The sequence below is a fragment of the Lepidochelys kempii genome, chromosome 2 (genome assembly GCF_965140265.1).
Source record: "Lepidochelys kempii isolate rLepKem1 chromosome 2, rLepKem1.hap2, whole genome shotgun sequence".
Lineage (NCBI taxonomy): Eukaryota > Metazoa > Chordata > Testudines > Cheloniidae > Lepidochelys > Lepidochelys kempii.
The window spans coordinates 53,676,748-53,748,836 of NC_133257.1; positions in this window are offsets into that span (position 1 = coordinate 53,676,748).

The following is a 72,089-nucleotide window of genomic DNA, read 5'->3' on the forward strand; positions in this document are numbered from 1 at the left end:
CGGCCAGTGATTTCTGTTTCATCTGTGCTGCAATCACTGGCTTTTGAACTACTTCCCAACACAATCACTCCCAAGCAAACAAAGCCAATATATGTCGGGAGCGAGTGTGCCGGCACTGTCATCATCAATAGCCAATGTATTGAAATGGAGAATTCAGTCCCCACTGTGACAAAGCGACTTTCAAAATCAGATTTCAGAGTAGCAGCCGTGTTAGTCTGTATTCGCAAAAAGAAAAGGAGGACTTGTGGCACCTTAGAGACTAACCAATGTATTTGAGCATAAGCTTTCGTGAGCTGCAGCTCACTTCATTGGATGCACGAAAGCTTATGCTCAAATAAAGTTGTTAGTCTCTAAGGTGCCACCAGTACTCCTTTTCTTTTTTCAGAATCAGAATTAGTGATAACTAGCAAGCTGTCACTTTCTGCACCAGCTTCAGTTTTCTGAATAGGTTGAAGGGTTAGCTCTGTGTAGAGCACACCATAGTAATCTAACTCAATGTGACAAAGCCATTGGTGACAGCAGCTGAACAAATGGTTGCAACCTTCTGATCAGATGCAAGTGAGAAATACCTTCCTGGTCACTTCTGAAATATGATCAGCTAACAGCAGTTGGGGATCTACAGACAGCCCAACATTATGAACATGAGAAGAGCCACCTTCAGCTGGTATAAATCATAATGTTCCTCAGGTCCCAATGAACAGTTTCTTAGTGTATCTATTCTGGAAGAAGGGAAGGTTACATCCACAATTCACTAAGTATCCAACAACCAAAGTATCAAAATGCCTTATGAACTTTCTTGGAATGCTGATATCCTGCATCTACCTGATGGCATAGGTAAGATTCCATGAGTTCCTTTCAAGCCTTTATTCTGTCTCTACATCTCAGAATGGCATCAAACAGGGTGGCAATTCTGAAGGAAGGGGGCCACATCACTTAAGTAGGGTTTTCATCCATTTGGGTAAAGATTTCCATTAGAGCAGTGGTCTTCAAACTTTTTTTTCTGGCAACCCAGTTGAAGAAATGTATGCCCACGTCCCAGCAGAGTGTGGGAGAAGTGTAAGAGGGGCTCAGGGCTGGGGCAGAGGGTTGGGGTGTGGGGGTGAGGGCTGTGGGGTGGGGCTGGGAATGAAGGGTTCAGGGTGTACAAGGGGGCTCTGGGCTGGGGCAGGGGCTTGAGGTGCAGGAGGGGGTCAGGGCTCTGGACTGGGGATGCAGGCTCTGGGGTGGAGCTGGGGATGAGGGGTTTGGGGTGCAGGAGGGGGCTCTGGGTTTGGGGGGCTCAGGGCTGGGGCAGGGGATTGGTGTGCGGGCTTACCTCAGGTGGCTCCTAGTCAATGTCACAGTGGGGATGCTAAGGCAGGCTTCCTGCCTGTCCTGGCACCGCGAACCACAGCAGGTCCAGCTCCTAGGTGGAAGCGCTCAAGCGGCTTCGTGGGGCTCTCGCCCTCAGGCACTGCTCCCCGCAGCTCCTAGCCAATGGGAGTGTGGAGCTGGTGCTCATGGTAGGGCAGCATGTGGAGCCCCATGGCCCCCCCATCTAGGAGCTGGACCTGCTGCTGGCCACTTCCAGGGGCACAGTGCAGTCTCAGAACAGGTAGGGAGTAGCCTGCTTTAGCTGGGCAGCACCACTCATGGGACTTTTAATGGCCTGCTCGGCGGTGCTGACCAGAGCTGCCATGACCCAGTGCCTTACATTCCACGACCCAGTACTGGATCGCAACCAGCAGTTTGAAAACCACTCCATTAGAGGAACCTCTGAGGATAGTATTGCTATGAATACCTGTCTATTGGATGGAAAGCTCACTTGAATGACAGAAGGAATTCGGAAGGAAACACATCTCCAGTCCATTCTGAGCATGACAGGTAATAGAATATCAATAGCAAATATCAACCAATAGGGAGGAACCAACTCCACAAGGATGGAGTTTGCGTCATGTCATGTGGACAGAAAAAACAAATTATAATTCTTATAACTCTTCAAAGAAAGAGAAAAGCAGCAGAACAGAGAAACTAAAAGTAGAACAGACTAAATAGAGGGGAATCACAGCCAAAATGCTTTCCTAATGATAGCTCATCTCTTTGGGACGGACCTGTTCCTATCTCAAGGTAACAAGAAAGTTCAACACTTCTGCTACAGTTTCTAAATAAGATGTCTCAAAATTCTGGGCTCCTAAAATGGACCAAGTTCTTAATATTGCTTACCATCCCTGGGATGGGTTCTTGCTGCTTGGTATATCCCACTGTGGCGATTGTTGGTCAGTGCTAGGAAGGAGAATCAAAAATTTGTTGTTACCTAATAATTTTGTGAACCACAGAAAAGGATCAGGTTCCATTTGGACTGAGCCCTGGTCTACACTAGGACTTTAGGTCGAATTTAGCAACGTTAAATCGATTTAAACCTGCACCCATCCACACAGTGAAGCCCTTTATTTCGACTTAAAGGGCTCTTAAAATCGATTTCCTTACTCCACCCCTGACAAGTGGATTAGCGCTTAAATCGACGTTCCCAGCTCGAATTTGGGGTACTGTGGACACAGTTCGATGGTATTGGCCTCCGGGAGCTATCCCAGAGTGCTCCATTCTGACCGCTCTGGACAGCACTCTCAACTCAGATGCACTGGCCAGGTAGACAGGAAAAGAACCGCGAACTTTTGAATCTCATTTCCTGTTTGGCCAGCGTGGCAAGCTGCAGGTGACCATGCAGAGCTCATCAGCACAGGTGACCATGATGGAGTCCCAGAATCGCAAAAGAGCTCCAGCATGGACCGAACGGGAGGTACGGGATCTGATCGCTGTTTGGGGAGAGGAATCCGTGCTATCAGAACTCCGTTCCAGTTTTCGAAATGCCAAAACCTTTGTGAAAATCTCCCAGGGCATGAAGGACAGAGGCCATAACAGGGACCCGAAGCAGTGCCGCGTGAAACTGAAGGAGCTGAGGCAAGCCTACCAGAAAACCAGAGAGGCGAACAGCCGCTCTGGGTCAGAGCCCCAAACATGCCGCTTCTATGATGAGCTGCATGCCATTTTAGGGGGTTCAGCCACCACTACCCCAGCCGTGTTGTTTGACTCCTTCAATGGAGATGGAGGCAATACGGAAGCAGGTTTTGGGGACGAAGAAGATGATGATGAGGAGGAGGTTGTAGATAGCTCACAGCAAGCAAGCGGAGAAACCGGTTTTCCCGACAGCCAGGAACTGTTTCTCACCCTAGACCTGGAGCCAGTACCCCCCGAACCCACCCAAGGCTGCCTCCTGGACCCAGCAGGCGGAGAAGGGACCTCTGGTGAGTGTACCTTTTAAAATGCTACACATGGTTTAAAAGCAAGCATGTGAAAGGATTACTTTGCCCTGGCATTTGCGGTTCTCCTAGATGTAGTCCTAAAGCCTTTGCAAAAGGTTTCTGGGGAGGGCAGCCTTATTTCGTCCTTCATGGTAGGACACTTTATCACTCCAGGCCAGTAACACATACTCGGGAATCACTGTAGAACAAAGCATTGCAGTGTATGTTTGCTGGCATTCAACCAAAATCCGTTCTTTCTCTCTCTGTGTTATCCTCAGGAGAGTGAGATATAATTCATGGTCACCTGGTTGAAATAGGGTGCTTTTCTTCAGGGACACTCAGTATAGCCCATTCCTGCTGGGCTGTTTGCCTGTGGCTGAACAGAAATGTTCCCCGCTGTTAGCCACAGGGAGGGGGGAAGGTTGAGGGGGTAGTCACGCGGTGGGAGGAGGCAAAATGCGACCTTGTAACGAAAGCACATGTGCTATGTATGTAATGTTAACAGCAAGGTTTACCCTGAAAGAGTGTAGCGACTGTTTTATAAAATGTGTCTTTTTAAATACCGCTGTCCCTTTTTTTTTCTCCACCAGCTGCATGTGTTTCAATGATCACAGGATCTTCTCCTTCCCAGAGGCTAGTGAAGCTTAGAAAGAAAAAAAACGCACTCGCGATGAAATGTTCTCCGAGCTCATGCTGTCCTCCCACACTGACAGAGCACAGACGAATGCGTGGAGGCAAATAATGTCAGAGTACAGGAAAGCACAAAATGACCGGGAGGAGAGGTGGAGGGCTGAAGAGAGTAAGTGGCGGGCTGAAGAGAGTAAGTGGCGGGCTGAAGACAGGGCTGAAGCTCAAATGTGGCGGCAGCGTGATGAGAGGAGGCAGGATTCAATGCTGAGGCTGCTGCAGGACCAAACCAGAATGCTCCAGTGTATGGTTGAGCTGCAGCAAAGGCAGCTGGAGCACAGACTGCCACTGCTGCCCCTCTGTAACCAACCGCCCTCCTCCCCAAGTTCCATAGCCTCCACACCCAGATGCCCAAGAACGCGGTGGGGGGGCCTCCGGCCAACCAGCCACTCCACAACAGAGGATTGCCCCAAAAAAAGAAGGCTGTCATTCAATAAATTTTAAAGTTGTAAACTTTTGAAGTGCTGTGCTTAAAGTGCTGTGTGGCATTTTCCTTCCCTCCTCCACCACCCCTCCTGGGATACCTTGGTAGTCATCTCCCTATTTGTGTGATGAATGAATAACGAATGCATGACTGTGAAGCAGCAATGACTTTATTGCCTCTGCAAGCGGTGATTAAAGGGAGGAGGGGAGGGTGGTTAGCTTACAGGGAAGTAGAGTGAACCAAGGGGCGGGGGGTTTCATCAAGGAGAAACAAACAGAACTTTCACACTGTAGCCTGGCCAGTCATGAAACTGGTTTTCAAAGCTTCTCTGATGCGTACCGCGCCCTCCTGTGCTCTTCTAACCGCCCTGGTGTCTGGCTGCGCGTAACCAGCAGCTAGGCGATTTGCCTCAACCTCCCACCCCGCCATAAACGTCTCCCCCTTACTCTCACAGATATTGTGGAGCACACAGCAAGCAGTAATAACAGTGGGAATATTGGTTTCGCTGAGGTCTAAGCGAGTCAGTAAACTGCGCCAGCGCGCCTTTAAACGTCCAAATGCACATTCTACCACCATTCTGCACTTGCTCAGCCTCTAGTTGAACAGCTCCTGACCACTGTCCAGGCTGCCTGTGTACGGCTTCATGAGCCATGGCATTAAGGGGTAGGCTGGGTCCCCAAGGATACATATAGGCATTTCAACATCCCCAACAGTTATTTTCTGGTCTGGGAAGAAAGTCCCTTCCTGCAGCTTTTGAAACAGACCAGAGTTCCTGAAGATGCGAGCGTCATGCACCTTTCCCGGCCATCCCACGTTGATGTTGGTGAAACGTCCCTTGTGATCCACCAGAGCTTGCAGCACTATCGAAAAGTACCCCTTGCGGTTTATGTACTCGCCGGCTTGGTGCTCTGGTGCCAAGATAGGGATATGGGTTCCGTCTATAGCCCCACCACAGTTAGGGAATCCCATTGCAGCAAAGCCATCCACTATGACCTGCACATTTCCCAGGGTCACTACCCTTGATATCAGCAGATCTTTGATTGCGTGAGCTACTTGCATCACAGCAGCCCCCACAGTAGATTTGCCCACTCCAAATTGATTCCCAACTGACCGGTAGCTGTCTGGCGTTGCAAGCTTCCACAGGGCTATCGCCACTCGCTTCTCAACTGTGAGGGCTGCTCTCATCCTGGTATTCATGCGCTTCAGGGCAGGGGAAAGCAAGTCACAAAGTTCCATGAAAGTGCCCTTACGCATGCGAAAGTTTCGCAGCCACTGGGAATCGTCCCAGACCTGCAACACTATGCGGTCCCACCAGTCTGTGCTTGTTTCCCGAGCCCAGAATCGGCGTTCCACAGCATGAACCTGCCCCATTAGCACCATGATGCATGCATTGGCAGGGCCCATGCTTTCAGAGAAATCTGTGTCCATGTCCTGATCACTCACGGGACCGCGCTGACGTCGCCTCCTTGCCCGGTATCGCGTTGCCATGTTCTGGTGCTGCATATACTGCTGGATAATGCGTGTGGTGGTTGATGTGCTCCTAATTGCCAAAATGAGCTCAGCGGCCTCCATGCTTGCCTTGGTATGGCGTCCGCACAGAAAAAAGGCGCGGAACGATTGTCTGCCGTTGCTCTGACGGAGGGAGGGGCGACTGACGACACGGCTTACAGGGTTGGCTTCAGGGAGCTAAAATCAACAAAGGGTGTGTCTGTACATCAAGGAGTATTTCAGGCAGGACTGCACGGAGGGTTCCAATAAGAAATGGTGCACCAAAGTTATCGTTGTTATTGGAACAAGGAGGTTAGCCTGGCCTCTGATTGATACATGGCTAGATTAACCTCGCTGCGCCTTCTCTGTGACTGACTGCAGTGTGATCTAGACAGGGGAGGAGGAAAATGAGTACAAAACAAATCTGGTCTATTTCTTGTTCTGAACCACTCCATCTATCCTTTACATCTTTGGCTGGCAGCAGACAAAAAAGGCGCGAAATGATTGTCTGCCCTTGCTTTCACGGGGGGAGGGAGGGTGGGAACGGGGTCCTGACGATATGTACCCAGAACCACCCGCGACAATGTTTTAGCCCCATCAGGCATTGGGATATCAACCCAGAATTCCAATGGGCAGCGGAGACTGCGGGAACTGTGGGATAGCTACCCACAGTGCAACGCTCCGGAAGTCGACGCTTGCCTCGGTACTGTGGAAGCGCTCCGCCGAGTTAATGCACTTAATGCACTTAGAGCATTTTCTGTGGGGACACACACACTCGAATATATAAAACCGATTTCAAAAAAACCGACTTCTATAAATTCGACCTAATTTCGTAGTGTAGACATACACTGAGAGGCAAACAAAGGTTTGGGTCCGATCATATTTTAAACTACAAAAGTTTGTCCAATCCTAATAGAAAGGTAGTCAGATATACAATATCAAGTGCAGATAGCACTAACTCCAGGTGAATTACATACTAGAATTCTGAAGAAAGAAGCAAAGGGTGCAGAGAAAAACCCTTTGGCAAAGATTTGTTAATAGCTCAGTACAGAATAAGGAAATATCACTGAATAGCTAAGCATGGATCAAAGGAAAATCATGCAAACTACTGTGTATACACTACCTGTTTGCCTGACCTCCTGTGTGGGAACATGCAGAGTAAGAAAGAGAACACACTATTTAGAAATGTAAAATGAAGTAATAAACAGTGGGCATGAATTTCTGAAGGTAAAAACATAACTGATAAATTCACTATAGTTCTTTGTGCATAAATATGTAATGGGGAGACAAAAGAAGATATTTATTTGGATTTCAGGATAGCTTCTGCTATGCAACAAATAGGTTTACCAAGTCAGTGAGTACAATATAAGAAGAGAGCTATTAGAATTGATTAAGAAATTGATTCAAGAACAGGAAACAGACATCATTTTAGAAGGCAGTGGTTCAGGGTTCAGAGAAGTAATATATGGATTTCCACAGGGGTCAGTGCTAGGCCATCTCTCCCTCCTTATCAGGTATATAAATGATCTTTTGGAGGTTATTCTTTCTGGACAGATACATTTTGCTGAAGGCAATGCAGTCTAGCCAAACATAAAGTTGTAAGGTTATGAACTAAATATAACCATAAAGCATACAGTAGCCTATATTTAAAAGGTGAGCTATGTCCCAGCTCCCACAGAACTAAGCTAATCTGAATTGTATTTCCCTGTCAAACTTTTTTAGAAAGATTTTGTTTTATTAAAGGATATTGCTTTTCAAAACATTACAAAACTTTTAAAAAAAATGCACAAAGCCAAACCCTATGGTTGTCACACATTGAACTAGACTTATTTTTATCCAATACTATACAAAAAACTAATTGAATTCAATTTCAATAAAGGTAATGGAGTACAGTTAACCTATTATCCTGTTCCACTGTCACTACAGGCTTTGGTGGCATGTTTGAATAGTACCATAAATCATTTGAGGCCAGAGAGCAAGAGCTGAAAAAGTGAATTTCTTCCTGAGATAAGACAAGATGAGAAAATGTCCAATAGTACAGGACAATAATGGAAGATTTTTGAAAGCTTCATTCAAACTCTTTCCTACTTGACAATACCCTATTAAGAGTTTAATTAGACTGCTGTATTCATAGCTCCTTTTCCTCAGTTTAGCAGGCAATGGATGTCTTATGACCTTGGATGCTTTTTACGTAGCCAATAATGGGTGTTCAAAAACCCTGGGTAGCTATAGTTTGGTTGATTTTAATAGCTACTCCCAACTTGCCAGAAGCCAAAACTGAATCGCTGCTCAAATCTGGGTGTCAGGAGCAAGAATGGCAGTGGGCTGCATAGGGGTACAGGTCCAAAGCTGTGGGACCAATGAGAATACTTGACTGTAGGAATTCCTTCCACTCTGTGCTGGCTATAGTGGGAATTGTTTCTAAGCCCTGTTTAAGCATATTCAATCTGTCTGTTCTAGTTGGAACAAGTTTATCTCAAGAATGGTATCTGAAATTAATCCAAGAGTTTATTTTAGCAGTATTTGTTGGAATGTTATGTTCTGTAAGATTGCTTTTTCCCCCCCGTGTGCTATTTCTGGAGACCCACAATTTATATATAGGACTTACATATACTGTCTGCCACTAAACAGATGGGACATTTCTGGGGTTGAAAACCCAAATACCGTGTAGCATAATGGATATTGCTATCTACATTATATTTCAAAGATGTTTCATTCAGTTCCTGATTGTGTTGCATTTTCTCCCCATTTTCTGAAAGGTATAAAGAGGGCGAAATGAATATTTAGAGTATTGCCAAAGGGGCTTACCCAGTGTGACTAATAGGATGAAGTTGGACAAGAGAAAATGTAGGCCAGTTATAAGGAAAAAATTCTTAGGAGTGATGTCTGATAGACTGTGACATGGCTTCCCCAATATCTGTCACAAGTGGTAAAAGCCCCATCAGATGAGTCCCTTGATAATAGGCAAAGCACTAGAGAGCCCACTGTAGGACATAATTCCTTACTATGTGGGGATGGACAGGATGATCTAATAGTTTCTTCCCATCTCTAATTTCTGTTCTATGACATTTTAAAAATAATTGGGGCAGAATTGTGGTTGGCACCTGGAAACAGGTGTAATATCCCCCTCTTCCCCTGCAAAAGGAATGTACGCATTCAGGCACAAAAGTCTGTGTGAGGCCAGCTCCACCCATCTCTCTCTTATGCATTCTACTTCCAGTAGAGTAAGAATTTGCTAACAGAAGCCAATTCTCAATTGTGAACTTCTCTTTTTAATTTGAATTAATTGCCTGAACAATTATCTTATAATGGTCACTTAAGGAAAGGCAAATTAGCTCCAATTTTGTGTTTTAGGAGAATTTGTGCAATGAAAAGTTTATGCAGGGTAATAGATTTGCTGTGTACTGTAAATATTCTACCACAAGGAATCATCTGGTTGCATAGATTGTGCGGGCATGATATAGCATTGGGCACAGAATGAAATGCCTATTAACTTTAAAATGATAGGAAAGGTAATGGCAAGAATTCCATGTCATATTACTGTGATGATTAGTATCTTTACTTAAATAATCTTGAATAACCAAACTACTCTGAGCAACTAGCCTTATTAATTAACATAGTCACATATTGATAAATAACAGCTACCTCCTCTTTACCTCCTCAAAATACAATTTGGAAACATTATCTTTGGTATCAGCTAACGTGAAACATAATTATTTTTGATAATCCAAAATCATTCTCTTGGCGTGGGGGTGGGGGGGTTGGAAGGGGGAACTCAAGAGAATGATTGGCAATTTTGAATAAAAGGGTCAAATTCTGTCCGTCTCACCCCCATTGATAGTACTTTATAATTAATCCTAATAATTAATGGGATTATTTGTGTAGTAAGGTACTCATTGTGAGTAAGCGTTTCACAATCTAGTCCATTTGTATTCAACTTCTGATTGTCTAAATTATTAGTGAAAGTATCAACAGCTGTCAATTCCATATAACCACTCCAGTTGTAACACCATCACTAACAGGAATGAGCATTAATGTATAACTAATGCTTTTGCGGCACTATATCAATTTGAATGAGAAAAGAAAATCTCATTGGAAATTCTGGATATGTAAGGAATGCAGGATTAGCGTTTCCAAAATGCATCTTTGGAAAAGACACTAAAGAATTCACATGTACACTCACAAAGTGAAACAACTATTAGAAACATTGTATGTTTCTGCTTCTGGTACCCAAGCACTTGAGAGATGCAACATAAAAATATTTGCTTTCCAAAATGGTAATGACAAATTCATATCCCCCCAAAAAGAGCTACTAAAGTTCATAAGCATTGATGCACACATCTAATTGCTATACGTCTTTAAAGACACTTTGTGGTGGGGCGGCTGCCCCACACTGGCAGAAAAAGGGTTAAAGCAGCCTTGGGGAGGCTGCGCAGAACCCAGCCAACTGGAAGAGGGCTTATTGAGCCAGCCAATAGGAAGAAGGCTTAGTGGTGCAGCCAATCAGGGCCAGGCTGGCCTATAAGAAGGGCTGCTGAGTGGACCAGAGGTAATCTCTCCTGGGAGGCCAAGGGAGGTGGACTGGCTGCCCTGTAGGAGGGTTGAGAGAGACAGTACCATGGACAGAGCAGTGCTGGGTGGAGTCAGGGGAGCAAGAGGGAGCTCCAGCCTGATGGCTGCCAGACTGAGGCCCTGATACAAGGACAGAGAAGGTGGGGAAGTGGCCCAGGGAAACAGATGACAGAGTAGGAGGAGGGGCACTACGTGGCTGCTGGCTATAGGGTCCCGGAGTGGCAGGCAAGCCTGGGCCTCCCCATCCTTTGCCCTTCCACTTGCCACTGAGGGGAATGGCAGTGCATGGACTGCAGTTTGGCAAGCGGCTGGACTGAGGACTGTCGGGTCCTCTGGAAGGTAGGGGAGAGCCGAGGGGGGCACAGACGGAGGGCTGTATCCAGAAGAGGACGCTGCAGTCCGGGGAGCGACATGGGTCCTAGAGGTAGAGGCAAGAGCGACAACATGCAAGACACCACTAGATGAGGGCTCTCTGGTGAAATGAGAGCTAATTCACAGGACAGCCAGCAGGAGGCACCATGGTGGTGAGTCATGCCCCTTTACACACTTTAAGATATAAAGACACTACAAGTGCAGGTTCCACCATTACTTCACAGCAAATTAAAAGGAAAATTAGCTGAACATCAATGGACATTTTCCCTATTATGATCACAATAAATATGCCTTCTGAAGATTCACAGAAAGGTGAAAAGAAAAAACCCCTCTCATTGTTGACACCAAATAGGAAGTCTGCTTGTGTCCAGGTTTGAAGAGTTATTCAAGAACAATGTATTCATGGGAGACCAGGTTTCTTTTAATCAGCCTTCAAACTCAGGATGGAAATTCATGGGAGGGGAGAGAGAAAGATCATCCACAACTCTCGATACAGCTAAACAATCACTGTCTGGGATGATGTTTGTCCATGGTTCCTGAAGAGACTTCTGTAGAGCAGAGCCCTTCCCCTCTTTTTTTGCTTTGTTTTTGGCCTTTGAAATGCACAAGATTGCACCAAATGGAAAACTTTTTGCAAATGCCCAAAGAAGGATATCCCACAATCTCCTAAAAGCACCCTCTCTCTTTCTCACACACACACATTCTGTGAAGCATGCTTTTTGAGCACCTCTTGTAATGTTGCCAAGGACAACAGGATCAACAATGAGCTGAAGAATAAATGCTTGTAGCTTAATTTAGAGCTGGACACAGCTCTAATTTACACAGTGCATTTGTCCAAGAATTTAGAAAAATTACAAAACATGTGTGGTTGGACTGATTCCTGATCCTTTTCCAGTCTCTCTGCCTGCTTTTGGTCTCCCTCTCAGGGTATATCTACATTGCAGTTAGACACCCATGGCAGGCCCATGCCAGCTGGCTCCCAGGGCTCAGGCTGTGGGGCTTTTTAATTGCCGTGTAGATATTATGGCTCAGGCCGCAGCCAGAGCTCTGGGAGCCCTCCCGCCCATCTGATACACACATGTGCACACAGCTCTCCACCACCATCTTATGAACCAGTACGTTTCGCAAAACACGAGCTTCCATTTTAGTTATTTCCCACATGTGGAAGTGGGCGGAGCAAATGAACCAATGTAACTTTCTTAGCACCGGGGTCTGATCGAGAAGCTGCCCTTTTTTTGTGGAACGCCCATTAAAGTCAAAGAATCCTCCACGTATGGTGAGGCTGCAGGATCAGGCCCGCTTTTTAAAAAAGGACTGTTGCTGTAAGACTCCTTCATTGTTAGTGCTCAAAGGAGAAAAAAAAAATGGTGTGACGAGAACACTGCTTCTTACCAGTGATAATTAACAATTTCCTTAAAGGCTGAAATGTATTTTCGATCGAGAAATTAATTTAAAAGTATGTTGCATTTGAAAATCAGAATGATTTACCCCATGATCCTCCCATGGAATCGTAAGGTACAATTTTCAAAAGCACCTACGTGACTTAAAAGTCAAATCCACATTCTTAAAAGTGACTTATGCCCAGATCCTTAAAGGTATTTAGGCACCTTACTCCTGTTGATTTCAAGGAGAGTTATAGAACCTAAATACCTTTGAAGATCTAGGCCTTAGGGCCAGATTTACAAAAAGTATTTAGGCACCTAATGGTGCAGAGAAGCACCTGGTGGGATTTACACACGTGCCTAGTGAATTATGTGCTTATCTGCCATTGACTTTCAGTGGGAACTAGACACCTAATCTGCTCAGGCGCTTGTGTAAATCCTATCAGCTTTCTCTCTGCACCTTTAGTTGCCTAGCTACCTTTGTAAATCCAGGATTTAGAGGCTTTTAAAATTTTTACCCTTGGTGCTTACAGAATCAGAGCTTAGTTTGAAAAGGGCTGCTCTAGACCTTATGATGACTAGGCTTACAATGATTAGATTTTTTTATAGATAAATGTCAGTTTCACCCTATACAAGCAAACTGATGAAACAATATTTGCATCAAAAATAACTGAAATTTGCAAATAGGCAAAGTAAGAAAAATGTTCCTTGAGTACCTAGTAGAGTTTGATTTAAGGCTATTTACTTTGTCAACATCACATGTCAAAATATACAATTTGTGTTTTAAAAGTTGGAAAGCTTTACCTTTTTGAATCTCAACCTACTATCAGAATAATTAAATAATTATTATCTGATGCCTTCATAATTTCCCACAACTGTGAAAATTTAAGTCAATAAAAATGAAAAATGCTTAAAAATAAACATTGATATTATTAATCAAAACTATTTACAAAAATCTAATTCTGCCAAGCCTAATTATTGCTTTTGAGATGTACATGTAAAGTAGATATTTAATTCCTAATTGTTTTGGCTGACATCCTGCACGTTTTCAGCCTGAGAACTTGTACATAACATAAGAATGTCCATACTAGTCAGACCAATGGTCCATCTAGCCCATTATCCTACGTTCTGACAGGTTTCAAAGTGGTAGCCGTGTTAGTCTGTATCAGCAAAAAGAACAAGGACTACTTGTGGCACCTTAGAGACTAACAAATTTATCTGAGCATAGGGTTTCGTGGGCTAAAACCCACTTCATCAGATGCATGCAGTGGAAAATACAGTAGGAAGATATATATACACACACAGAGAACATGAATAAATGGGTGTTGCCATACCCACTATAACGAAAGTGACAGTGGTTGCTACCAGATGCTTCAGGGGGAATGAACAGAACAGAGCAATTATTGGGTAATTCATCCCCTGTCATCCAGTCCCAGCTTCTGACAGTCAGATTTAGGGATATCCAGAGCAAGAACTTTTCTAATTCTTTGTTGAACCCAGTTGTACTTTTGGCATTCACAGCATGCCCTGGTAGCAAGTTGCACAGGCTGACAATGTGTTGTGTGAAGTACTGCCTTATGTTTGTTTTAAACTTGCTGCCTATTAACTTCTTTGGATGACCCTTGGTCCTTGTGTTATGTGAAGGGGTAAATATGCACTTTCTTCACACCGTTCATGATTTTATAGACCTCCATCATAGCTCCCCCTTTGTTATCTGTTTTCTAAAATGAGCAGTCCCAATCCTTTTAATCTCTCCTCATATGGAAGCTGTTCCATAGCCCTAAGCATTTTTGCTGCCCTTCTCTTTACTTTGTCCAAATCTAAAACATCTTTTTTGAGATGGGGCGACCAGAACTTCACACGGTATTCAAAGCGTGGGCATACCATAGATTTATATACGGGCATTACGGTAGTTTCTGTTTTATTATCTATCCCTTTCCTAATGGTTCCTAACACTCCATTAGTTGTTGGGTTTTTTTGTTTTGTTTTTACATCTATGTCTGATAATTCTGTTCTTTACTATAGTTTCAACCAATTTGCTTGGTACTAAGGTTAGGCTTACTAGCCTATAATTGACAGGATCATCTATTGAGCCTTTTTTAAAAATTGGTATTATATTAGCTATCCTTCATTAGCTATCTGTCAAAGAGACTGATTTTAAGTGATAAGTTACATACCACAGTTAGTAAGTACAGTAGTTCTGCAATTTCACATTTGAGTTCCTTCAGAACTCTTAGGTGACTACCACCTAGTCCTAGTGATTTATTACTGTTTAATTGATCAGTTTGTTCCAAAACCTCCTTTATTGACACCTCAATATGGGGCATTTCCTCAGATTTGTCACCTAAAAAGAATGGGTCAGGTTGTATGTAGCTATAATTTTTTTTTTGTATTACAGTAGCACCTGGATGCACTAGCCAAGTTCTGGGCTCTGTTGGAGGTATGTGCCGTACTCACACAGTCAGAGAGTCGATTGACCCAAAGAGCTTACAATTTTCTAATCTTAAAAAAGGCTAACTTTGTAATTAATAAATTGTTCAAACAGCACAGATGGCAGTTCTTGTAGGTCCCCTTCTCCTTGCCACCAAATATATTGCCTGCCAAAATGTCTCTCTTTTTCTGGATGTGTGCCAAATTGTCAGTTATAGCCTCTTCAGCTGTGACAAGTTTAACTAGTAATTTTGATTCATAGAATCATAGAAGATTAGGGTTGGAAGAGACCTCAGGAGGTCATCTAGTCCAATCCCCTGCTCAAAGCAGGACCAAACCAACTAAATCATCCCAGCCAGGGCTTTGTCAAGCCAGGCCTTAAAAACCTCTAAGGATGGAGATTCCACCACCTCCCTAGGTAACCCATTCCAGTGCTTCAGCACCCTCCTAGTGAAATAGTGTTTCCTAATATACAACCTAGACCTTCCCCACTGCAACTTGAGACCATTACTCCTTGTTCTGTCATCTGCCACCACTGAGAACAGCCGAGCTCCACCCTCTTTGGAACCCCCCTTCAGCTAGTTGAAGGCTGCTATCAAATCCCCCCTCACTCTTCTCTCCTGCAAACTAAATAACCCCAGTTGCCTCAGCCTCTACTCGTAAGTCATGTGCCCCATGATTAAAGTGAAGTAAGCTGTTTTTCTCCCTAAATGTATATATTACAAATTAATACTAATATAGAATTAGGATTTTTTAAGGACAGATTCTCAACAAATCTCCTTCCTGCTTTTATATTATATGGATATAGGGTATGCCATACTGGATCAACCCATTTTCCCATCTGATTTGGTACTGTGATTCTGATGGAAACCAATACGTGATGTCAGAGGAAAGAAAAGAAACAGGATAGCTGCAAATGTTATCTGTGGTCAAAGTTTTCCAATACTTTTTAAAACCACCCTTAACATGCACCTTAATTATCTTGTGTGGCACAGAATGCTGCAGCTTGAATATATGTGCTGAATAAAAAATGCCCTTTAATTTCAGCAAGCATTACCATGATATGTCAAGCTAAAAAGAAGGAATTGATCAGTGTTTCATCGCTTTGTATACCTTAATCAAGTCCCCTCTAATTCTGTTCCTTTCAGATTAAATCATTCTAGTTTTTACAACTTCTAGTTGTAACATACAGATTTTTCCTATTGAGGCCAGTGCTTTTGAGATTTGTCTTAACCAGGGGTCAGCAACCTTTCAGAAGTGGTGTGCCGAGTCTTCATTTATTCACTCGAATTTAAGGTTTCGCGTGCAGGTAATACATTTTAACGTTTTTAGAAGGTCTCGCTTAATAAGTCTATATTATAGAACTAAACTATTGTTGTATGTAAAGTAAACAAGGTTTTTAAAATGTTTAAGAAGCTTCTTTTAAAATTAAATTAAAATGAAGATCTTATCAGTTTACTGCAGTGGTTCTTAACCTGGGGTGCACGCACCCTCTGGGGGTGCGAGATGCCCTTTCTGGGGGGGGTGAGACAAGCAAGGTTTTTTTAAAAGGTAAATCATCGAAAACACAAATTAAGAACAGGCACATAAGTGCAACTACTTTCTTTCATCAAACCTATGTACTTATTAAGATTATAGATTTTTAACGATTACTGTAATACACAAAGATTTTAGGTTTTCAAGTTTTTAAGCTGATTGTAGTGTAATTTTTGATAAGGGCTGCAGAGCGCTGGGCCCAGGCCAGGAGCAGAGCCCTGGGCTGGCTGCTGGTACCGAAGCTGGCAGGAGGGCTGAGCAGGGCCGGAGGCCTGGACCCCGGCTGGCAGGGGGCTGGGCGGCTGGAACCCCAAACCAGCCGCGAGGATAGCGGGGCCAGCGGCTAGTATCCCAGGTCAGCAGCAGGCTAAGCGGGGCCGATGGCCAGGACCCAGGCTGGCAAGGGGTGGGCAGCTGGAACCCCAGACCATCCATGGGCTGAACTGGGTGGTGAACAGAACCCCAGATTGGCAGCGGCTCACCCGCTGCCGGTCTGGGGTTCCGCCAGCTTCTGCCAGCCGGGGTCCCGGTCGCTGGCTCCACTCAGCCCGCTGACGGCCAGGGGTTCTGTTCACCCAGGCCGGCAGTGGGCTGAGCGGGGCCAATGACTGGGACCCCGGCTGGCAAGAGGCCGGCGGACAGAACCCCAGGCTGGCAGCGGGCTGAGCGGGGATGGCGGACAGAACCCCAGGCTGGCAGCGGGCTGAGCGGGGATGGCGGACAGAACGCCAGACCGGCAGGGGGTTGAGCGGCTCAGCCCGCTGCTGGTCTGGGGTTCCATTCACCCAGGCTGGCAGTGGGCTGAGTGGGGCCAGCGGCCGGGACCCCGGCTGGCAGCAGCGTGCCAGTAAAAATCAGCTCGTTTGTCACCTTTGGCACGCATGCCACAGGTTGCCGACTCCTGGTCTAAACTTTACCCCCACAGGAAGTTTGGTTTTGTTCTTATATTTCATAATTTTTAGTCTTATGACATTACTAATTTTCTATGGTGCCTCCCACACAGCTGTTGTATGAGGTTACATTTTTTAATACTTGTAAGGCAGTTTGAAGACAAAATGTGATATATAACGGTGTGTATTGTGTTTTGATCATATGTTAAGGTGCCACAAGGACTCCTCGTTGTTTTTCCTGATACAGACTAACACAGCTACCACTCTGAAACCAGGAAAGGAAGTAATCTGTACCATTCCTTTACCAACTGCATGTAATTTCTCCCCCCATGTCTCCTCACATCTGCTGGCCAGTGATTTGACGGGGAGAGGGAGAATGAGCCAAGGCTCTTCCCATTCCCCAGCACCCCTGGGGTGGGAAAGGAGCAGTCCTCACAGTGCCCAGTGATCCAGCTAAACCACATACGGGAATGAAGGGGGACTAGTGGGGAGCTTCCTTGCTTTCCAAAGCAGCCACCTCAGATAAAGAACAACCTCCGTACCAAAAATGAGGTTTACCACATGTACAACACATTTGACATTAGAAACCAGAAAGAGATGAAGAAAAATATCAATTCAGTTGTCCTCAATTTGGATGTCTTGTTGCTCCAGCCCTGTGACAAAGGGGTAATGGCCCTTTGTAATAAATAGGTACAGAACAGGCTAATATATACATGAGCTGCATGCCCAGGCTATTTACCTCTTATTCTCTTGTTCCAGACTTTTTTTGGAATGCGTGTCTCAAGTTCTTACGAGTCCATTTTGTCTCTTCTTTTGTAGCACTCATGTGGTTGTTAACTATTATTCAGCAAGTTGTTGTCCAACTCTAATAACATTTGGGTCAAATAGTGAGAGAACATGTCATGCTAAGGTGTCCCAGTGTCCACAGTCTCCCAAACCACCACTTCCTGGGCTAATGAAGGCCACTAATCCCATGGATAGATTCATAGATTACAAGGAAGGGACCATTATGATCATTTAGTCTGACCTCCTTATAACAGGCCATAGAACTTTCCCAGAATAATTCCTAGAGCAGATCTTTTAGAAAAGTAGCCAATCTTGATTTAAAAATTATCAGTGATGGAGAATCCGCCACAATTCTTGATAAATTGTTCCAATGGTAAATTATTCTCACCGCTATAAATTTATGCTTATTGACCTTACTCCCCCAAGGTCCAGTAAGAAGGGTGTGTCTTGTAGCCTGAGGAGAAAACATGTTCACGAACAGACCCGGCCACACTTGTCTCTCTCTCAAAAAATCCTCTGTTGATATCTGCTGGTCTAAAGCCTGCCAGGGGAGTAAAGAGGACATGGGGAACAGGAAGGAGGAGGTGATGAAGAGATCGTCTACCTGCATGACCCAACTCTGAGACTGCCCCTTAGTAAATCTAGAAGAGAGCACAGTGAGCTTCTCCTGCCATCCAGAGGCAGAAAAGTGGGCTCATGACATGATTCCTGACAGAACAGCTGTGCATCGAAACTTTCATTCAGTGAGTGCCTGTGGCAGCCAATTGTGTATTCCAGCCTGATGGACTGCCTGTGCGCGGGAAAAGAGATTTTATTCACGTGTGATTCAGAGGAACTACTGTATGGTGTGCTAATCACACAGTATGGTGTTATTGAAAAACTAATGACGTAAAGTGAATGGGAAACAACAATTTGTTTTTAAAAAGTATTAGATAAAATATTAATGCTTTGTGAAACAATCTTTTCAATAGATTAGTTACCATTAATTCAGTGCATTGGATTCCATGGTGACCTGTCACAACTTTAAATCAGAGCAAAAGTGGTCACTGATTTATTCATAGGTCAATAAGAAATCACAATGCCCTGATAAATCAGTCTGTCTGGCCGAAGAAAACTCACTATTGATAGACGGTAACACCTTATTTTGAAGCAATATCTTTTCTTTGCAGAAGTAGAATATAAATGCAGTACAGCTCTCACTACGGTGTACAACATGTGCAGGAAAAGGGCTAGAGTTTCTCTCTCTCTCTCTCTCTCTCTCTCTCACATGCACGTGCACACACACACTTCTGTGTTTTGCACTCACTCTTTATTTTTCTTCATAACTTCCGATATAGCATTTGCTTCACCAGAAGTGATGGAAACTGAAGCTGGTCATATCCCAACAAGTGAGCTGTTGAGTCAGACACCCACAGGTTTTCGGTCTTCTTTGACCCCTTTTGGGTCTTTTCCCTTTTCCCACTCATCTCCTATTGATTTAGAGATCTTAGGTTGTGACTTTAGCACAGCCCAGGACAAGGGGTGGTATGAAAGCTGCTGCAACTCAGGAATAGCCCAAGGAGGCATCCTACCAGGTTCCACCTTGCTTTACGGGGATAGTCATCTACTGGTGCCCTATACCAGCAATGAATTATTATATCCTTTCACTGCTCAGCTACTCAAGCCACTGAGTGGAGAGCGTAGAGTCAAGGCTCCACCCATTTACCCACCCACCTTCTGCAGAGAAGGAATAAATAGGGCTAGTAGTCCCATTTTCTCAGACCCAAGCTTGAGGTAGCCTACATAGGAACATTAGGGCCATTCTTACTCCCTTATATGAACATTTAATCTGTGTCTAAATCTGGCACTCAGAATATATATGGCGCTTTTACTGTGCGATGGAAAATACTGAATTAGATTTTTCTTCTCTCCACGCACTCAGACCTTTTTCTCCTCCTCTAAGGGATCCTATCCTTCCTTTCCCCATCTCTGCTCCAACTCCTTTGGCCAGAACTTGTTCCCTGTTTCTTGCTTGTAGACTCCCCTGATTCTTCTTTCATTACCCCAAGTGGCTCTGTTACATTTTCCAGCATCACATCAGACGCAGTGCAGAGTTTCAGCAGGTCTAGCAGACTCTGGGCCATCTGCTACAACAGTACTTAATATCTGATAGCATCTTTTGTGCTAAACAATCTCAACATGCTTTACAAACCCACAACTGAGACATGAACTAAATATGGGATCACTTCATCCACTACTGAAGTCTGGGTGTGAAACATGGCAGCTGTTTAACAAAGTGCAGCAATAATGCACAACAGTTTGGGGCACAATGTGAAGAAGACTATTGTATCCAAGTGATGCTCCACAGGGAATTTACACAGACAGACTGTTATCATCTGAGGTAGAACCTGGCCATCACACCAGTGTCAAACATTCCTACTCCTATGAAAAAAAAATCTGGGTATCTTTAATACCCAGAAGTATTCATGGCCATCATTGTACATCTTATCTAAAAGGCAGCACCTCTAGCAGCATGGTTCCATTTAACATTGTGCTAGGCATAGGTTAGTGCTGATGTAGGCCCCAATCCTGCAAACACTCTTGTATGTGAGCAGTTCTTTTGATGTCAGTGAGACTCTTTATGTAAGAATACGTACAAGTGTTCATAGATTCAAGGCTTTGGAGGGATGAATTCCACCTCCTGAATCACCAACATTACTGCCTGCAGCACTTAGGTGATCACTAAAGGTATCCCACTCACACACAGATCCATCCCAATTCTGTTTAGATTGTGAAGTCTAACAGGATGGGGCTCATAGCATGAGGGTTTCTAGGTCCAGAAATGCCCAAAAATGGATTGCATAATTCTGATCTTATTGAAACCCCATAGCACATGGTATAGCAAGACATCAGCTGGCACAGCTGACTTGCCTTGATGGATTTTATAGGCAGAATCCAAAAGTCATGTTTGATCAAGCTGTGAGGATTCTATCAGAACCAGGCCAAGCCTTCTGAAGTGACAGAGTTCAGTTCAGCATCAGAACCAGCGTTGGGTCAATTCTATTGTTCCACACCCAGCCACACACTCACAAACTAGTTAGCCTAAGTAATTATCATCTTACACCCTGATAACAGGGCAAGCAGCTCATGTCATTACCAAAGGAATGCATGTCACTAATCTGAATTTCTTCATATAAAAGTTTATCTTACTGCACATTGTATTCAGTACTGCTGGATGAATAATAAAAAAAATAGATTTATACATATATTCAAGAATTAAGGGACCAGCTTCACTCTGCTATTATTTGTGGGGTCATATTACATATTTGCAGTCATTGTGATGCCTGCTGGATATTTCCAAAAATATTTGTGATTCTGAAAATTGTCACATATTTTAGCATGGTTGTTCGTCCCTAAATTCATACAGAAAGCGAGTTATTTGTTATTCAGCATTTACTATTCATCTTCCTCCTACTTAAGGCTTCAGGCATACATTCTCATCTACACCGAGTACCTATTGGGCCCAGTTGGCCAGTTTTACAGCAGACTCACGGCTACTCTAATCCAGTGTTTCTCAAATGGTAGGCCCCAATCCACCAGTGGGTCACAAGAATGGTCGAGGTGAATCACCTGTCATTGCCCCTCACATTGTTCCTTGCCCCGCACATGCCCTGGAAGCACTCCCCACAAACACATACATGTTCTCACTTCCGCAGGGCTGGGGCAGCAGGCAATGAAGTGGGGAGCGGCGCAGAGGAAATGGCTGGAGCCAGCAAGTGGATAGTCATTTCTGAGAAGCAGAGATAACAACCAGCTGCAAGGCCCCAAGGAAACAGCTTGGAGATCACCTCAACAAGAGTCTGAAAGGACAGGGTTATTGGCAGTAGCTGTAGGATCAGAGGGGATAGTGCTGGGAGAGTGAATGCAAGGAGTCTAGGGGGTAGCTGAGCAGGGGGTTGGAGGGTGCCCCCACTTTAAATGGCCCTCTACAGTCCTGTATGCCAGCTCCTAGCAAGCAATAGTAACTTTTATATAGACATACACACAGTATCTCGGTAATGGTGGCTCTACAAAAAAGACAAAATGTAGTTGGTGGGTCATCTTAGTAAAAACTTTGGGAGTCACTGTTCTAATCAATACTAGTAAACTATGCTCACCGGCCAGGAATTGCCAGATTGTAGATGCACAATAGCCATGTCCCTTCTCATTTGCTGATGAAGAGATATGGCTGCTTTCCAAGTCAATAAAGATTGGATGTTTTTCTAAAAGATATGCTTCAGGAATTATTTGGGGGACGTTCTATGGCCTGTGTTATGGAGGACATCAGACTAGATGACTACAATGGTCCCTTCTGACCTTGGAATTGATAAATCTAAACCATCAGAGGAGTGAAGGTCCAGAACAGTGGTCCAATGGGAGCAATGGAGAGAAAACAACCTAATCAACTTTAAGGTGCAGCTTGCTACATTTATGAATGAGATTATATGACAGGATTGCCTGCGATAGCTGGGGGCTAGACATGATGACTTAGGGGGTCCTTTCCAGTCCTATGTTCCCATGTAAGAGGTAGAGTAGTGAAGAAGGCAGCCAATCACAGAGGGCTTTCTGCTGACCCAGGCTCGAAATCACATGAGGGCTGGAACTTTTTGAGTCATTGTGAGACTGGCTTCAGCAGAGGCCAAAATTGTGTTACTCATGATGAAGTTGCGAGAGCTAGCAACACTGAGAAATAGACTGAAAGGCAGAGGGATGAGGTGTCAGCCCTGGGGAGAGAGTAGGTTGGAACAAGGGGCCTGGAGGGAAGACTGGGAGCTGGAGGAGAAGGGAGACAGAAATCAGATAAGGCACTATGAAGGGGGAGTGTGATGGGATAGTCTGCATCCTTGAGGGCAGTGGTGCCTAGTGGTCAACCCATCCCAGTCACATGGCATGGCGTTTTAAGATTTTGGAAGGTCTGATAGACACAAGGACATAGGAGATATTGATAGAGAAGAAGTGGTCCCAGGAATAAGTGGTGTTGGGAGAAAGTTTGATCACTGTATTTTAAGGGGGCAGATCCAGGAGTCTTGCAGAGTGGGTGGGACAAAGTTCTCCTGTCAACCAAACAATTGGGATGAGGTTTAAGGAAGGGGACCAGCATATATGCTGCTTCTTCCCTCATAGCACGAGAGACACCAGCAGGAGAAGGTGGGCCTGCTGAACGCTCTGAGCATTAGGACTAATTGCAGAAACAAGGCCAGCGGAAGGAGAAACTGCCTAAGGCCTTACAGCTGGTTAAACTACAACCCAGCTCCAGGAACAAGAGCTGGGGATTCCTGCCTTCAGGAGAAACGGAGGGGCTGATAAGTTATAATCCAGGTCACAGAGGAGATCTGTGGACTCCACTCTTGAGAGAGTGACTGTTTAAAATACAACCACAGCTCCAGGAAGGGGGCTAGGGGACTCCTGAACAGAGACATGAAAAACTTACCAGGACTTTTATATGAACCCAGAATGGGTGTAAACTTGAGTGATGGAAAAAAGTGAGCTACTGTCTGTGGAAAGAATTAATAAACCAAACACCCATGAAGGGGATATGCGCTTTGAACAAATCTGGTCTGAGTAACTGACTGAGAGAACCTGAGCAGGCTCTGATGGCAATGCACCTGCAGGGCTCTGAGTGGCCAGAAGGGGGAGTGCTTGGGGGCAGTTCCCTATGACAGGGACAAGAGGTCCAGCAGTGGGTCCTGCATGAGGGAAGAAAGACTCGGACTGGAATCCAGGGTGGGGGAAAAACTGGGACTTTGACAAGGAGCTAAGAGGGAGAGATTGGGAATTAAACAGGACCCCAGAAGTAGAGACTGAAATTCAGATGAGGAGCCCAGGAATGTGGAGACTGTGAGCGGCTAGGTGAAGAAACTGGGATAAGAAGGCAGGAGCCTGGGATGATGGTTCCTGTAGAAAAAATAACATGTGATCATATAATTAAAAACTGTAGCATAAAGCATACACACAAAGGGGTTGAATTAAGGTTGCACAGGCAACCTTAACTCTAGCATTTTCTAACTTTTGAGTGCCTGAACTTTGCAAACTTAATGTTCTTTTAATGTAGTTGTTTTTGTGTAATACTACTTAGAGTTAAGAATCCAGGTCTAGTATTCAATTAACTGTTTTCTGGATACGTTGTTACAAAAGTGCATACTTGTTACTAAATATTGAAACAAGGAGATCCAAATTAGCCGGAAGCCTATTTGTCAAAGCATGCATGTTAGTGATTATCGTGTATGTTAATGATTAGATTACATGTTTTTCATCAAAACTGAATCACTGTGTCTTTTACAGACTTCTTTTAACTGCATTAGAGTGGGCTATATCAATTCCATATTGACAGCCTGTACAGATCAATTTGTACAAAGAAAAAGAAGCTAGATCCTGGCCAACTAGCCCATGGTGCTTTTCTATATAGTAATAAAGAAGCATCAATATGCCTGCACCTTTAGTTGTGCATATGAAGGGGAAGGAGTTTCCGTTTCATTGTCAGCACTCAGCAGTATATTTAATAAAATATTAAAACCACAGAGGACAGTTCGTAATGCAACTGGTACCGCACCAAACACAGAATTTGCTAAATGCTACGGTTGTCACGTACAGTTAAAAATCTAATGCCTAATCCTGCAGTCTTTGTCCAACCAAATCTCCCTGTGAAGTCAGTCATTTCTGCCTGACTCCCAGGCCCCCTTGCTCTAACAGTAAGCAACACTTCCTTACAGGACTGAGCATAAAACCCAAGGGTCGAGACCCCCCAAGTTGACTGCACTAGACACTCAGCTACTCATTGCTGGGAAGAGAATTCAGGAGTTCTAAGCACCAGTCCCCTGCTCCAGTCACTAGAGTGCAGTCCATCCCAGAACCGGGAGTGGAACCAAGGAGACTGGACTGCCTGTCACATCCACACATACACTTTCAACCACTCCAATGGTTTGTTGCTTGCCTGCCCTGTTTTGCCAGCTGTAGAAAACAGTCTTGCTTTGCACCATACATGAGGATGCAAAAAGCTCTAATGCATTTGGTAGTCCTCAACCTAATAGTGATTATTATCTACATTAAAGTAAGGTCCTGGAGGAGGGCATTAGAATTATTGTCTGCCTGTGTAAAAGCTTTCCTGCTGGCAGCAAAGCTGAGATGTGAGAATTTTGCATGAGTTAGACAGCACTGGAAGAAATAAAACAAAGAGGAAATGCTTATACTTGCTTCTTTTCTAGCTTAGCATTTTTGGACATAAGAGATACTTCAGATCAATTTTTTCTCCCCTGCTTTGGGAAAATGAGCCCCCTCCCCATTGTGATCTCATCTATGGTAAAGTGAAGAGTAACAATGATGTAAAATTAGCATGAGATCAACATCAGGACCTTAATTTCTATATTATGCAGATGAAAATAGTTAAGATAAGTATTAATGAAAATTACAACAGATAATGGGTAATTAATTGCAGGGCTGAAATTAGTCTTCACGGAGATTCGATTTAGATCCATGTAGGTAGTGGAAACATTAGAGAATTTTGACAATGAAAATATGAATTTTCTATATCATCATATGAATATAAATCGTTAACATTTATGTGATAGGGATTTACAGAATCCCTGGTAATAAGCTTCTAGACACAATCTGTCCGTATAGAAAATGTCATGATCAACCCATTTTATGTTGCATATTATATTTTGTGTCATTACAGAGATGGTGGGAGGGAGGTTGTTTCTATTTATTTGACTGTACCGAATACTTTGGGACGATTTCGTGTTGCAAATGTACAAGGATTCATTGGGTCTGAATTACAAGACATGACAGAAATAACTGGCAAACTCAGGGCTCCACCATGCCTTAAAGGCACAGCCTATGGTAGAGGACCAGGCAGAGCTGCACTGCCCCAGAAAGAGCCTCTGAGTACGCGGTCAATGCTTCCAGGAGCACAGGAGAAGCACATACATCATGTCCCTCTTTGACACTGTGCAAAGGTTGGGAGATAGAACTATGAGCTCATTCCATCTCCGTGTCTCTTAGCGCCTCTGAATCTAGTGCTAGTCCCGCATAAGTTTTGCCCTCTCGGGGGGGCAGGCACAAGTGAATTCGCATTCTAGAGCCCTCAACGGAATCATAATCAGGTGACCCAGGCTACACTACGCCCCAGCCTTCAACCCTCATTTTCATGTACGTGAGAAAGAACTATCACAACACAAACGCATCTCTCCAGAGAGGCAGACGTGTGAGGAATGCAGCACAGCCTCCTTATCTTCACATGTGGTAGCCCTGTCATGCATTCGTAGCTGGTTGGCTGCAGGTATTTGGCTGAAGCTCTGCCTTTCGGCCCCTAAAGGGAGCCATAGTACCTGCTGAGCAGGAAGCCAGAGGTGTCCTGTCCTGTCCTTTCTATCTCTGCATCAGGGCCAGGAACAGCCAGCCAGGAGTTAGCAGGGGTGGCTGGAGGAGAAGGCTGCAGGACAGCTGCACAAGCTAAGGCCCAGGCTCCCTTCCTTCTCTCTCCTCCACCATCAACCGCACCAAGCTCCTCTCAGCTTTTGCCAGCCACCTGGAATGCAACTAGCAATGCAGGGAGGAGAGCAGGCTCCATGCCCTAGTGCACGTGGAAAGTGGGCAGAGTCCTGGCTCAGTCACCCACTGCAAAACCCACAGCTAGCAAAACTGCAGCAGGGAAAGTGGACCAGAGTACATGCCCCTCCAAAGGTGAACTCAGAAGGCATATTGATACTCTCTTCTGATCTTCTCCAGAAAGAGTGTAACAAAGTACTGCTCTTTGCTCAGGGCTGCAGCCATGATTGCACCCACACTAATTACTGCTTCCAAAAAATTATTTCCATGTAGTGTTTTTGTTGACATTAATTTCTTGCAGTATCAGGGAATAAAAACCACAGTGAGTCTGTTATTGAAAGTGTAATTAGGGTAGAAGTTTGGATTAAAAACATTCAGAAATAAAATCATGTTTGATATTTTATGTTAGGGGGCTTATTCCTTCACCCACTTACTTCCCTGGTCCTTCTCACATGAACAGAGAGCAACAATACCCGAAGTCCAAAGGTACAAACAATTCGATGTGTATTGGGGTGAACTTCCAGCAAGCATGATTCCAATTTCCTTCCTTAGTGTCCCCCTTCCCAGCTCTGACACCACAGAGCCTTACACCTGAGTCCCTGTTCCCATTCCTGCCCTTAGCCAAACATGATTCCAATTTCCTTACCCCCATACCCTGTTCCCATTTCCCCTCTCCACACCCACACCCTGATTGACTGCAGACTATATAGTAAAACTTGAGTTCTGCTTAGCTATACCTTAACCAATCATTTTACTGAAATTTAACTAACCAATCCTAACATATTGTAACATGATTATGTAACCAATTATATCCCACCACCTTAATTAGTTTACACCCGGCAAAATTAATTATACAGCAGACAGGAACAATCACAGAACCAGACAGATTATACAGACAAACAATAGCAAAGTGGGAACTATAATGACAAAACAATACAGATGTGAGGATTTCACATCCCAGCTATTGATAAGTGAGTTCTTTCCAGACAGGATGCTATCAAAAGAAGTTTCCTTTTACATTTTCTAGGCACTTCCCTTTCTCTGGAGGCAATAGGCATTATCAGGACAGGATTCCTAACAGCCCAATAGCACCTTATTTCAATGTGACTCGTCTGGAATGTGAGGAGGTGACCGTTCACTTCCCAGCTTATGGCTGCCTCTGCTGCTTAGCCAAAGGCCTTAGCCTAAGAACAGGGCCTCAGACTGTCACAGTAAGAGAAGGACCTTACACCGGCAGATAGTGATTTTGATTCTTTCTTTTATACCTCTATAACTAGCCAAGTGATAAGAATACACCTAAATTCTTAGAGTATAGGCCTTTACAGACAGACCTGAATATCTATATCCTAACATTTTATAATATAAATGTCTTAATATTGTGTATGTGATCTCCAGCCAGTATCACACAATGAAAACAAAGAGATACTGAGCATATGTAGAGTCCCACTAACCTAATAAAAAGATACATGTGTTTATACTCATCAGCTTTGACCAATTCAGGTTTCTGGCTTCAATTCAGCAAAATATTAATAGCATATAAGCACGTTCTTGAGTGCCTTACTGAATTGGGCTATACTTTGTAATGGGACCCCTATTAGCCCCTGAGTGATTTTAACAAGTGTTTAACTTTCCTTTTATGTTAATCTCAGTAATAACCATGGAAATGTTTTTTTATGTTGAATGGAGGAGAAAAAATAATTATTAACATTTACAGATTAAAGTTGAATTCTTCCAAACCTAGATACAGGAAGTCTAAAGTCCAAATAAAGTATATTTCCTAGTTCATATCAAGATTTATAAGCATATTTTTCAGTAAATGCAGATTTATGCCATAGTTTGCTTTTTTCCTAAAGTAAGTGAATGAAAAATGAAGAAAGGCACCTATTTTGTCTTTGCCCCTGCCCCCCACTTCAATGTGTTGTTTCACTGGGGAGTCTGTAACACACACAAATATCCCAAGTTCTCCACCCAGTTTAGACTTGTATATTTAGTAATGCTGCTCTTTTTTTTTTCTTTCCAGTTTGGAGTTGAGTCATTACCCATGATTTTCCGTGCCAGGCTATCACTCTCTACCAGTGATATGACAGCAGGCCAAAATGGGACTAAATAATACATATCACAGTTCACAAATATCAAACTGGAAAAGCTAATGGGGTTTAATATTATTTATGGGCCATTTACAATTCTGCTTCCCTGTTTGTTAACTGCAAACCTCCACTCCTTTTACATTTATAAGCTTTATGCAGAACGGATGGATTGTACAGTTTTGCTCAGGATTACATCCTCTGTGTTAGGAATGCAACTTATTTTTCAAAGCATTCATCCAGAAACTTGGCTGAGAGGGACACCATACACTGTGTGTCCCTGTATATGCCTCTTGTATCAGACAAGACTCTGCATTGTTATGGTGAAGAAAGGAAGATACGGAAGAAAATTTAAATGTAAACAAAACCAAAAAAGAAATAAGTGGAAAAAGAAAAACAAGGAAGATGGACCTGTGCATACTTTCCCTGCATGTACATACAAGGCCCATTATTATGCATACAAACCAGGTACTGTATGTGTTCTTAAGTGGTCAGCTAGCAGCATAATAGATTGTGCACACACACTAGGACACAATTTATGGTTATAGTCATTAAATGTAGGTATACAAATGAGAAATGTTTGGAAATAAATTATTTTCTGGACTGTTTGTAACCAGAATGTTATATGGTAATATACAAAGGTTACAGAAGATAGAACATTTTAAACCCAGCAAAACAAAATAAAATAAAGAACAATTAAATTTATCATGCAAGATGAAAGCAAGGAAGGTTCATCATTATTGTCTTAGACCTAATTCCTGTCTTGTGGACTGGTTCTTATATATATATATTATCCTTAAAAGAAGGGTGTATATGCTGAGATTTTCCAAGATGAATAGGGGATTTAGCTACACAATTCTAATTTAAATTAATGGGACTGTATGGCTAAATTCCCTAGATGGTTTTGAAAATCTTATATCTAATCTTTAGAGCTGAATATCACCAATTATGGACATTCTACAGTCCCAGCAGAATGCTGTCTGTATTGCTTACCTGTTATTAGAATACATAACCTACATTGGCCCTGTTGCAGTATAAAACCCATTATTTCTATTATTCTTTTTTCAGTGAACAATGAGGATAATGAATACCCTAACTCTTTATAAATTCAACTTAGGTATTTGCACAAAGTTTGGTGTCCCCTCAAACTTCTCTACACTCAGATATCCACCCCAAATACAAACTCATCCATTTTATCCTCATCCATAACACTTTACATTCAACAACAAACACTTTCCAAACTATGAAAACAGACATGTGTCACCTTGAGGAAGGAATTCTGGACAAATGCACCATGAAACCAATGATATCTTTGAGATACATTAATTATATTTTCATCCTCTGGACAGATGACTAAATTCCCTCATAGATTTCCACCAGAACTTCAACCACTACCATCCATCCATCGAACTCTCTCTAAAACACTCTCACACCAACATCAATTTCCTAGCCACCACAATTAGCTTCAGCAATGGAACCCTCCAGACAGCTGTAGACAAGAAACCTGCAGATCACCACACCTACCTCCACAGATTCAGTAACTACTCCAAACATACCAAGAAATCTATTATCCATGGCCAGGCACTCAGATGCCACAGAATATGCTCCAAGGACAAAGTTCAGGAAACACACTTTAGCATGCTTAAAACCTCCTTCACCAAACAAGGACACTTTACCAGGGTTAGTCTCTAAGGTGCCACACGTACTCCTTTTCTTTTTACCAGGGAAGTAGATCTCATCATGGAATGGATTACCGAAATACCCCAAGAAAACTTGCTTCAATATGGGAAGAAAACAACTTTGACCTCATACCTCTAGTTGTCACCTACCACCCCACACAGAATCCCATATTATCATTAAACAATTACAACCCATAGTCGATGAGGACCACATTCTGAAAGATATCTTTTCTGAACTGCCTCTACTGCCCTTCAAACAACCCCCCTCCAACTTCACCAAGTTCACTGTCAGAGGTAAGCTCCCCACAGACCAGGACCCACCATCTCAAAGCAGCACCAGACGCTGCCATAAAAACAGATGCAAAATCTGGAGATATATCTCCACTGCTATGATTATCAATACCCCCCATAACACACCTTTTATGAACCATGGGTCCTACACATACCTGCCACAACATGTGGTGTCTTCATCCAATACACTAAATGCTCCAGTAACTACGATGTGGTTGAAACCAGACAATCACTACACTCACAAACGAATTCACACAGAAAAATGATGAAAGACAAAAACAACATATCACCTGTGGTAACACTTTTTCACAAAATGCTCACTCCATTTCTGACCTCTCTGTTCTCAGCCTCCAAGGATACCTGCACAACACCTTCAAAAGATGAGCCTGGGAGCTTAAATTCGTAACTTTGTTAGGCACTAAAAATCATGGACTCAGTAAAGACATTGGATTTATGTCTCATTACAACAATCTATAATCTACCAACTCTCTGTTGCCCTATGACTGCAGAGATGTTAATTGTCTGCTTCGTCTTGAATGGTGTCTTACAACAAGTTAATTCCTCATGCTAAACAATCTGTTCCACCTTCATTTGGCTGTGACACTCTGAGCACCTTTCCCAGATCTGAAGAAAGGCTCTATTTAAGTTTGAAAGCTTGTCTCTCTCACAACAGAAGTTGGTCCAATAAAAGATATTACCTGACCCACCTTGTCTCTCCAATATCCTGGGACCAACACAGTTACAACAATACTGCAATAAACATACTTAGTTCCTTTAGTTTTTCCTCAGAAGCCTTTATTTTTTTAATCATTCACCAAATTTGTTATTCTCCCATTCTGTCTGTATGTCTTCCTGGTATACCATCTTTGTCACATTTGCCTTATCATGTGATCATTAGTACTTTTGAGAATATATATACACACATGAGTGGATGGCTAGCATTCCGTAGTTAACCAGAAATCCATCTGATTGCAAAGAATGTGTGTTGGTTTAGGGCCATATGTTTCCAGTGCTTCTATATTACTGAATGGAGAAAATCACTCCATTTTACTGCAAATTACAAATTATTGCAAAACTTAATTTGAAAGTCTAGAAGCAACTACACCCTTGAACTTTGTGTGCTGCCAAGGACTACAACATCAGCCCACACAGAAGGTCTCCAAAAGCACAGCATTCAGTGCTCAAAGGAATGTGGCCTATGTTCACATGAGACTCATCTGGGAAAACCAAACTACATACTTAACTGACTATAGAAAAGAGATCATTATTCCTTACTCCTAGCACTAGCAGTAGTTCACGATGTGCAGAAATCTGTACCTCAGGGTCACATTATGTATCTATTTCAAGGGATTTCTAAGCATTCATCTCAGACAAGCTTGCATCACATTTATGTACACCCTATTCTTCATGTTTCCATCGATTCTGCAGCAGTCCAACTCATCTCCTACAATTTTTCACTCTCTTCAGGGAATACACAGAGATTAGCTTAAATGATTGCTAAATGGGTAGCAATAAAGGATATGAAAAGTATAACCATGAAGGAGTGAGAAGGCGTATATAGTGGTCCAAGAGAGCATAACAATGTGTAGAAGTAATGGGATAGAATTTTGCAAAGCAAGATTTAAGCAAAAGAGCAGGAAAAATGTCCGAACAGTGAGGTCTAGTCAGCTGCACAATAGTTTCCCACAGAAATGTGAGCCCTAGCTCTTGAGGCTATTAAGCATGGACTGAACAGTTGGTTAATATACTTTAGGTGCAATCCTGCATTATCAGGTGGCTGAATTAAAGAATGTACTGGGCCTTTTCCATCTCCTATTTAAAGATCCTGTGCTATTAAGTAACAAAGGCCTTTCTTTGTAGTGATTCCATTTGTAAATCAGCTCTATAAGTTGCCTCCATGCCTGTGCCTCTGTATTGTGGGAACACTGATTGCTCCAGGACTACAAGACTCAAAAGAGAGTCTGGTATTTAGCATAACAAGGGTAGTGAGAGACAAAAGTTAGAGCAAATGGTTTAGCATGGATGGCCGTGCAGCTCCTTGTCAAAGGGAGATGATGAAATTATTTCAACTATAAAACTATAAAATATGAAAAAGATCAGAACTATAGAGGACACCAGTACATACTCAAAGTATTAAGATTCAGACATCTCATGACCATAACAAAGACTGTAATGAGAACAGGAAAATGGTACAACATTAATCTATTCTGACAAGCATCGTGGTAGGAATGAGAAAAGGGACTAATTTAACCTATGCCTATTGGAGCCTTCAGACAGTAATCTTTTTTTGTTCCCCTCAGATACTATAGTATAGCAGCTGATCGAAGATAAGATTAAACATAGTTCATTAAAATGTTCATGTGACTTCAGAGTTAATTTGGAATGGATTGTGTGAAGAATGGCACAAGATGAACCATACCTGTGATGTCATTATATCAGGGAAGAGACTTGAGCCCAGAGAAAAAGAAGTCTTCATAATGTAATGTTTTTTATTGGAACATCTTCTGTCGATGAAAGAAAAAAGCTTTTGAGAGCAAGAAGAGATCTGTGGCGCTCAAAAGCTTGTCTCTTCCACCAATAGAAGTTGGTCCAAAAAGGGATACTACCTCAGCCATCTTGTCTCTCTCATATCCTAGGACCACCATGACTGCAACACTGCAAACAATAACATAATGTTTGTCTGTCTTTCTATTTAAACCCAAATCAGAGTCTTATTTGAAGCAGGCAGGCCCTAGGTTTTGCACTGTACTATGTGAAGTCAGTCACAGACCTCTAGCCAGATTCCTGCCCACCAGAAATAAGGCCAGGCCTCTATCCCTTTGTTTGCCTAAATTCAAGCCTTCATGCATAGCAATCACAGAAGGCTGCTTGTGTGTGTGTGAGATGGCCAGCCAACATGCTAGGAGCACAATGAGCAAAGCAACATGGGAAGGACTAGGAGGAAGGGCTGCTTAGTAAGATGTTGGCACCACTGGCGGGGGAAGGAAGAGAGAAGGGCACAGGGAGGGTCAATCACAGAAAACTGAGGGAGAAGATTTTCTGTCAGTGAGTTTCCTGGAACTGTCAAATGTTAAGTGGTTGTACGTAAAACTTTGTTTTAGTGCTCACTGTGGTTTGTCCTCAGAGTTCACCATAGAATTGTAACCAGAAGCAGTTGGTGGGCTAACACTTACACTTACTAATCAGGATTGTTTCTTTGTTTACCTTCTCCTCCTCCCACTAAAATCACTTACCTGTTTTGGCCACCTGTTGATTTCTTATATGGATGGATCATGAGTTCTTTGGGGCAGGGACTATCTCTTTATTAAATGTGTAAAGCATTTAGCACAATAGGGCATGATCCCTGCGTAATCCGGTCCTCAATGTGTTACCGAAATAGCAATGATAACTAATAATAACATAGTAACATAGATTCATAGATATTTAGGTCAGAAGGGACCATTATGATCAATCATTAGGGTTAACAGAAGAGAAAGACAGAAAGGTCTATTGTGTGACAGGATTTTAGTGAAAAAGGCTCTTGTGCAGTTCATATGCAGTGGGAGGTGGGGATCAAGAGCAGAGGCTAAAGCAGGGAAATACTGGAGATCTCAGCACTCCAAGGAATTAGAGGGGCACCAGATAGAAATTATCACTATTTTAGCAGCTTACATTTCCTCCCAATTCAGTCTTCACTGAAAACCTCTTGTACACCAAGAGTTGACAATAAGAGCTAATCCATCAGCAGAAAGCATGCACGTAGGCTTTATTGAGCTTGTTTTTCTGGGGCTGGCTTTTACCTTTCCTATAGCTGTGAAGTGAAATGTTTGCCCTTACAATGCCACTAATCTATGACATTATACAGGCTGAGCTGACAGAAAAGCTACAGCCACTCCATAGTTCAATGACACTTTCTTTTGTTGTTGAGTATTTTAGGAGCCATTAGCAAATAACATCATTTGTGTATGACTCTTCCTTGTACTCGGTAATTGACCGTCTGCCACAACATGGTACTTTGTCCTGCAAGGTTCCAGCACTGTGAATTTTAGTTATGCCTCACTGATATGTTTACTATTAGAATATGGCAATAGCGCAACTAATGAGCAAAGACATTTTATTGAGAGACATTTATTAGACATTACAGTGAATGTTCAGAAATACTGCAGAAAAGATTACACATACAAAATCGATGTAACCCATAGTCTTTATAGTATACATTAACAGTGCACTGTTCTGATAATATACCCCCTATAGTCAGGGTAAGAATATAGGTTACTCCTTTATATTTAAGAATGCTGAAGTTTACTTAACTGCCTTATTTCATCTTGTAAAAACAAGATTCATATCTATGAAATTATCATAGAAACATCAGTAATGACTCCTTGCTAAGATTTACACTTAAAGCAGGGCTAAAATCTCATCAGTTCACACTTTAATTATTACATTTAGATTCAAAATTTCACACAACTCTTCAGAGGACACTTGAATTTTCCATCATATTGTATATTCCATTATAATTTTCCATTGTATTATTTTTTGTTACATACAAACTTTTGCAAAGGAAACATTTTTAAATGGTCCCTTTCTGAAATTTAGCTCTGACTGGTGCTTGAGTTCCGAGTTGAGATTATTCAGTCCAGGTTAATCACCCAGTTTGCTATTGATAATTCTGACTGTCGTAATTTTGCGACTGAGATGCCAAAAGAGAACACAATAGTGTTCATTTTGTTTGCTGTGGTGATCTAGTCCTGAAGGAAACCTGTGCACTATTGTTGGAAAGATTCAGAGCAGGTTTTATGCCACCAAAGTTACAGTCCCTGTCTGTGTGCTTTATCTAATGTAGTTCACCAGTCAACCATACTGATCTCAACTGGTTGGGGGAAGGAAGTAAATTGGTGCTGAAAGTAAGGTGCAGAGTAACAGCAGCCACTATTTCAGACCATGCACATTTCAGCTTATGAAGGTTGGTCACACATTGGGTGGGTATAATGGGAGTTGTCAATTAAAAGGCAGTCCCAGTTTAGCACCCTGCAGAAAGCCATTTTACTCACTCTGAAAGAGAAAAGAGTGAATTGCTGTTAGCCGACGGCCAAGGATGTTTGGTGAGGTGCCAGCTATGCCCGTTTATACCATCCGTGACTTTAACCGCTAGGACGCACTGTCCCTTCGCGGCGGGCAGCCCGGGCTAGGCTGACGGATGCCCCAAGGTCCTAACCACCCGTGACTTTAACTGCTAGAGCTCAGAGCTCCTTCGCAGCGGGCAGTCAATACTGACTGACAGGTGCCCCAATGGCAGCACTAAGAGCCTCTCCACACCCGTGACTTTAACTGCTAGAGCTCAGAGCTCCTTCGCAGCGGGCAGCCAGGATTGACTGACAGGTGCCCCAAGAGTTTGCCCCGTGGAGGCGGCACAACTCAACGCTAGGCTCTTAGTACTCTCACCTAATGGCCAGGCTTTAGAGCCAAAACGGCTGAGGTTCTTTAATTGTGTTGGCTGCTTTACAGTAAACCAGAGAAAACAAGTCAGGCTTATGCATAAATGGTTACCAAAATTTATTAAGCTAGATTCTAATCATGTGGTTACAAAATCGCTAGTGCCTACTTATTTAAATGTAGAGATGTTACACACACAAACAAGTTACAAAACTGAAGCCACAATCCCAAAGAAAGAAAACAAAGTATAGAGCTCTATTTCAAAATATGTGTACACTAAAGATAGGAGATCAGGTGTGGGTGCTTCTTACCCTCCTTGCATCTCTCGATTCCAGCGGTGCCAAGCCAGGATCGGTCACTCAATTCCGCGGAAAGACGAATAAGGGACAAGGCGTAGGGACCCTCTTAGCTGCAGAAGCCTTGGGAGGCTGTCACTTATCTGACCAGCAGATAGATAGTGAAAGCACTCAAAAATCATGGTGCTGTAGGTCCCCTACTTATACCTCTGTACTCCTTTATTCTCTTTCTCCTTTCTTATGCCAAATTGAGGCTGGTCTGTCGGGGTGACGCCAGCTTTCGCAAGAGTAGTTTACACTTGCAAAGGAGAGAAACAATAAGTGTCGACTACTGGACATTTCTTTTATCAGGGTAAATATTTTCCCAACTAGGATGTTGGTGTGTGTGCATCACGCTATTTAGTAGGGGCTAACAGCCATGTCTGTCACAGGGCCTCTGCCTGCTGTGAGCTTAATCGTTGTATCTGTTCCCAGAGGCACATTGTAGCAGCACACCTGTGCTTTCACAGCTTCAAAGGCTGTGCTGGAATATATGTTAAGTGCCCTGTTCCTGCTTCCTCCTGTGTTTCCAGCAATGCTGGTCTGAGGGGGGGGGGGGGGGGGCTGGCTGTCTGGCTACAATTGCACGCCTATTGAATACCATGAAGCCCTTTAATTGTTGATTCCACTTCCAATTATTTTCCCAAACCTGCGAGTGTTTTGGTGTGTTCACTGTTTAAAACTGGGGATTCACTATCAGCAAATTTATCAAAACTGATTATTCACATCTCTTATATTCAGCATGTTTATGAGACTTCTCAGTGATTTACAGAATTGGAAATTAAACTCGGCATAGTCAGTACAAATCTGATGGTTACTATTACTATAATTAATTGCATTTTACATTTGGAATTGATTGATTGTACTTCTCATGCAGCCATGAACAAGTTTCCAGTTTATTAGTTGGATAATTTTTGTATATTGTAGCATATCTAGTTTTCTGTTTATTTTAATCAAGAAAATTCTGTTTGTTGCCTTCTATTAGTGAATTATTTTGTTTCTTTAAGTGAAGACAGATTTTCTTCAGAGAATTAAGATATCAGTGTTGATAGGCACCTCCAATGTCATTTCTAATTATTTGATGTGGTTTATACTAGTGTTCCAGAAGAAAAAATGGGGATACTGAATATTGTATTCCCAAAGCTAGTATTCTGAATGTCAATAATGAACATAGTTGTATATTTTGGACCAAATTTTCAAACATCAGTTCTGAGTTACATCTGTAAAATATGCATGCTTATGTACCAACTGGCACATACAATATTGCAACATACAACTTGCACATACAATATGGGAAATTTATGCAAAACTAGACCCTTGCACATGCAAATTTTATATTTAAATATGCTATTAGCCCTTTTACTCACAAGTACTTATACATTTACTTGCACAATATCTGATTGCATCCATATTTTGTGGGTGCTACTTATGTATAGATGTTTGAAAATGCAGCCATTAGTATCCTTTCACTGCTATAGTCTGATCACCCAGAGTACAAGCCCCATCTGTTTTTCTCGTAACTTTTCCCTGCTCTCTATGAAGGACATGACACAGCTTTGACCCTTGAAGAGACTACACATTGTTCATGTGAATATTGGATGCATTCTGCAAACAATAGATTTTATTACCAACCACATAGTTGGAGATGTAAGTAAAACCTGATTGAATGCAAACATTACTGATTAGTTCTATAAAACATCAAACTAATCCCAGAGGTGTGAATGAATTAAGATAGGTGCATTGGTCATTTTTGTCTCTAATAATTAATAGCACACACTGATCTACTGTACAGACAGGCCCGAAAAGCCTTTTAAATCTGTACAGAGCACCTCTACCAGCTACTACACTTCACAAAGAAGGAGAATACTAAAGATTTAGTATTGGTATTTTGATTTAGTACAGATGAAAGGTGGTCCATTTTAAAATAGGTCAAATGTTCAAATTCTTTGAGGGGGTCAACAAGCATGCGGACAAAGGAGATCCAGTAGATATAGTGTATTTAGATTTTCAGAAAGCCTCTGACAAGGTCCCTCACCAAAGGCTGTTAAGCAAAATAAGCAGTCATGGGATAAGAGGGAAGGTCCTCTCATGGATTGGTAACTGGTTAAAAGATAGGAAACAAACTGTAGGAATAAATGGTCAGTTTTCAGAATGGAGAGAGGTAAATAGTGGTTTTCCCCAGGAATCTATACTGGGCCCAGTCCTATTTAACATATTCATAAATGACCTGGAAAAAGGGGTAAACAGTGAGGTGGAAAAATTTGCAGATGATACAAAACTATGCAAGATAGTTAAGTCCCAGGCAGACTGTGAAGAGCTACAAAAGGATCTCACAAAACTGGGTGACTGGGCAACAAAATGGCAGATGAAATTTAGTGTTGATAAATGCAAAGTAATGTGCATTGGAAAACATAATCCTAACTATACATATACAATGATGAGGTCTAAATTAGCTGTTACCACTCAAGAAAGAGATCTTGGAGTTATTGTGGATAGTTCTCTGAAATCATCCACTCAATGTGCAGTGGCAGTCAAAAAAGCAAACAGAATGTTGGGAATCATCAAGAAAGGGATACAATAAGACAGAAAACTATCAACCTGTAGAACAACTATGGCATTGTTTTAGCTATGTTGGTCCCAAGAGACAAGGGTGAGTGCAGTAGGGTTGCCAGGTGTCTGGTTTTTTATGGGAATGTCCGGTCGAAAAGGGAACCTAGCAGCATCTGATCAGTATCTGACCTCCACCACTAGGGGGAAGGACCTGGATGGCTTCCAGACCGGGCATCAAGAGGTAGGTACCGCGACCTAGGGTGGGTGGGGATCCTGACCACCCCCCTTCTGCTCTACTGTGCCCTGATTGCCCCAGCCCTGGCTCCAGAGACTGACCCCTGCTGTGCCCTGATTGGGCTGGCTCTGTGTCAGCTCCTCCCAGCCTGATTCTGCAGGCAGCAGGTGAGTCCCAGGAGAGGTGGGAGTGAGTGAGGAGGGGTGGAGAGTAAGTGACAGAGGGAGGGGGGAGAGGAGTGAGCGTGGGACGGAGTCTTGGGGAAAGGGGTGGAGAAAGGGTGGGACAAGGGTGTTTGGTTTTCAGCAATTAGAAAGTTGGCAACCCTAGAGTGCAATAATATCTTTTAATGGACCAAATTCATCTGAGGAAGAGCTCTCTGTAGCTTGAAAGCTTGTCTCTCTCACCAACAGAAGTTGGTCTAATAAAAGATATTACCTAACCCACCTTGTCTCTCTAAAATGATTATAGCATTTGTTTCCCAGTTTCCTTTCCTTCTAATGTATCAAAGTGACTAAATATAAATAAAGGTAATATGAATGGGGACCAAATTTAGTGATTTTTTCTTTTATCTTATTATAAAAATTCTATACTCTTGGCTTTTAAATGTAGCTTTATCCTGGATGAGATTTTTACTTGCTAATCAGTGTCTTGCTTTTGTTTAATTTTCGAGCTGGGCTGCTTTGTTGAAAACACATGACCTGTTGATGGGTTTGGGTTTTTTTAGAATAGCATTCATTTCTTTTATAGAAACAGTGTTCATGCCCCTCCCCCAAAAATATTTAAGGAAAGAAGAAGACAGTCCAGCTCAATCACCTGTGCTTTTTTAAACAAATCTAATTCCCACCATCTTGCATTTTCAGCTCCTCACTTAATCCTCTCTTGTACAAACATAGCTACTGGAACTCTGAGCTCATTTACACCCTTTGCTCCATGAGAAGATAGGGTGGTAGTTTCAAAAGTGACTTACAAGCACAAGTTCTGTTGAAAATCAATGGGAGTTAGGAGACTAACCAGCTTTGGTGCTTTTGAAAATCCCACTAGGCACTTTTCTGCATCTTTAGGCCCCTAAATACCTTTGAAAATCTAGCCCTCAGGCTCTTTTGGAAATCCTTCCCATCTTCTATATATTTTAGTGTAAACATCCTGTCATGCATTTAATCTAAGTCTTCTGAGTTTTAAATTGTTTCAGAACGTCCCATTTTAATCAGATCCTTTACACACCCCTCACTTCTTCGTTTCCAAATTAGACAATAACAGTGACCCCAATACCTCTCAATTTTCCCCAAAATTTAGATTCTTCAAGCCTGACATCATGTTTTTGTCTTATCCTTACAGTCTTTCAAAGAGTGATGTACACAGTATTGTTATCACCGTATTCATTTTCTGTTCTATCCCTTTACTAATACAAGCTAGCAGCTTTTGTTTATTTAAATTTGTTTATTAAAATTAATGTTATATAGACAAGGCTGTTGGTTTGAATGATTTTTCCATAAGAACTCTAAATACTGCTACTATATCATTTAATTTAACATATATAGTTCCTAGCTTACTTCCTTGCTCTCAGACTAATTATTTGTATCTACACTGAATTCCATTTATTCATCTGATGGCCTAATCATCTTAAAAGGTCCAGATCCTTCAGAATCTTATTATGGAACCTGGCAGGGTGCTTGGCCAATATAGAATAAAGACTTTTACACAGCTACTAGAATGAATACATTAGTACAATGGATATTATACATGGAGATTTTGATCTTCTGTAACCTATGGTTATATTTAAAACATACAATCAAGAAATTGATTATACTCACTATTTATAGTGAAAATATTTACCTAGACAAATCTTATTGCTTTACCTGGGACCCATCTCTTTCACATAAACTCACTCTACACAATGTTTCTGGGGTGCAGTCAATTACCCAGAGGGGAAAATAACATGGTTGGGACAAAGGACAGAAGGAAGGGTGTGTGCTAATATCCCAAGGTGATAATCAAACACAGGTTCAGTATAAAATTGGAAGTATTTAGGCAAAGAAATCAGAGAGGAAATAGTGAGCAATGGTGCAAGCTAAGTTAAACCCCTTCAAAAGATCAGATTGGAAAAAAAGCATTTACACATGGTGGGTGTAATTGGATGTATGTGTCCTAACTACTTCGCTTTGAGCTTCTGGAACTTGTCTAAGTCCAAGCTTCTCACATAGGCACTGCCTTCTTTGACTAAGGAAACTGGGATTTGGGGAAACCATGACAAGGGGCTGCTTTTGGTTCCTGACGTGTCTGTACCACCCACCATATTTACACTATCTGTCCCCTCACTTTGCCCACCTGCAAAATGGGAATACTTTCCTGGAGTGCAGGGGAGATGTGTGGATTAGTTAATTTGTATTTATACAGTGCTTTTCAGATTTTCAGAAGAAAGGTGCTATTTAACTGGCAAGTATTATGATGTTTATTATGCAACTTTTCTACAAAAGCCTAACCTAGAAAATTAAGATAATAACTTCTTAAATTATCTGTAAGTATTAGCAAGTACATTTTAATTTTAGAAGAGAAAAAATTGCAAAGAGAATAATCAAAAGATCATCATCACTGACATTTTATCGAGCATATTATTAGAAAAACACTCCTTGTTGGAAGTGTTTTTCCCCATGATTATAATTGAGCAAAGTGGTTAATAGCTGCTGGCTAGGAGCATTCCTGACCACAGAAGCAAAACTGTTTGAAAGCAAAACATTTTAAAACGTTTTCTATATGCTTGTTCAAACTTGCAGCAAGCTCTAAGTACTGTAAAGGTACTGTGATAATATTTCATAAAATGCATTTTTACAGGTTGTTTGGAACAGCAGGTAATTCATTATTTGCACATGAGTTTCATTTATAGCTATAGGTATTGTATGCCAGAAAGTAATGTTGTGCAGTGTATAGAGCACTGTACATGGACTGGAGACCTGGGTTCTATTCCTGACTCTGTCATTGATTTGCTGTGTAACCTAGCCAAGCCACTTGGCTTCTCTGTGCATTTGTAAAATAGAGATAGTGATAATTATCTTCCTTGGTAACATACTTTGAGATCTACAGTTTGGAGGTGATATATGACCCTAATTCAGAAAGCACTTAAGCATGTGACTGTCACCGTTGGCGTCAATGGGAATATTCATGTGCTTAAAATTAAGCATGGACCTTAGGGCTTTGCTGAGTTGGGCCTATAAGATTGATGTATTGCTATGTACTCAGATCAACTTAGAATTATGTATATAGAGTTATTATAAGGTATTTTCATGTTCCCAGCCTGAATGAGATGCTTTTGTACCATTGCCTTATATCAAGCCCCAATTGTATCTTTTCCTCACGGTTTAATGTGATGATATGTAATTGGTCTTTTGGTGCCATTCAGTGTGACAAAATACCATTTCCCATTAGAAAAGTAGAGCTATTTGGTGCCAAAAGTGAAGGAGAATCAAAATGGTTTCATAACATATTTAAAATGATAAATATCTGCATTACTCTCTGGCTGACTTGCAAAAAACAGACTCTAGCTGTTGGAATGCCTTAATCAGCATGTCAAAAAACATTAAGTGATTCTAACATCCAAAGAAGCAACACTGCCATTAATTAACCTCTACTGTATTTGTTGATAAATTATTTAGTCAGCTAATGGAATTTAAATTTCTTAATTGCAATTGTGTATCGCCCTGGACTGCTAGTGAAAGTTGGTATAAAATACATACACTCAATTGCACTTAAGGCTTGGACTGGGCAGTGAATCTGAAATTACACTAAATCCTCATGCTGGCCCCAGGCCCAAGTAGCCAGGCTCTGCATAGAAAGTTCACTGGGAGAGAAAATGTATAACAAACCCTCCACCCCAAAGATACTACTGCAGCCCTTGTGTTACTGTAGCCAGCCACACAATGGAGAGGGATTCACTGGCACCACCCTGGTTTGGCCCTGCACCACTGCTATATCCCACTATGCTGGGAAGAGAAGAGAACTCCTGTACAGCTGGGTTCCACATCACCGAATGAGCACAGCTGTGCAGAGGAACGACACAATTTCTGCCATAGCCACAGAGAAGGGGAGGGGATTTTTTCCCATAGGAAGCATATTCTAAAATGCAGCTTTTTGCTTGGTATAAAGAGATGCAACATTTGGACGCTGACATTTTAGATTACCTGGATGTTACTTAAAGGAAAAAGCATCGAGTCATAGAAGGCCTGTGAATTTTTGCTGTGAAACATAAAATCAAACCTCAGTTTTTTCTAAATGCTACAGTAATGAAGCTCTCAATGTTAATGAAGAGTGACTAAGATGCGGTATGTGCTAAATTCTATTGGCTCAATTCTGATACCTTACAGTGAGGGAGTAGTATCTTACTCCTCAAGCAATCCCCTGGAAATCAATGGAGCTGCCTGCAGAGTAAGGTTCTACTCAAAATCAGTAGGGGTATCACAATCTCACCCTACACAAACTTCGGTTACTAGAGTGGTACCTGTAAATAACTGTAAGAATTCAAGTAGTGAAGATGGAAGAAATAAATGCCACTGTGTATTCACCTCTTGAAAGGAGCATGCAAAACATTTTATCTAAAAATCTGTTGGCAGCATCCCAAAATGAAAAAGTCATAAGCATCCTAACTGGATGCAATGCACGCATATAGTATCTCAGTACTTAGCATTCTTCACAGGTGGAAAGGGGAAACATGAAAAATGTAGAGGAGGGGGACACAAAGGGGAATTCATTTACCAAGAACCTGTGAATTTTTCACAAGTATAATCAATGTAGAGATGGGGAAAATTATTTGCATTACTGTCATGCTTAGGGCCCCCAGTGTCCAAGGCACTGTAAATGCAAATTGTGTTCTATTTAGGGCTGTCGATTAATCGCAGTTAACTCACACGATTAACTCAAAAAATTAACTGCAATTAATTGCATTGTTAAACAATATAATACCAATTGAAATTAAATATTTTGCATGTTTTTCTACATTTTCAAATATATTGATTTCTATTACAACACAGAACACAAAGTGTACACTGCTCACTTTATATTATTTTTATTACAAATATTTGCACGGTAAAAATGATAAACAAAAGAAATAGTATTTTTCAATTCACCTCATACAAGTACTGTAGTGCAATCTCTTATTGTGAAAGTGTAATTTACAAATGTAGATTTGATATTTTTTTTTGTTACATAACTGCACTCAAAAACAAAACAATCATTAATTATCTGAATGATGGCATGGATTGCATCCTCAGCAAGTTTGCAGATGACACTAAACTGGGAAGAGAGGCAGATATGCTAGAAGGTAGGGATAGGATACAGAGAGACCTAGACAAATTAGAGGATTGGGCCAAAAGAAATCTGATGAGGTTCAACAAGGACAAGTGCAGAGTCCTGCACTTAGGATGGAAGAATCCCATGCACCGCTACAGACCAGGGACCAAATGGCTAGGCAGCAGTTCTGCAGAAAAGGACATAGGGGTTACAGTGGATGAGAAGCTGAATATGAGTCAACAGTGTGCCCTTGTTGCCAAGAAGGCGAGTGGCATTTGGGGCTGTATAAGTAGGAGCATTGCCAGCAGATCGAGGGACGTGATCATTCCCCTCTATTCGGCATTGGTGAGGCCTCATCTGGAGTACTATGTCCAGTTTTGGGCGCCACACTACAAGAAATATGTGGAAAAATTGGAAAGAGTCCAGCGGAGGGCAACAAAAATGATTAGGGAGCTAGAGCACAGCTTCTGAGGAGAGGCTGAGGGAACTGGGATTATTTAGTCTGCAGAAGAGAAGAATGAGGGGGATTTGATCGCTGCTTTCAACTACCTGAAAGGGGGTTCCAAAGAGGATGGATCTAGACTGTTCTCAGTGGTAGAAGATGACAGAAGAAGGAGTAATGGTCTCAAGTTGCAGTGGGGGAGGTTTAGGTTGGATATTAGGAAAAACTTTTTCACTAGGACGGTGGTGAAGCACTGGAATGCGTTACCTAGGGAAGTGGTGGAATCTCCTTCCTTCAAAGTTTTTAAGATCAGGCTTGACAAAGCCCTGGCTGGGATGATTTAGTTGGGGACTGTTCCTGCTTTGAGCAGAGAGTTGGACTAGATGACCTCCTGAGGTCCCTCCCAACCCTGATATTCTATGATTCTATGATTCAATGTAAAACTTTAGAGCCTACAAGTCCACTCAGTCCTACTTCTTATTCAGCCAATTGCTAAGACAAACAAGTTTGTTTACATTTATGGGAGATACTACTGACTGCTTCTTTACAATGTCACCTGAAAGTGAGAACAGGCACTTTGTAGCTGGCATTGCAAGGTATTTACTTTCCAGATATGCTAAACATTCATATGCCTCTTCATGCTTCAGTCACCATTCCAGAGGACATGCTTCCATGGTGATGATGCTCGTTAAAAAAATAATGTGTTAATTAAATTTGTGACTGAATTCGTTGCAGGGGGAGAACTGTATGTCTCTTGTTTTGTTTTACCTGCATTCTGCCATATATTTCATCTTATAGCAGTCTCGGATGATGACTCAGCACATGTTCATTTTAAGAACACTTTCACAGCAGGTTTGACAAAATGCAAAGAAGGTACAAATGTGAGATTTCCAAGGATAGATACAGCATTCGATCCAAGGTTTAAGAACTGAAGTGCCTTCCAAAATCTGAGAAGGACGAGGTGTGGAGAATACTTTAAGATGTCTTAAAAGAGCAATACTCCAATGTGGAAACTACAGAACCCGAACCACCAAAAAAGAAAATCTACCTTCTGCTGGTGGCATCTGACTCCGATGATGAAAATGAAAATACATTGGTCCACTCTGCTTTGAATCGTTATCAAGCAGAACCCACCATCAGCATGGACGCATGTCTTCTGGAATGGTGCTTGAAGCATGAAGGGACACATGAATCTTTAGAGCATCTGGCATATAAATATGTTGCGATGCCAGCTAGAACAGTGCCATGTGAATGCCTGTTCTCACTTTCAGGTGACACTGTAAACAAGACATGAGCAGCATTAGCTCCTGCAAATTGTAACCAAACTTCTTTGTCTGAGCGATTGGCTGCAGTAGGGAAAGTAATACACATGGGGCTAAGGTAGATCATAAAAATACTTAGCAGGTAAAAATTAAGGCCAAGATTTTCAAATGTGAGTGATGATTTTGGGTGCTCAACCAGAGACACTTTATGTAGGCTTGATTTTCAGAGGATTGCGCTTTCTGAAAATCAGAACCCTTTAAAGAGTCTCAAACCAGGCACCCAAAAATTAGGGCACTCATCATCACTAGTCAGTTGCAGGCCCCTGTACTAAATTATGGCAGCCCTGGGGCTGCTTTAATTTACAGCAGCTTTACCTGGGCTCCCTAAGGGCTACACCACTGCATGGGGTCACCAGAATCTCCATAGCACCCAGTGCTAGAGAGACACCCACTTCTTGTCCCTAATGTGCCCCTTTTAGACTCTATATGAGCTCTACACCAGGGGCTAAAAAAGGAGGCAGTTTTAGGCTGTCTAAAGTCCTATTCTCCAGCCAGTCATGGTGCCTTTAAGGCCCTTTTATTCTACCAGAGAACCACATAGGAGCCAGAATCAGCCCCAGAGACAGTATCCTGAAAGAAACCCAAATGCCTGAGGAAGTTTTGTAGGTGAACAAGATACTCAGCAACAGCAATGCAGGCAGATAAGCTGCTGACCCATTCCCAACAGACAACAGTTCTATGGAAGGTGCATGATTCATCAGGATTCCTGGAGAAAGACTTCTTGGGTGAAATCCTGGACCCACTGAAGACAATGGGAATTTTGCATTGCCTTCAATAAGGCCAGGATTTCACTCCCAGTGCCTCATTCTCATCACTGAATCCCGGGTAGCAGGACCTGTTCATTTGTAGTTCTTGATGGGTTCCTTCTTCCCCTGTTGCCACAAACACAGCTTTTCCCCCACCAGCTGGAACACTGTGCCCCTCATTTTTACTTCAACTACACCTGATTTACCGTACACGTCTTTGAATGCACTGTTAATGCTAAACAAACAATAAGAGGGTTCATTATCCATTGGAACAGCCTATCTTCATGAAAATCAATAGTTATTGGTACTTTTAATTTTCATTTAATGTCCATGGACTTCTTTTTTTTTTGGAAAGTCGATAGAAGAAACTAATCCTCAGCAGCTAATAGAAGAAGCAATATTTCTACCTAACCAAAGGTATTTCTGAGACACCTAGCACAGTCATCTCATAGTTAGCCACAACGTTTACTGGCTCTGCTGAGTGCATAATAACAATTCTGCAGCTCTGAGCCAAAACATATGTTCTGAGGAACAAAACAGAAACCAAGCGGATTAGTTTAAAAGGCAGATGTTATATATCAGTGCTTTTAATTGCTTGTGTTACTTATTTTGCCTAGAAGCAAGGCTGCCATTTTGATAAAGGATTTTAACAGTTTTATGTCACCTGGTAGTAACTGCAGATGAAATACAGTTGGAAGAGCTGTTCAAGTAATTGCCCTTTCAATAAAGCAGTTGAATCCCCTCCCCCATCTCTCTCTCTTTCTCTCATACCCACGCACATACATACACATATTCTTATTCGTATTCAGTGTCTTATCTCTCATTGTCTGGCTTGTGAATTATGTGTCTGCTTTTGTGTTTCCTGTCAGGGTTGTTTGCTCATCACAGGCTGGTCATTTTTCATCTATAGAGCTATACAGTCATCACAGTTACCAGTTGTACTTCCATGGTAGAAAATGAGGAGTATGTCCTTTGTGCTACAGTATTTAACCTTCCTTGTGCTGCAGCCTGAAGAGCCCCGAGGACCAAGACTGACACAACATGATTTTTCTAACTATCACCTCAACCTAGGAGCTGAAAAATCAGGCAATATGTCTCTATGCTTTATGCAGCATCACTGCTAATAAAGATATTGGACTCAGGCCTAGGACTGTAGCTGACAACTTTGTTTATGAAGGATTTGGCAGACTAAAAGAGACTGTTCTTCTAGAGGCACAATACTGTGCATTAGCTTGGCAGCGTTGATGTAGCACAGCAGGGTCAAAGGGTTACTGTCTCTTTCCAAATGCTGTGTATCCGAGAACATGAATTGGGGTATGCAACAGGGTCTAACGGGAAATGCTGAGAATGTGTATGAAAAGAATTAAATGAAAGAGCTGCTGTGTGGGAAAGCACAAGGCAGTATTCCAGAGAACACTAAACAGCAGCAGCTGCTTTCCCCAAAGGAGCAGAAGGGACTTCATCTGAGAGAACATGTGATTGACAGAAATTGCTTCCTTGCTCTCTGAGGTGGGGGAATTTACCTAGAGGATACTACATTTTGCCAAGTGAACTAGTATTAAGTCACCACAATAGACACTCACACATGCCAACTTGTCTGCAGATGAGAATGACATTTTGGTAGAGTGACCATCCAGTTGTTTCTGTCCAGAGTGCTTCACAGGAAGACATGAACATTTATTTTTCTCAGTGAATGGAAATAAATATATACAGTAGTCTCAAGGGAAACCGAGGACCTTACTGCCATTTTATGCACCTAAGTCCAATATTTAGGTACCACTGGCATCTACACAACCCCTGCTCAGCTGCCGTCCAGCCTTATAGGCACCTAAAGTCCTTAGTCACCTACACTTCCACTGTTACAGTCCCCAAGGTGCCTAAATTTCAGTGGAGGGGCATGTGCACAGCTGCCTCAACCCTGACATGGCTCAGCAACTCATAAACTAGGTGTTCCCTACCCTATCTTCTCTCTGGGACTGGACCTGGTAAGCAGGCTCTAGGCATGTCTAAACCCCCATCAAACAGCCAGAGGATGTGGTGGTGGTGGTATCCCCTTTGTAGCTTTTGGTCCAGTTGTAGGGCACTCACTAAGGATGTGAGAGGCCAGGGTTCAATTTCCCCCTCCACCTCACATGGAGACACGATTTGACCCTGGGTCTCCCACCTCAGTGTTCTATCCACTAGGCCAGTGGTTCTCAACCAGGGGTCCGAGGCCCTCTAGGGGGGCGCTAGCAGGTTTCATGGGGGGTGGGGAAGCTGCCAACCAGGGACAGCATTAGACTCGCTGGGGCCCAGGGTGGAAAGCCAAAGCCGCACCGCATGGGGTTGAAGCCTGGGCCCTGAGCCCCGCCACCCGGGGCTAAAGCAGAAGCATGAGCAATATAGTTTTGCAGGGGCCCAGTGGCATATGGCCCCAGGCAATTGCTCTGCTTGCTATCCCCTATCACCGGCCCTGGCTTTTATATGCAGAAAATCAATTATTGTGGCACAGGTGGGCCGTGGAGTTTTTATAGCATGTTGAGAGGGCCTCAGAAAGAAAAAGGTTAAGAACCCCTGCACTAGGCTACTGGGTATTCTGGGGTGGGTATCTCTCAGTCTCTCCCACTGAAGCTGTTCCACTGTATATACATAATTAAACATACACTGAAATTGGGGGAACTGGAACCTGAATCTCCAACCTCCCAAGGGAGTGCACTAGTCATTGAACTATGGAGTCATTCTCATTCTCTCTCTCTCCGGCCCAGCACATATTGAAGTGTTTATGCATAGGTAGGAAGAATGCTAGTTGCGGATAAAACACCATTCCTGTTGGAACTTTCAACTAAAATTAACTTGTAACAAAACAAAAGAAGCCAGAAACCTGTGTTGCTTGCAGCTTTGTACTGAGCTGCTGTCACCACTTGCCTCGGGGCCCACTTCATGAGCGGAGCTGAGCTACTAGAAACACAAGAATGCCTGTTACCATTCAACAGGGTTTGACTCTGTGCGAAATGTCATAATCTCACAAAGATCGACCCTTCCTTTGAATGCTCATTATATTCAAAAGTGACGTTGTATGTTCTTCTGCCATGTCACTGTGCTGGACAAAACCACCCCAGCATTCCGTGCTCTCAAACTCTACATCAGTGTGTGAAGGGGGTGCATGCTCTGACCGTATCTGGCATTGCCTGCAGGGCCACCCCAAAGATGCGTGGCTTCACAGGAAGTTCATTACATGATGCCAGGTGTGACACCATCAACTGTGGACACTCTCATTAGCGCAACAGTAGACTATGTGTGTTTGATGATGATGTCATTCAACACAACAAATATCTCTGTTCTGTGTCTGAAGTGTAATAATCTAATACTAAAGCAACAAAAATACTGAGCAAAGGAAAAATGGTCATCAGCAAACAATATATTGTTAAAAATCCATAGGTCAATGATGATCATGTAGAAAGCTTACTTTTCTCTTACCATTTTTGACATGCTGTGCAACTGTGATAAGAGTTATCTTGTGGTATGCCACAAAATATAGTGGAAATTCAGCTGAGTAAAACAGAACTATTGTATAACTTACCAAGATAACTGGATAGTTAAATGATGTTACCACTGTAAACCTGCTTTATAGAAAAAACTTTAAACAATAAGGGACTAAGCACTGGCTAGGAACAAGCAGCCTGTGGGCAGGCATTGCACGTCACCTCAGAAAGTACTGCCATTCTTGCTTTAACGACCCTGCTTATCTAGCCCGCTTCCTGAACAAAGATTCATTTAGAAACCTGTGGAGAACGAGAGGCTGTAATAAATGTGACAAGTTGCTGGCATACAGGTTGTGTGCCATGCTTATAGCTATGTCAAAAGACAAAAAAGCGAAAATGTTTTGGGCCATGCACAGGTGTATATACCCAGAGGAAACAGGGACCTGTAATACATTGGGCAAGGTTCAGCAGTGGGCAAGGCCTGATTCTGCTTTCTCTGATACCCATGTAATTCAGGAGTAACTCCAGTGAAATCGGTGTAAACAGAAGGAAAATCAGAGCCTCAGTGTTGGTAGAGAGTAAGGCCTGGGCATTAAGTTTTTTAAAATATATATTTACATTTTGTGGCATATTTACAAAGTTAGAAGCCTACCACATCTCAAATTCTGGCCTTCTTCATAGGGGTCAGATACCTCAAGAGCTGCATCATGTGATTTGTGAAGGCCTGGAAAGATTGCTAATGCTTTATCATAAGGAGGCATGCAAAGCTCCGCACAGATCTCTTTTAAATGAATTCTACAGGCTCCAATGTCACTCACTGATACCCTGAAGTATTTGAGGAGTATTTGAGTCACATCTGACAGGCCAGTGCCATGTCCTTGTCAAAGAGCAGTTCCACTGTGGTCATTCCATTTTGTGTAGGGAAGCCTTTGATGCTGACATGGTTCTACTGCAAAGTATAGCTATTGTTTGAAAAACCCTAGCTCTCATCTCTTTAAATTTATTGCATGACATAATCTAACACAAATAAACCATTTTATTTAATATTTGTTATTGTGATTGTGCAGAAAATCTTAATCAAAAACAAAACTGTTCCCTGCACTGAACTGAGCAGCTGGAAAAATGTAATTAAATGTAATTTGAAAAGGAAACATCAACAACAGGCCAGGCAGGCAATTTAGCCTCGGCTCAAAAGACTCCGTACCTCGAAATTGCAGCAGTGGACACCTATAGCTGGGGGCAGGTCCAGGCTGCAGGCAGCTCCTACATTAAAAACTTCTAAGGAATCAATTATAAAGGTCTCCATCTGAGTGGCGAAAAAATGAAAAAGATAAAAAGCACAGAATAAAAAGTTATAAAAATATGTGGAGTAGCATAATGATCTGGAGAAGACATGGTAGAGTCCCAGTGCACACACACTTCATTAAGTGTGAACGTCTCATGTCTATGTGAAACCTAAGTAAATGGGCTCTGCAATACAGGGTGCGGTGACAGAATCTTCCCCCCAACTCACAGCTAGGGTATGGAGCAGCCAGTCTACGGCTATTTTGATAACCTCCTGCAGGATGCAATAGTGCCTTCAGGTAGCTGTGTTCCCCCTCAGGTGGGGGCCAGCAGTCAATAGATCCTGCCACTCCTCAGGACTACTTACAACCACCCTTCAAAGTGGACAATGGTGTGAAGAGAGGCCCCTATGGGGCCCTGTGTTTTATTCCTCTCTGTGGCTTGGCTCCACTATGAAGCATAACTGCAGTGAATGATCCCATGACATTTGTGCATTCCAGAGCCCATCAACAGCTGGGAAGACTTCTCTTTAACCTTCTGCCATGGGCATCCAGATTTGGGGAATGGCATCCTGTTCCATACCACTTGTGAGAGGCAACTGTCATCTGATTTGAATGACTGAGACAGATTTTAGGAAAACTTTTTTAAATAACAAGAATAACTTACAAAGTAAATGCCATACTGATCCCCCTGTACTCTAGCCTGGCTGTAATCTGTCTAAGGTTCTGCAACTGGCTCCTGGCTCCAGAGGTGAGAGAGACTTTGAGACTCAGAAGGGAGGGTGATACTGCACAGGGTCCTGTAGGATGTGTGGCAATTACAAACTCCCTGCTGAATGCACATTTGCTTCCATGAGCACTCAGTCTCCCAGGGGAATTTGGACTTGCCTCCTCCAATGCACAGAGAGTGTGACAAACAGAAGTGCTGGGAAGAAACTGCTCTTTATTTCTTGGCCTCAGCCATAAGACATGGTTCAAGGTTACAGATGGTGATACCCGCTTTCACATTGCAGAGGTCAAGGGTGACTGGTGCCAGTGGCTGCTGTTACACACACCAGTTCCACTGCCTTTTGGGACAAATGGACCAGAGATGGGGAGGAACTGAGGCATGATATTGGCAGAGGGATGTAATTACATAGTTACAGAATTTTCTTCAGTCAATCAGTGCAGTTTTCATTCAGTTTATAGATTGTTTTAAACTCTGCTAATTCAACATTATGCACGTGTGGCTAGATTCTACTGCACAAATAAAATAGGCTATTATTCTTGGCATGCTTAATGTGATTGAAATAGAGAAAGCAACTCCACTAAGCAGAGCAGGTCACTGTATGAAATTCTTAAATGGCCTATTAAATTTCATTACACAAAGATATAAGATTAAGATTCTAGATTTCAAAAATTATCTTGACGTAGTTAGGCAAGTTCTTTCTAAGATCACAAAGCAGCAATCCATCATGCAGGGACTTCAGAGTTTTCTGTGTGTTGTATGCATGGCATTTTGTATTTGTATTTTAAACATTTTTTAAACACACATTGACATTTTTCACTGGCACTTTAAAAAATGTACCTGGAGTCATGTATAGGCCTGAAATAACATGGAATCAGATCTCCTCATGATATTTACTCCTTGGATGGTGCAAATACTATAGAGTGAACAGATCCTACATTATTTCAGCCAATTAAACAGCTCACCAAGGCCTTAAAATTCATGATGAAATGACAAAACACAAAAGTATTAATTTTTATATGCACGCATCCCCAGGTTTCGGATGTGGCTCTCTTTCAGTAACAATAAAAATCTCAGGTTAACAGAGTAGTTAACACATACAGTTAACATGCAAATATGAAAAGCCCATATCAAAAGATCCCAGGTCCTGAGCTCCTTTCAAAGTGTTTCAAGATTATAAGTGCATATAAAACAACTTCATGTTGCATTATAACCCAACATCTGTCACATTCAAACATTTTATCGTGTTACAATAACTCATTTTAAAAATGAACAATTCACTCAAAACACAATATACTGTAGGTAAGTCCACAGTAAATACAAATATAAACATAAACTACTTCTGTGTGTAAATTATTATGATCATATATGTAAAATATAATTTTATATATATAAATGGAAGCTCTGGTCATGGCTCCATAGTTACAACTGAGTTGAGTTTTGCACTGAAAGCAGAAATTCAGTTTACCCTGCGCCAATCTCCAAGAGAAATTTCAGCCTAAGGGCTGGTCTAATTCACACATTCACACAGTAACCCCATGAACACAGGGAAGTGCAAAAGTGAGCTTTACATCAAGACTCTGGCTTGGCCCATCATCTGTTGCAACCTTGTGACAATATTCTTTAATTTGTAAAGCCTTTAAACAAAGAAGCATATTTCTGAATGAGCCTATCAACCCATATTCTAGGATTCACTACATCGTCTCTTTGTAGTATATAGAAATAAAAATTGATTTTCTACTCTAACAGGGTTTGACTTTCCCATCAATAACATATGACATCACACACAATACGTTACCTAGTTAATCTGTACTTAACTCAATTAGGCAAGAAAAAAATCCACCATGCATTGCAATATATCTTGTTACTTATGTAGAAATAGTTTCTTAATAAGATTAACACCATTGGAGATTCTTTCACCTTCCGTACCAATTACCTTTTTCAACTTCTGTCTATTAACAAGCTCTTACTTTTAATGCATTAAAACAAACTAATCCAACACTGAGTCATTAGTCTCGATCGCTAAAAGAACTCATACTACCTTCTTTGGAGGACTACTTTTTTACTATTTTTCTGTTCAGGTTTTTTTTTCACTTACTTACTACCAAAACCCCTAGTTATGTATCTAGGTTTTCCATACATAGGTTTTCAGCATTCCTGGGTTCATATTTAGCACATGCATATGTAGTCAGTCCACAGCCTTGACAGGCATTCATGTTTTTATTTGGGAGCATCAGTCTATTTAGCCTGGACTGAAACCTCACTTTTCTCGTTAAAGTGACTATTAGGATGGGGTGAGGTTAAAATCATTTAATGTTTTTGCTTGCAATTATACCTGGGGAAAAAATGGTTACCTACTTCTTGTAACTTGTTCTTCAAGATCTGCTGTTCATGTCCATTCCAATAGGTGTGTGCGCGCCGTGTGCACGATCGTCAGAAGGTTTTTCCCCTATTGGTACTGATTGGGTTGGCTGTGGAGACTCCTGGAGTGACTCCTTCATGGCGGTATATAAAGGTCCCTGCTGACCCGCCGCCTGCTCAGTTCCTTCTTGCCGGAATACTCTGACAGAGGGGTGGTGGGTGGGGTTTGGAATGGACATGAGCAACACATGTTGAAGAACAACAGTTACGAGAGGTAGGTAACCTTTTTTTCTTCTTTGAGTGATTGCTCGTGTGCATTCCAATAGGTGACTTCCAAGTAGTTTCCCTGGAGGAGGGGTCAGAGTTCATCTGGTTGCTGAATGCAGCACTGCCATGCCAAAGGCTGCAACATCCCTCACCTGTTGGGTGATGGTGTAGAGTGATGTGAAGGTGTGGATAGAGGACCATGTTGCTGTCTTGCATATTTCCTGGATAGGGACCTGTGCCAGGAATGCTGCAGATGAAGCTTGCACTCTTGTGGAGTGCGCCATCAGCGGAGGGGCTGGAATTTTAGCCAGGTCATAGCATGTCCTGATACAAGATGTGATCCACGATGAAATGCACTGGGACAAGATCAGAAGCCCCTTCGTTCTCTCTGCAATGGCAATAAAGAGCTGTGGTGACTTACAAAATGGCATTGTGCACTCAATGTAGAATGCTAGGGCACGCCTGATGTCCAGGGAATGGAGCATTTGCTCTTTGTTACTGGCATGTGGCTTAGGGAAGAACACAGGTAGAAATATGTCCTGGTTCACATGAAATTGGGAGACTATCTTTGGCAGAAACGCGGGGTGAGGGTGTAGCTGCACCTTGTCTTTATAAAACACTGTACGGGGGCTCAGAAGTCAGTGCTCTGAGCTCGGAAACCCTGGTGCCCATAACCTCAGCCAGAAGAAAGGCCACCTTCCAAGAAAGGTAGGACAGAGGGCAGGTCACCATGGGCTCAAAAGGGGGCCCCATGAGTGTGGCCAGAACTAGGTTGAGGTCCCACTGGGAAACAGGCTGTCGTACCTGGGGATAAAGTCTGTCCAAGTCTTTGAGAAACTGGCCCACCATGGGATTGCCAAAGACTGACCTACCAGCTGCCCCTGGGTGGAAGGCTGAAATGGCAGCCAGGTGTACCCTGAGAGATGATATTGCTAACCCCTGCTGCTTGAGGTATAGTGGGTAGTCCAAAACAAGGGGAATTAGCGCTTGCTGCGGATCAGTGCCCCCTGCAGAAACCGTATGGAAAACAGCTTCCACTTTACCAGGTACGTGGCACAAGTGGAGGGTTTCCTACTTCCCAGCAGAACCTCCCTAACTGAGTCTGAACACTGAAGCTCAAGAGGATTCAGCCATGCAGTTTCCACGCTATGAGGTGGAGGGACTCCAGATTGGGGATGGCCGTGGTCCTGTGCGATTAGGGTCAGGAACACAGGAAGGGCTGGTCTGTCCACTGAGAGGTTCACAGCATGGTGAACCAGTGCTGGTGGGGCCACGCTGGCGCTAGGAGGATCAAGGAAGCCCCATCCCGTCAAGTCTTGAGCAGCTGTGTGTATGAGGGGGAAGGGCAGGAATGTGTACAGCAGGTGTCTTGTCCATGACAGGTGAAAGGCGTCCGCAATGGAGCCTGGGCTGTGGTTCAGGAAAGAGCAGAACCACTGGCACTTCCTGTTGCTCCATGTCCCGAACAGGTCTATGTGGGGAGAGCCCCACCTCTGGAAAATCAAGTACGTGATGTCTGGCCTGAGGGACCATTCGTTACCGTGGAACGAGTGGCTGAGGCGATTGGCTAGCTCATTTTGTGCTCCCAGAAGGTGTGACGCCTCTAGGTGTATCAAGTGGGCGATGCAAAAGTCCCACAGCTCGAGGGCTTCCTGGCACAGGGGAGAGGAGCGAGCACCATCCTGTTTGTTTATATAGAACATCGCTGCAGTGTTGTCCGTCAGCACCGACACACATGAGCCCTGGAGGCGGGCCTGGAACACTTGGCATGCCAGAAGAACCGCCCTCAGCTCCCTTACATTGATGTGCAGCGCTAGTTCTGTGTGGGACCATAGGCCTTGGGTTCTGATATTGCCCAGATGTGCTCCCCAACCAAGCACCGAGTTGTCCATGACCAGCGATAGCGTAGGTTGGGGTTTGGCAAAGGGTACTCCCACACAGACCACTCGTGGCTGCAGCCACCAGCAGAGAGCCTAGAGAATGTGAGGGGGGAGGGTAACTTTTCCTGTCCAGTGAGTCCCTGCCTGGCCTGTGCACCCGCGCCATCCACATCTGGAGGGGCCAAAGGCGCAACCTGGCGTGGCCAACCATGTATGTGCAGGCTGCCATATGGCCCAACAGTTTCATGCAATTTCCCGTACTTGTGAGGAATTGGCAAAGGTTTTCGATAATGTCCCTGAGTGCTTGGAAGTGCAGCTTGGGTAGGAATGCCCTGGCCTGTGTGGAGTCCTTGGGGATGAGGAAATAGCAGGAGTAGAACCCCTTGCCCCTGAACTCCTGAGGAACCTCCTCCATTACTCCTAGAGCAAGGAGCGATTGCACCTCCTGCAGAAGGAGTTGTTCGTGAGAAGGGTCCCTGAAGAGGGATGGGGAAGGGGAGTGGGAGGGTGGGAGGGAACAGAACTGGATAAAATATCCCACGCCCACCATGCTCAGGACCCAGCGATCTGATGTGATCTGGGACCAAGCACAGTAGAAGTGGGAGAGTCAATTCACAAAGAGGGGGTAAGGATACAAGTTTGGTAGTGGTGCTCCATCCTCAGGTGAATCTTCAAAAGTTTGGCTTCAGGCCCAGGGGCTGTTTGGCTGAACCCTGGCCTTGGCCTGAGGAAGAGTGTGGCGGGCGCCTCCTATTATTCCTGCTCCATCTCCTGGACGAGTCTTGCCTTGGGAGCCCAGAGTAGAAGTGGGACAGGGGCTGAGGCTTGAATGGCTTTCTTTGGGGTGTAGGGGTGCGGATCTCCAAAGACTTTAAAGTTGCCCGCGAGTCCTTAAGACTGTGAAAGCGAGAGTCCGTATTTTGGGGGAACAAGCCTGCACAGTCAAAGGGCAGGTCCTAGATTATGTTCTGGATCTCAGGCGCTGCATCTCATTGTAATGGCAGTGGCCATAGTCCGAACCGCCGAGTCTGCCACATCTAACGCGGCCTGCACGGAGGTTCTTGAGACCTTCCTGCCCTCCTTGAAGAATGTGCTAAATTCCCTGCACGAGTTAGTTGGGAGCAACTCCTGGAATTTTCTAATGTGCTCCAGGAACTGAAAGAATAGTGGCTGAGTACCACTTGCTGGTTGGCCACTTGAAGCTGGAGCTCCCCGGTCAAGTAGACCTTTCGGCCAAAAAGGTCCAGCTTCTTAGCGTCCTGTGACTTTGGGGCGGGAGCTGGCTGCCCCGTCGCTCCATATGGTTTGCCACATCGACCAACAGAGTCCCCGGTTGGGGGTGGGTGAAAAGGTGTTTCATACCCTTTCTGCGACACAAGTTAGCATCTCTCCACCGCTCTCTCGAGGCTGGAGTCTGCCAGAAGACCCTAGTAGTGTTCTGAATCGTTCTTATCAGGGGCAAGGCCACCCTGGGTGGACCCTCTGGGGCAAGGATGTCCACCACTGGGTCTGACTCCTCCGTGACCTCCTCTGCCTGGAGATTTAGGTTTAGGACCACCCTCCTAAGAAGGTCCTGGTGTCCCCTGGTGTCCATCGCCGGTAGGATGGGGGTGGTGCCTGCCACCACCTCGTCCGGTGAGGAGGATACCCGTGGGACTGGGTCTTCCTGCCCTTCTGGCTCTCTGGAGGCTGGGTCGGGTGCCTCGGGTCTATCCCTGGGACTGGAGGTGGCTCCAGTATAACTGGTGGTGCTGGTTCAGGCACTGCGTCTGAGCATGACAGCCCAGAGTCCCTGTCTCATGCAGGGTCCTCAGGTGCTTTGGGGTGTGGCAAGCCACCGAGATTGCTGAGGGGGAGGGCACGCCGTGCAGATGCCACCAATGCAGCCCTGGAGCCCTCACCCTGAGTGTGATGATAGACCCAAGGAGTCCAAAAGGGCCAATGTACTGGGCCCTGCCTCTGGGGTGGCCAGGAGACCGCTGGTGCAGATGAGTCCCCAATTCTGCGGTGCCAGGACCGGAGCCGGGACTGTGAGTGGTTCCAGCTGCGTCAGAAGACAGAAGACTCATTGTCTGACTCGGAAAAGTATTCTGTGCCTGACCACGGGGAGGGGGCGGGGGGGGGAGCCCAACAGTGCTGGGGTGATGGGGAGCAGCGCTGTAACATCGTGGGCTTGCTGCGATGATGAACCAAGGGCGATGCCGCCATTGGTGCTGCAAAGGGTGCCGGAGATGGTGCCATATGTGTTGCCGCCATAGATGGTGCCTGAGCTTGCAGTGCCAGAGCTCGCATCTGCGGGGCCGGGGACTGTGCTGTCATGGCAATAAGGTTCCGCGCTACCTCGTAGGTATCTGGTGTGGAGGGGAGGTCGAGCTCTTCCTCCAAATCCTCCCGCGTTGGGAAGTCCACCAGCACTGGACTCAAAGGGCCTCTGGTCGGGGCCCTGTCAATGGTGCCGGGTCTTGAGGCCCAGACCGTGGGTGTCCCGCTAGAGGACACACCCTGCTGGAATCCCCTCGCAGCTTCTTAACGGTGGAATGACCCCTGTCCACCTTCTTTTTCTTATGTGGCACTGGGGTCTGTGAACAGTGCTGCCCAGTAGCACTGGCCTTACAAGTCAGGGAGCACTGCCAATGCTCCTTGGAGGAGTCCTTTCTCGGTGCCGGGACATCCCGCATCAAGGCAGGGGCGCTGCGCCCCGATGATGCCGGTACTCTTCCGGCGCCGGCTGGGGGCGGAGGGCCGAATTCATCAGGAGGAGCTTTAAGCGATAGTCCTGCTCTCTCTTAGTCCTGGGTCTAAAGCTCCTGCAAATTGGGCATTTGTCTGTCTGATGGCTTTCTCCTAGGCACTTGAGACATCGCCTGAGGGCATAGATTTCACACACCTCTCGTACACCTTAAACCCCTGTGACCAAGGTATGCCCCGGTGCTTGGGGAAACTAGGGCAGGGGGAAAGCCCCCCAAACTACTATATAACTAACAATTAAGTATTTACAACTAAGAAAAGGGAACCACTAGGTAGGCACTTGTGAATGCAAGAGACTGAGCTGCTCCAATGACTGTCACTGGTGGTAAGAAGGAACTGAGCAGACAACGGGTCGGCAGGGACCTATATACACTGCCATTAAGGCGCCACTCCAGGGGTCTCCACAGCTGACCCGACGGGTACCGCTACGGGAAAAAACCTTCCGACGATTGTGCACGCGGCGTGCACACACCTATTGGAATGCATATGAGAAATCACTCGAAGAAGAAACTCTGGCTTCTTCAGTAGTACTTCATACAGTCACATGGGCCCTTTTCTGGGATCAACTCTTCTGTTGTAGGATTTCTCAGAGCGGTTTATGAACACAGATCTCCACAATTTGATCATATGCACTCATGTCTTATTATACAAATGTATTAAATTCATAGTTCTGTATTTGGCTAATTTCATGAATACATTTATAGAAGAGTCAATGAATTCATCAGTTATTTGAAGTCACTGTCTGAATTGCACCATTACATCTCTATGTGCTGCAACAAAAGCATTTAAGATAATCCAACCACAATGTTTTTTCTGCATATTGGATGAGCTCCATTAATTTTCAAAGACATTTAGCTTGCATCTTTCTTATCCATCACTACCAAAACCATCTCTCAGCACCGACATTTGTGTTATCTAGGAAGTATGGAGCCTAAAGTCTCTAAACGTGGCATTTAATAAACTAAACACAAAAAATATTATGGATGGAAGCAGAAACTCTGGCCCATACAGATGATGATGGTGGGTTTCTTGACTTTAGCAAAGCTTTTGACACGGTCTCCCATAGTATTCTTGTCAGCAAGTTAAGGAAGTATGGGCTGGATGAATGCACTATAAGGTGGGTAGAAAGCTGGCTAAATTGTCGGGCTCAACGGGTAGTGATCAATGGCTCCATGTCTAGTTGGCAGCCGGTATCAAGTGGAGTGCCCCAAGGGTCGGTCTTGGGGCCGGTTTTATTCAATATCTTCATAAATGATCTGGAGGATGGTGTGGATTGCACTCTCAGCAAATTTGCGGATGATACTAAACTGGGAGGAGTGGTAGATACGCTGGAGGGGAGGGATAGGATACAGAAGGACCTAGACCAATTGGAAGATTGGGCCAAAAGGAATCTGATGAGGTTCAATAAGGATAAGTGCAGGGTCCTGCACTTAGGACGGAAGAACCCAATGCACAGCTACAGACTAGGGACCGAATGGCTAGGCAGCAGTTCTGCAGAAAAGGACCTAGGGGTGACAGTGGACGAGAAGCTGGATATGAGACAGCAGTGTGCCCTTGTTGCCAAGAAGGCCAATGGCATTTTGGGATGTATAAGTAGGGGCATAGCGAGCAGATCGAGGGACGTGATCGTTCCCCTCTATTCGACATTGGTGAGGCCTCATCTGGAGTACTGTGTGCAGTTTTGGGCCCCACACTTCAAGAAGGATGTGGATAAATTGGAGAGAGTCCAGCGAAGGGCAACAAAAATGATTAGGGGTCTGGAACACATGAGTTATGAGGAGAGGCTGAGGGAGCTGGGATTGTTTAGCCTGCAGAAGAGAAGAATGAGGGGGGATTTGATAGCTGCTTTCAACTACCTGAAAGGGGGTTCCAAAGAGGATGGCTCTAGACTGTTCTCAATGGTAGCAGATGACAGAACGAGGAGTAATGGTCTCAAGTTGCAGTGGGGGAGGTTTAGATTGGATATTAGGAAAAACTTTTTCACTAAGAGGGTGGTGAAACACTGGAATGCGTTACCTAGGGAGGTGGTAGAATCTCCTTCCTTAGAGGTTTTTAAGGTCAGGCTTGACAAAGCCCTGGCTGGGATGATTTAACTGGGAATTGGTCCTGCTTCGAGCAGGGGGTTGGACTAGATGACCTTCTGGGGTCCCTTCCAACCCTGATATTCTATGATTCTATGATTCTATGATTCTATGGTGTGGGTGTGAGGTTCCATCACTCTTTCTAGCGACTTTGAGTTTGCTTAAATAAACACTGCAGTTACATCAGCATTCCAGCAGATGGCAGTAAACTACAGCAGATTCAATGATGGAGGCAAAAAAAACCCACAACCCCCAAATCCCTTTACTTAGTCTTCTATACAGGAAAAACATGAAATACAAAAAGCAAATATTTATGCTGCTATTGATCTGATTTGGTTCAACTCTTCTGCCACTGGCTTTCCATTATTGTTAATATTTGCATTACCATACTACCTAAGAGCCTTAGTCCTAGACAAGGACCATATTGTGCTAGGCACTATACAAACAAAGAACAAAAAAAGAAACATCCTGCCCCCAAACCAGATTATAATCTAAGGATAAGACAAAAAACAACAGATGGAGACAGACAGATAGAAAGGGGAGTACAAAGAAACAATGAGACACTATTGGTCAGTGTGATAGGCAGGGGTCTCAGCACACCAGTAGTCTAACCATTGCCAAGTTTTTTGTAAACATCAAGGCCAAGGAGAATTTTAAGGAGGGTTTTGAAAGAGGATAATGAGGTAGCTGTGTGGATATTTAGCGGGAGCTTCTCCCAAGCATGAGGGGCAGCATGATAGAAAGCATAAAGGGGCTTATTTGAACAAGCGGGTTGGATCCCCCGCCTCCACATTTAGGCAGAATCTGTCACTGCTGGTTGGATTAACAAATGGGTGACGGAGGCTGGCATCATGAGCTGATCAGAGGTGGGAATTGACATCTCAGTAGTGAATGAAAGATGATAAAGTGGCTAGGCTGTAAAAGGCCTTAAAAGTGAAGACAAGTAGCTTACGTCTGATGCAATAGAGAAGCAGGAGCCAGTGCAGGGATGTAAAGTGACAGGCTAGAAACATGATCTTTACAGCAGCATTCTGAATGGATATGAGCAGGACAAGATTGCACTTGTTAAGGCCAGAGAAAAAGAGGTTCCAGAAATTGAGATGCAAAATTATCTGAGTCTGGATGAAAGTTTTAGCTGTGTGGGTGAACAGGAAAGGTCATATCTTAGATATGTTATGCAGAAAGAATCCGCAAGATTTAGACATAGCCTGGATGGGAGGATGTAGAGAGTCCAAGTCAAAAAATGATGCCCTGTCCATAGTGATTGAAAAAGGAGGTAACAGGGAGGGTTCTGAGGGGGGCAGGAGAGACATTAATAGCTCCGTTTTAGCCAAGTTGAGCTGCAGCTGATGGTTAGACATCCATGAGACGTCAAGCAAGACAGGCTGAGATTTCAGTCTGGGTGGAAGGAGACAGGTCTGGAATAGAGAGGCAGATCTGTGAGTTGTCAGCACGGACATGGCAATTGAATTTGTGTTTGAGAATGAGATTATCCAGAAAGAAGGTGTAAAATGAGAAGAGAAAGACACCGAAGACAGAGCCCTTTGAAACCTGCACCAAAAGTGCGGGGAGTGAGGAGAATCCTCTGAAGTAGTGATTAAAGAGGTAGGAGGAGAACCAGAAGACAGTAAAGAAGCCTAGGGAGGACAAGATTTCAAGAAGACAAGCATCATCAATGTTGTCAAAGGCAGCTGACAGGTCAAGGAGGATGGAATACTGATTCCAACCATCTTTCCCTCGTGCTTTACCATTCACAAGTCAGCTGAATTCCACAGTGACCTGTGAAGTGCTAGTGTACCAATGGCTAATAATAGTATTATTATGTCACACCAAACTATTGACAAAGATGACAGTTAGCAAGACAACAATCTTCCTCAAAGCCCCCTGAAACACACTGGTCTCTATTAGACTCTTCAGATGGACTATCTAATCAGATCCTTTCCTCAAAATAACTGGTGAACTTTGCCTCAAATAGTCAGTCTATGACAAGGGCATACTTCCCTAACCAGTTATTACCAGAATCATACTAAAAACAAATCCAGTCCAGGACAGTCCCATGATTGACTCCTGGTTGTCTAATGGCACCAACTTTGAAGTTCCGCAGAATGTGCAGACTCTTTGAGTCACGGACAGTCATTTACTATAGATTTGTACGGTGTCTGGCACAGCGGGATTCTGACCTGGTTGAGGCCTCTAGGTGCTACTACAATATAAATATTAAATTAATTTAAATAATGATTAGCCTAGGCTATGCCAATGACACTGTACATGATCTTTGTCAGTGCAAGCAGGTATTTTATGGTGATTTGTATAGAAGAGCCAGTTCTTCTTTGCACAGTCCAGGACTCACATTATACACTCACAGTTACAGTGTATCAAATGCAATTTTGGGTTGTGTCATCTCCTACATTTAGGGGTAGATGCAAACAGCAGAGTCATTCCCCCTTACACGGGACTCTTGCTGAACAAAGTAGTTGACTGGAGTCATCTGGATTCGTAGTCAACCTAGACCATCATCTAGTCAGGTCTTTGTTACATATATATAAAGCCAGGGCCTTCTAACCAAACCATGGATGGTAACTGTTTTATTAACCATTGACCTTTCATTTAACAGCCTGAATCAAAGAGCTGGGTTGTTATTTGAAGATCTCCTATGATCCTCGGACTAGACTCCAAGCATGGCCAGTGAGATCTACATTAAGTGCCATATTCTCAGCCTATGCCTCCAGGGACTGAGGTGTACAAACCCCCACAACTAATCTCCCCTGCCCACAGATTGCCATATATTCAATTCACTGCAGTACTGTTACACTCTCTTGACCACCAAAAAGTTACCATTAAGAGAGACATCCTTCCAAAATGGATACCCAAATGGGGACCTCCAAGATAGGCCAGATAAATGCCAAATTCATGCAAAAATCTGCATCATAAATGCGGATCTTAAGCTCTTCTACATACAATCATAGAACCACAGGGTTAGAGGGGACCACAAGAGGGGTTCTGCCAAGATTCCGGATTTGTGGTATCTAAATATCCAAGACAGATGGCTATAAATCTCATACCACATTTGTCTTGCAAATTGGATATTTTCCATTGGACAAAATCCCATTTTTTCTTGGATTTCCCCCCTCTGTGACACTGATGGTTAGATTAATCTTTTTTCTATGCAACCCCACCCCTTAGTGCTTTCTGCAGAAAAGGACCTGGGAATTACAGTAGACGAAAAGCTGGATATGAGTCAGCAGTGTGCCCTCGTTGCCAAGAAGGCCAACAGCTTATTGGGCTGTATTAGTAGGAGCACTGCCAGCAGATCGGGGGAAGTGATTATTCCTCTCTATTTGGCACTGGTGAGGCCACACCTACAGTACTGCATCCAGTTTTGGTCCCCGCACTACAGAAGGAATTTGGACACACTGGAGAGAGTCCAGCGGAAGGCAATGAAAAATATTAGGGGGATGAGGCACATGAGTTACCAGGAGAGGCTGAGGGAACTGGGGTTATTTAGTCTACAGAAGAGAAGAGTGAGGTGGGATTTGATAGCAGCCTTCAACTACCTGAAGGGGGTTTCCAAAGAGGATGAAGCTTGGCTGTTCAAAGTGGTGGCAGATGACAGAACAAGGAGCAATGGTTTCAAGTTGCAGTGTGGGAGATCTAGGTTGGATATTCGGAAACACTATTTCACTAGGAGGGTGGTGAAGCACTGGAATGGGTTATCTAGGATGGTGGTGGAATCTCCATCCTTAGAGGTTTTTAAGGCATGGCTTGATAAAGTTTTGGCTGGGATAATTTACTTGGTGTTGGTCCTGCTTTGAACAGGGAATTGGACTAGATGACCTCCTGAGGTCTCCTCCAACCCTAATATTCTATGATTCTATGAACACCAGATTGAAAATTTCTAGCCTTTCACTCCCCTAGACCAAGGGAAACAGGCAAATCAAGCATTTTCACACAACTACCCTCCACTCCTCTCTGGAGAGTTGTTACAGCCCAGAACAAAACAGACGGAATTTCTCATGAAAACCAGATGTAAATCATTCCCAACCATTCACTCCCAGCCTCCTTTGATCTGGAACTCTCCCTTCCTAAAAATGAACCCCAGCGTCCCTCTCCCAGAGGCCAAAGAGAAGGTACACAAAACCATTGAATTATTACATTTTTAAATGATATATTTTTAGACTCTCCGATACTTGAGTTCTGAAATGTTTCTCCTTTGAAACAAATAAAGATTAAAGAAAGAACATTTCCCATGGAAAATAAATGTACTTTATGGTTTCAATCTGTTATATTTATGTAGTGACCTCCAAAATACCACATTTTTAGAAGGCAAGTCTTTTTTCCACTGACCCACTACATTTAAGGGAAATATATTTATCAAACAACTAAGACAGTTACTAAGTAAGATGCTTCCTCCAACGCAAATTCTCTCTTCTGTGTGGTTGCTAATAAATAAGAGGTTAATTTTACAATACTAGGTCATAAGTAAGTTTACAGTAAGCTGGATAGGGAGAAATATTTATTTTTGTTAATTTTTCATAACTAATATTTTACTTGGATAGCTTATATGTGAGTTCCAAATAATACATTATTAGAGGCAATATTTTTAAGTAGTTTTATTACATTTTATGATATTTAAATGTAAAAGATTGATTATTATTGGTGACCACATATTGTACTTTATTTCTGTGCTCTCTACTGATGAATTGTGTACTGTTGTAGAACAATCAAATAATTTATATAGCATTTGTTATATTTGAACTGGCTTGAGTTTTTAACTTCATGTTAGTGTAATTTAATGCAGCAGTATCTAGGTATAAATGTCACCCTATTATTCTCCATATGCATAGTTAGGATAATTCTCTAAGGTATTGTGTTATCACATCCAGCTGATGTTGGAAGACTGATGCAGAGAGGTAGCATGGTTTAATAGACAGAGCACAGTATTTGAAGATAATAAGGTGATAAGTAACAGTCAGCATGGATTTATCAAGAACAAATCATGTCAAACCGACCCGATAGCTTTCTTTGACATGGTAACAAGCCTTGTGGATAGGGAGGAAGCAGTAGACATGGTATATCTTGACTTTAGTAAAGCTTTTTATACTGTCTAGCATGACCTTCTCATAAACAAACTAGAGAAATGCAACCTAGATGGAACTACTATAAGGTGGGTGCAAAACTGATTGGAAAACTATTCCCAGAGTGTAGTTTTCAGTGGTTCACAGTCATGCTGGAAGGACATAACGAGAGGGGTTCTGCAGGGATCAGTTCTGGGTCTGGTTCAATTCAATATCTTCATCAATGATTTAGATAATGGCATAGAGAGTATACTTATAAAGTGTGTGGACAATACCAAGCTGAGAGGTGTTGCAAGTGCTTTGGAGGATAGGATTAAAATTCAAAAGGATCTGGACAAACTGAAAAATGGTCTCAAGTAAATAGGATGAAATTCAATAAGGACAAAAGCAAAGTACTCCACTTAGGAAGGAGTACTACGGAAAGGAATCTGGGGGGTCACAGTGGATCACAAGCTAAATATGAGTCAATATTGTAATGCTGGTGCAAATAAGTGATCATTAGCTAGAATGTTGTAAACAAGCCAGAAGAAGTAATTCTTCCGCTCTACTCTGTGCTGATTAGGCCTCAACTGGAGTATTGTGTCCAATTCTGGGTGTCACATTTCCGGAAAGATGTGGACAAATTGGAGAAAGTCAAGGGAAGAGCATCACAAATGATTAAAGGTCTAGAAAACATGACCTATGAGAGAAGATTGAAAAAATTGGGTTTGTTTAGTCTGGAAAAGAGAAGACTGAGAGGGGACATGATAACAGTTTTCAAGTCCGTAAAAGGTTGTTACAAGGAGAAGGGAGAAAATATGTTTTTCCTAACCTCTGAGGATAGAACAAGAAGCAATGGGCTTAAATTGCAGCAAGGGAGGTTTAGGTTGGACATTAGGAAAAAATTCCTAACTGTGAGGGTGGTTGAGCACTGGAATAAATTTCCTAGGGAGGTTGTAGAATCTCCATCATTGGAGATTTTTAAAAGCAGGTTAGACAAACACCTGTCAAGAATGGTCTAGATCAGTGATGGGCAACCTGTGGCCCATTGGCGGGGAACAGCCAACAGCGGCCACTGGGAGCTGCAGGTGGCCGTGCAAATGTAAACCAATGATCTGGCGGCCCACCAGTGAATTACCCTGACGGGCCGTGTGTGGCCCGTGGGACGCAGGTTGCCCACCACTGGTTGAGATAATACTTAAACCTGCCACAAGTGCAGGGGACTGGACTAGATGACCTCTCAAGGTCCCTTCCAGTTCTATGATTCAATTATTTGGAGCCAGGAACTTTTGACTTCTAATCCCACTCTGCCACAGGCTCTTTAGGTGGCCTTGGAAAAGCATTTAGGCAATTTTTTCAAAAGTAGCCTCTAGCTTTAGGTGTTGCCAGTTTTTGGATGTTCTGCTTTAGATAGGTAGGGCCTGGTTTCCAGGTTCCCCTAGAGAGAGCAGTGAGGTATAAACCCATATTTTCTCCCACAGATCTGGGTGACTTTGTAACTCAGTGCTAAGAGCTGCCAGCAACTTCAGTTGATCCTTAATGAGTGAAAAGCAAGATAAATATTTCCTTTTATCCATCATGTTTTTTAAACATACCTCTAAGCCATATTTTTCCATTCACTGTAATTTGATCCTCCGTTACTGCCTCTTGATGATAATGGCTATAGAAATAGCAATAATGAGCCCAATCCTGCAGCCTGTAATCAGGCAAAGGTCCCACTGGCCCATATAACAACATCCTCCCTCACCCTTTATTTATAAGGTGTAAATTTGTATTGGTGAGAGTGTTTAACCACTGGAACAATTTACCACACGTTGTAGTGGATTCTCCATCACTGACAATTTTTAAATCAAGACTGCATGTTTTCCTAAAAGATCTGCTCTAGGAATTTATTTTGGGGAACTTCTATGGCCTGTGCTATACAGGAGGTCAGACTACATGATCAAAGTGGTCCCTTCTGGCCTTCGGGATCTATTAATCTGCTCTGATTTGCCACTGACCAAGTTATATGTATATTTAGAGGAAAATTCTAACATTCATCTAACGATGGTTATGTCTAGTGAACTGATGGTACATTCAGTTGCACCCACGGGCATACACTCGTGGCAGGCCCAACCCTCCATTCCTTTTCTGTGCATCCAAAAAGAGGAGTAGGTGTTTTGCCAGTATTGCTTAGCTGGAGACAGGTCTCTACAAGGCTTACTTGATAAGACAACTGAATGAATAACGGTTTCATTGTAAGATCCAGCTTCATAACAAAAAGAGGCAAAAGGCTTAATTTATCAAAAAGAGCAAGACTAGATTCTGCAGCAAATAGATTGCAGAAAGATCCTAAAATGTAAATTTATTCATAGTAAAATAATAGAATAAATATTATTCCATTAGACCCTATGGTAGACATTTAGTGATTTTTCTCTCCGTATGTGGCGTTTCCCTGATAATTTCAAGTACAGGCAATACATTTTGTTTCTCTGCAGCAACTCACTCTTACATTTTATACACACACAAAAATGTACATAAATTTAACATTTATTTTAAAAAGTACCGTACTGCCAAAAGAAAAACGAGGCATTCTTGTTTGATCAACAAGTCAGTCAGTAAACTGAACAAGTGACCAATAAGTTTGGTATGAAATATGGACTGCATTATGAGGACAATGTAATCTCAACCTGAAATGCTCAGATTTTTTTTGTCAATTTCAGCAGGCTTTATTTTCACTTTCAAGAGACAGTTTGAGCTCCCTCTGGTGGCTAATACAGCATGTGACAATGTTTGTTCTAAACACAACATAGAAATTAATGCATGTATAGATTAAGGCCAGAAGGAACCACGATCATCATCTAGTCTGACATCTTGCATAATACAGGCTGAAGACCCTCATACTGTAATCTCTGCACTCATAACTTCTGTTTGAGCAATAGTATCTCTTTTTAAAAGGTATTTAGTTTCTATTTAAACACTTCAAGGGATGAAGAGTGCACAGCATCTCTAGGTAAATTGTTCCAATGGTTAATTACCGTCACTAACAAATTTGCACCTTATTACTAGCCTAAATTAGTCTAATTTCACCATCCAGCCATTGGATCTCATTATACCTTTTTCTGCCAGATTAAAGAATGGTCTACAATCAGAAATCTTTTCCCCATGTAACTACTTGCAGACCAGGACCAAACCACCTTGTAACTTTCCCGGATAACTCACCTGAGAAGTAGCAGAACCCTGCTCAAACCCCTTATCAGGGAGAGAGGGAGGACTTGAACCAGAGGTCTCCCACATTCTGGTGTGTGCTCTAACCATGGGGCTAAAGATTATAAGGGAGGTCCTCCTCCTCTCCCCAGTTGTTTTGTGTAGAGCTAGGCAGTATCTGAGCATGCCTACTAGATCAGGTCCTGCAGGCAAAATAGCCAGGTGCATGACTATGTTTCCACAGTTTGTGAATCATGGTGGGGCTTAGGCAGGAGATAGGTGCCCACATGGGCTTTGAGTTTTACTTTTTCCTGGGGTGCTCCACCCTGAGGCCCTGCCCCTCCCTCACCGCTCCCCAAGGCCCTGCCCCTACTCTACCCCTCCCCCAAGGCTCCACCCTCACTCCACCTCTTCCTGCCCCAACTCCACCCCCTCCCTCAAAGGCCCGCTCTCGCTCTGCCTCTTCCCACCCCTCACTCCACTCCCTCCATGAGGCCCACGCCTGCCTGCCGATCTCCGCGCTCTCCCAAGCCCCTCCCCCAGCTGCCAAACAGCTGTTTGGCAGCACCTTTGATAAGCTGTTTGGCAGTGCCCCCAATTAGCTGATTGTGGGCGCTGCCAAACATCTGACTAAGGGCTCCTCCAAACTGCTGTGGCTGGTGGGTGCTGAGCACCCACTATTTTTTTTCTGTGGATGCTCCAGCCCTGGAGCATCCATGGAGTCAGCGCCTATGGGTGCCCAGACAGAGTGAGGCAGCAGTGTGCATGTCCAGAGGCAGAAACAGAGGTGCCTAAAGAAATTTTACAGCTAACTCTTAGGTGCCTGCATGGTTAAGCTGCAGCTGAGCTAGACTTCTGTGGATTGCAGCTGCACCTAAAGCTGGGAGTTAGGTACCCAAGGACCTTTGTGGATCCAGGCTTAACTATTTTTATATATTACTAGTCAGGATGATATTCTATTTGCACATAACAAATGAAATTCTATTATGATCATTAGTATCTAGGCAACCATCAATTTTTAGTTCAGTAATCAATTCTGAGAGGCAAAGAATAAAGTAAAACTAAAAAGCATGTTGATGATCCCTTGTAGTGAATTCCCTAAAACAAGTGGGTCAAATTTTTCTAAGAATCACATTATCTTCCTCAGGGCATGAAAAGTTGTTCAAGGAAGAATACAGTGATGGGGTGTTAATTCAATCCTTCTTCATAATTAAATTTAAAAATACCATATATCAAAGTGTGGATGTCAGAGAAAAGCCCGTGTGGGGTGGACTGGAGTTCCTCTCCTTAACAAATGGCTGGAGTAGACTAGTGTAAAATTTTCCAAAGCACCGACATTCCAGTTTCAAAAGGGACTGGGGTACCTAAGTCACTTAGACACTTCTGAAAATCTTACCCTAATATTATCCCCCCCCTTTGATTTCTATTCTGATTGATGGACCTGCTGTTAAAATGTATCCACAAAAGACGTGAAACCCATTTGCTGAATGGTATCACTAATTTTGATGTTTGACATGACTCAGTTACTCTACAAAACACTCTCTTCAGACCATTGTGATCCTGTTCTACATGGATGTGATTTTAACTTATGTTACAGTGATCTTAAATGCTCCACTAACATAAGGACCAGATATGTTCCTCTACCAAATGGTTTGTTTCATTATAAGACAAAAGTTTCAAAGAGGAAAATATATTCAATGGTCAGTCAATTTTTCTTCAGTTCCTAACTATTTACAGTTATACTCTGCACTACATTGAATATTTTACCCTTGTACAAACTTTTTGTGAGAAATGTAAATATTTGTGGACTTAAATTCTCCCAAGAACAGAGGCTGTTATTTTTAAGTCAGGATTTTATTACAAAGACAACATATGAGTAACTTAATATCTTCAAGGAGGTTATCTGGCACTGAGTGAGGATGCAATAAAAGAATGTGATTTGTGGTGTTATGAGGGATTTGAAGTTGCCTGTAATAATTTTTGAATATTATGCACTGATGTAGATAATATATGCATCCAGTAGACATCACAATAAGTTATTTCAGTAGCTGGATTGTTAGGATATGCATCCAGGAAGTTGTGGGGTGGGGGAGAGCAGGAAAGAGGAAGAATCAGATATACATTTCCCAGTGAACACTTTGGAGACAAGGTAAGAGCCATTTACTTTAATGCTTTGGCTCTGAGCCTCTGCAAAGCTCATCAAACTGGTTTTGGGCAGCAGATTGAAGCATGTGAGCCAAGAGAACAAAAAAGTTTGG